Here is a 57861-nt window from a genome sequence, read left to right on the forward strand (position 1 = left end):
ATCCATGTTGGAATTCGTATGAGCCCTCTCCAGCTGTGGACACCTGGTAATGTCACCTTTAACCCCACCTGCAAACCAATTTATACTCAGGCAGACAGACAATGGCATAATGTACTTTCCTCACAGTAGGAAAAGCCTGATGAAAATATGTTGAGCAATTATACTGAAGGTGAGCACAGAGAAGTGCAGAGACACCTGCGGAGTGTTTCAGTACAACAGACCTGCAATAAACGCTGTCTTTATGAAACTCATAATATACATTTCTTTGTTTGGACTGCAAGCAGCCAAAAGTTATAAGATTGTTAACAATAAACTATTGATATATGAATTAGGAGGAGGAGGAGTTGACGAGCTGTGAAGATTTCTAACCTCAATTTTTTGTTTCAATTTTGGAATATTTAACTTGCAAATCACTAGATTCTTGAGTCAATGCAGAAGTGCCTTTAAAAAAATGACCACTTAATGCCTTCTACATGATGGTTTCAGAATATCTTTGGTTCCACAATTCCCCCTTGAAATCGAAGCTCCATACTTTTTTAATAAAAGATATTGTTTCAGAAGCATATTGTACTTCTTCTAATGTGTGTCTTCAGTTTCTGGCTTATAAAGAGGCAGCCAGTGTGGTTTATTGACAGCCGTGTCAGCTTGTCATACTCAGCAGTGACATTTTCTTGTGTGTCCCCCCCCCCTCCTTCAGCTGCGCAGAGGCTCCTCAGCTTTTATCCAAATTTGGATTGTCTGACTCCACCAGCTACGCAGAAGGCGAGTGAGCAGTTAACCCAAATCCAGGCTTCAAAATACCATCTCAAATTCACATGGATGATGTCACAGGTGTTATATTAATGTTATTTCAGCAGTCTGGCTTTGATTGAACTCATTTTGAGGCCTTAGACTGCTGTCATTCTGGATCACATGATAAGTGCCGATGTAGAGGTAGAGATGAGACATTTTTCATGCTATTATATTACAGATATTAATATCTTGTTTTCTTTACATTTTAAGATTTATTTGTCTACCTGTTGCATTTTGATTTCCTAATGTTGAGGATAGTTTGAGTGCAGCCTGAGCTCCTGATAGAGGGCTCCACCTGCTGGACAAGCAGCAGTAGTAGTATAAGGGGATCCGAGAGTGATTAAATGCCTCACATCAGAGGACTGTGCTGCACGTTAAACTACAGACTCACACTTCCAGATTCATGCATGTATTCTCTATATAAGCAATGGAAAAGCCCAAGAACTACATTATTCCTCACATGTTTTTTAGAAAATATAATAAACATCATAAAAAGGCGGGAATCCATTGTTTTATTTCTTTTCCTTTATGAAAATGAAGTAAAACTGCTGTCAATCATTTTGATATTATGATTTCTTTAGCTGAAAGCAGTTATAATGAAAACAGTCCAGTGCTTTTCATTGCTGTGAGTACCACAAACTGAGTTACATTCACATCAGAAGACTGGGAGACAGATATCTCTGAACCTGAGAAATGAAACCAACATTTTTGACATGGCTACATACAACTAGAGGTGAGGTTTTATGTTTATTTTGGTGAACTAACCCTTTAATATGACAGTTTTACATGTGATATGAGTCTTATGCACTCTACTGTTCACTGTGGGAGTTGCTCTGAGGAAATATGGGGATGTTTTCATGATCATGTTGGGGATTTCTTTTGTTTTTCTGCATCACAGGGAGGTCAAAACTGCATTTTGAATGATGTATGTAGTGGATTAGTTAATGGGTTACACGTGAAGAATAAACATCAGGATCAATCCTCAGGATATCCAGCTACATATTAAGACAACTTCTCTGAGCATCCATTAGTCTTTGAGAATGTTCAACCAGATTCTGTATGTTGTTGCATCCATCGCAAGCGCTCTGTACAGCTTACGACACTGAGAGTTAGTAATTTACCATCAGTGACAGGTGGTGTGTGTGCACGGACAGAAAACATCCTTTGATTCTTCTCCACAGATGTTTGGATGAGTGAGTTTGATTAAATTGTTTTATCACCACGAGCAACAGGAAAACTTTGGAAAAACAGCACAGAGTCCGATGAGTTAAATGAGGACATCTGACTTCCATAAATGATTCTGAATAGAGTGAAACACACTATTCACGGGGTTTGTTTTTAATGATTTATAAGTGAGTTTGCATGTTAGCTGGATAGTGATGGGAGTCAGATTCAGTGTTTGTCACAGTTCTGCAGGGAAAATTCAGAGTTTAGTGCCTCTTCTACGGAGGACACAGAGAGCCCCACAAAAGGTGATAAAGTATTCCATTAATTGACATTTGTATGGCCAGTCAAAAAGATTAATGTTAAAATACTTTAACTAAAATACACAAATAGTTACATACAGATTAAACAACTGAAAAAATAGAGAGCAGTTCATGACTTTGTTGATTGAACGATATAAAGGGGGATGAATAAAAGATTTTAGAACTGAAAAATATCAACACAAAAACATAAACATCAAAATAAAAAGTAGTATGTAAGTAACTCAAGAAAATTATTAAAGATAGATGAATTAAAATTAATTAAAAAAAAATACCAAAATAATGGAGGAATTTGCAATTTTTTTTTGCTGAATATAGTTCTTAAAAGAGACAAAAAACAAACAAAGCAGAACCCACAAACTGATTACAGTTTAAAACAGGAACTGAAATGTTTCTGCTCAGGGTTGCAGAACATAAACTGATAAATGGCCACTCTGTGTAGCCAAGCATGAAATTCAATCTATAAAACAAAATAGTGAAAACCCCAGATACCGCACTACTGAAATCATGATAAACAATTTAGACAACTGGCTCCTTTACCTCAACCAGGAATTCTTGTGTTTGTTAAACTGTCGGTAAGCTGATGATCTATTTCTTGTACAAACCATAAAATTGTGAGAAAATAAGCGTTGATTTGCATACGGTGACTTATGGTTGAATCATGAAGGGACAGAGGAGAGTTTTCATCACATGAGTGTAACCAAGACGTTTCTATTTCATGGCGCAGCACAGAAAAATGCAAAACTGAAACCCAAACAGCTGTGAAAAGATAAAATAAAGAACGGAACTTCAATGTTAAAACAATCAGTTTTGCAGTTTTGACCTTCCCACCTGAGTGTCCTCTCCGCTGCACACTTGTGGGTTGCATATTTGGTTTGTTTGTGTGTTTTTAAACTGTCGCCGAGAGCCTCGGGGACGGCTGTATGGAGAAACCTGTGCCTGATAAAATATGATAAAGGAAATGGCTCCAAACCTTTGCTTGTAGAAAAATGCAGCTTAATACTGAAGTAAATAAATGAGCTAATCTCTCCTTCAGTTTACAGGCTTTTATGTTCCTCTGCAACTCTGAATTCAAAATGTGTTTTTTTCTGTTGGAAGTCAATTTTTTATCGACAGACCGCCAAAAAACAAATATTTTGGGAATTGTAATGTATCTGTGTAATGTTCATTGAGAACATTACACAGATTATCTCAGTACTGTGCTATTTTTCTACATACACACATCTATATACACACATTCATTTGCATTTCCAGGAGTAGGTTTGTCCCAGTTTAAATTACTACCATGAAAAACTTCACTTCTAATAATCTATTCAGCTGCACAGATCCATTCCAAAACTATTTGCCTTGATTGTTGATTTGCAGAACATCTGATGACTTTATGGAGCTTAATCAAAGCCTGATGCACCCAGATTCACTGTCAATACAACAACAACAATGCTATATTTGATTATTAATATACTTATCAATATGAATGCACCACTTGTGTTTCTGTCACACACAGCAGGGCTTTTGTTACACAGCCTACTGTATATGTGTTTGCCAAAGGATTTCACTGTTACTCACCACCTAGGTGCTTTTTGGCAACCTTCTCAAGCATTAATTTTCCCCCTTAGCGAGATGTGGTTTCTGTCTTGATATTTTGCCATGAATCTCATTTTTCTTAAGCTTGTTTTTGATGCTGGACTCATGAACACTGACTGAAGCCAAAGACAAAGAAGCCTGCAGACCCCTGGATGTTTCTTTTTTTGAGTTCCTGCATGATTTTGGCAGGACGACCACTTCTTGGAAGATTCACTACTGTCCCAGAGTTTCTCCCCCCGTAGAACGCAGAGCTGGCCGGGGTTCAGTGGAGCCCCGGAGCTTTTGGAATGACTTTGGAAGGATTTCCAGACTGACAGGCGTCAACGTCGTCCCTCTGGAGATGTTAAGGGATTACGTTTGATTGTGACGTGACATGGCTCTCAAACCTGTGTGCCAAGGGCTTCACTCTCACAGCAAAAGCCAAAGTTTCTGATCCAAATATGACAGGATGGCTGCCATTTGTGTGAGGGAGTTGAGCCGAGGAATAAGCCTGTGCTTTAGTAAAATAAATAGGGTGCCAGCTGATCAGTGTCAATGTCAATGTGAGAAAAATGGGGTAAATTTGACATCTGAAAGAAGAGTTTGACATTTTGGAAGATAAGTGTATTCTCTTTCTTGCCAAGAGTTGGATGAAAAGATTGTTATACTGAATGTGTCCTTTACATGTGATAAATCAATTGTTTCATCCATTCAAATAACAAAGAATAAACACAAAAAGTCATGGTTTTACAAGGGCTTATGTGCCGGACTATTTCTTGGCCAGGAGCAGCGACTTCTTGAGGTACTCGTAGGCGAATTTTGTTGCCTTTGAACAGAACCAGGCCAGCTGTTTCCAGTCTTTATGCTAAGCTAAGTTAAGCTAACCTTCTCTTGGTTGTAGCCTCACATTCAACCTCTTAAATTCTGGATCGTCACAGTAATTTGTCAGATTTATTCACCATTCACCAACATTTTGATGGAAATTGACCTATTAGTACCAATTTTCCAGTTCCCTAAAAGTATCTTTGGATAGTTTGTATTCTAGACTAGAATTTAAAGACCCCTCCAGACATGTTTTCAGATGTATATAAAATACTCTACTTTGAATAATAATTTGTGTCTGATATGGGTTTCCCACAAAAAAATTTAATTATCTTGTTAAAATCCTTAAAATGGCATCAATGAATATTCAAATATATTTAATTTCATTTAACTGGACAAAAGATGTCTCCTGTGCACTGGAGGCTTCAAATTTCAAGATCACATTTGTGTAAATTGAATATTGGACCAGGATTGGCTTCCAAATTATTTGTGATGTCACAAATCATGCTTGTAGGTCTGCCCCTTAAAATTGGATTTTCAATAAGCTCAGAGAAACTTTCCACTTTCAGCAGATGAAGGTGAAAACAAACTCTGCACATACATCATTCTGCACAGTGAAGCTCAAACATCCAACTGCAGAAATGAGAAGAAAAACTACTTTTTGAGTGGAGGGGGACTTTAAAATTAAGTTCAATGGGTTTTAGCAGAGAACATGAAGCAGTGATTGGTCCAGCAGAGTTTAAGAGGTTAATAGATTAAATGTGAACCTACAATCAAGAGACATTTAGCTTAGTTTAGCGTAAAGACTGAAAACAAGAGCAAACAGCTGACCTGGCTCCTTCCAAAGGCAACAAGAAATTTCCTGGCCAAGAAATAGTCCGGCACATAACCTCCTGTAAAATCACAACTTTTGTTTTTATTCTTTGTTTTTTGGGCAGATTAAACAATTGATTTACCACATGAAAGGGAAACATATAACAGTGGTATTAATCTTTTCATCTAACTCTCAGCAAGAAAGAGAATAAGCTTAGGCTATCTTCCAAAATGTCAAACTACATGTATTCTTGTGGTATCGATCTTCTCATCTAAGTCTTGACAAGAAAGCTTATAAAAATATTTTCCCAAAATGTCAAACAGTTGCTTTAAGTAACATTAAACATGCATGAAATTTGCTGCCAAACCCACATTATTTGTAAATTCAAAAATAGTTTTATCATGTAGATTATAATAAAAACAAGTCATCATAGACCTCATATTCCTTTATGTGTGTGTGCATGTGTGTGCGTGTGTGTGTGCGTGCGTGTGTGTGTGTGTGCGTGTGTGTGTGTGTGTGTGTGTGTGTGTGTGTGTGAGTGTGTGTGTGCTTCCAACTGACCTGAAGCCCGTTTTAAAAGCAGCCCTGTGATGCGGCTGCTGTTTGACATAGTTAGAGAAATTCCATCCTATTAGACCTAATTATCATTCTTCAATCTGTTTCTACTTAAATAAGGTCCAGACAGCAATCAGTGAACATACACACACACACACACACTCTCTCTCTCTCTCACACACACTAACTCAATATGGTCTTAATTTTCATTAATGTGAGGACGGTTGGTGAGTTGGCAGGGGAGCGGCCGAGTCTCACGGTACCTGAAACATAAAACATATCTAATCCTGTGATTCCATTAGCAGACGACCATAACACCTCATTCTTTCTCAGCTCAAAACTACACACAGGTGGTCAAACACACACACACACACACACACACACACACACACACACACACACACACACACACACAGCTCTTAAGTCATGTATAACTAAAAGTAACACTCACTGTTCGCCACAGGAGGGCAACAGAGGCCTGTAAAAACAGCATGGTGCTACTTTTTCCAAGAGAGGCTATTTAACCTCTTTAACTACTGGCCAGTCATTTAGGAAATGGTGCTGTGAGCTGAAACAAAACAGTATCCAGTTTGGTTTTTTACCCCCTGGCAGGATCTGGAGCAACTTTCTCCTTAATGTAATCCAGCGCTCTCCTCAAACACAGAAAACAAAGCATGAATACATCATATTGAGACATCTCCTCTTGCTCCCTCCAGTAACTTGGATGCTTTTCTTGCTGCTTCTCAGTCATAAAGACAGAAAACTCTTACCATGTCCAACTTGGAACGACTTTTCCCATTATTCTTCATCTCACTGATTCTGCACAAAATCTCATCAGCTGCTTCACTGCAGAGCTTCATACATCGTCCTGATGTGGGTGCGGCACACCAACACAATCCTGTAAGACGCTTGAAAAATCAAACCCAAAAGCAGCCAAAGCATGTGTTTTCCAGCACGCTAATGCACACATGCACATTGTATTGAGACGGTAATGGCCGAGCTAACAACAGATCTGTAACAGAAACACATTTTTTACATTTTAATGTCAAACTAAAACAAACTGAAAATCAGTTTTTGCTAAGAAATCAGTATAAATATAGTTGGTGTTTGTTGTGTCTTGTACTTATTTAGTCAAAATTGTGATCATCAAAAGGACATTTTATTTATTTTTTGCAGTGACAGCGTCCCTACATGAATGTTCTTCATGGGGCCTGATGTTTTGGGTCTGACTTGCACTTTCGGGACTTGTAATGTAATTGGTGCAATATTTGCACAGGTGGGCACTTAATGTCATTTCAATTCCAACGGCCACACAGGCAGTTAACCGGGGGGTCCGACATTGTTAGCCGCTGCTTACTCTCATCTGTGATTTGAGCATTACTCCATGACTCCACAAGTTTCTCTTTGTGGTGATTCAAACTACAGAGCAACATATAGATGAAGAGCTGAGGTCACAGGATGCTGAGTTTTAAACATGTTCACACAGCGTCAGCATTATGGGAAGAAGAGCGTTCATGTATTATTCTAAGATGGTTAGTCTTGTAGTTCACATTATTTGTTACAGTGTTATTTGGAGTGTTTTGTTAACAATTAAAACCAGATTCAAACTGTGGATAGCGTGTTTGTAAATTAGCTGAATCGATTGTATTAGTGTTAATATTTTATTTTATTGAAATGTGACTTCCAGCGATGGTTGTTTCTAAGCACATCTGTGGTTCTTTCAACCAAGTGGGACTATTGTTGCTCTCAGGAATCCAGTCAGAGCCAACGTGAACTGTTTTTCACACTCAGTTGCTCATAATTACAGTCAAAACAATTTGACGTGAAGATGGCTTTAACCATCCTGGGGAGTTGATGTTGTTGGCCACTGCTAAGTCGTTGCACATCTTGATACTCATATTCTACCTCATCGCATTTTTAAAACTTCAACAACTTTGCACACTTGTCTAATGTATGTAGTATGTTATCCTATGTTTATATTTTATATTTTATTATATTTATAGTGTATGACAGGGTTTTTTCTTATATTATTGTGTTGAGCTAGTTTATTTTGTTTTATTTGTTGTGTTTATTTTTCTACAGATTTATATTTCTCATATATTTCTTCTAGTGTTGATATGTATATGTCTGTAAAAACTCTCAGTCATCCAAGTCGAGGTTATCCAAGGAATCGAGGGCAACTGGACTTCTGGACTTGGTTGTAGATACTTGAAGACATTTCACCTCTCATCCAAGGGTTCGATTCAACCCTCCTTGGGTTGATATGTATATTTACTGTGTATTTACTGCTCCTGTGCAATGCCTGGATAACCTGCTGCTAACTGTAACAAGAATTTCCCAATTAGGGATCAATAAATTACATCTATCTATCTATCTATCTATCTATCTATCTATCTATCTATCTATCTATCTATCTATCTATCTATCTATCTATCTATTTGTATGTTTCTCTGTGATATAAATCATGGAGTGGCATGCAGAGTGCTGAGGTTACAGGACTATCTGTTGCTATGAGTTTTGACACCACAACTGGACCATTAATGTGACAACGAGTGTGCAGAAGCTTGACAACAGCAGGTGTTGAAACAACATGAAGAAAAAGCAGCGGGTAAAGGGAATTAGAGCTAACATCAGCCACCTAGACCAGCATCTACTTTCCTAGCCTCCACTTTCTGGGTGAAATACTAACATAACAGCACGATAGGTCCTCCCTAATGTTGAATGATATAAAGAGACAGATAGTCTTAAACTGCTCAGGATACATAACCAGTCCTTTGTGGACTCTTGTTGAAAAGTAAGAACAGCTTCTTACATCGTAGTTTACAGGAAGTATGGAATTAGACAGCGTGTCTCCTAGAAAAGCCACTCCTCAGAGGTCAGTCCTGAAGCTTAGACTCTGCTTCCACTAACATGTCCAAAACAAGTTTTATTCTCTTTTGAAAAAAAAAAGGAAAAACACACACAATAGCTGCATTATAGTTTCAGTTTTCTCACACAGAAAGTGAGGAAAATTCAAATTTCCGTTCAATTTTAAACCTTTCTGCCATCATCCATCATTACAAAGAGCAGATTCTGGCTGCTCTTTAAGTTGTTTTTTGAAGAAGGAGCCAGACACGCTGGCAAGAAAGATGTACAGAGATTTATTAATAAGGCTTTGGTTAGAATTGAAAGAAGATGTGAGAATAGAGTCCAGGTTTAACATGGCCTAAGTTATACTTTAAAGGGGTGACTGGACCTTCAGCCTCAGGGAATTGAGTGTAGGCCATGATTACCCTCCCTGCTGTTTCTCTGCACGCTCCTGCTCTGTAGCTCAACGGGCAGAGCATGGCACCAGCCGTGCTGTGGTTAGGGGTTAGACTCCCACTGTGGCTCCTCAAATTGAAACTGTATGTTTGCACAGTACTGAACGACCAATAATAAAAAGTATCCTCCAAATTGCTTATGGTGCATTTGTATCCTGTGAGGCGAGTAGGTGCTTAAAAGTAATTAGCACATTCATCTTTTTCTTCTATGGGGACTCCTGCTGTCTGAAAATGTCAGCTCTACCACTGAGAGCGGTGCAAAATCAAAGAGATCCCGCAGTACTGTTGGGCCTGAGGGCCAATCAAATGTCTCCCTCTGGCTTGAATTATGACATGAAGCTCTTTAGAGTAAGCCAGGGCCAAACAGTCAAGGCTGAGTGCGCATAAAACCAATGCAGCACTAGTATAGGACAAGCATATTCGCATAAATATGAGATAATTACACGACAGCGTTACAGCCGCCGGCGACAGCACATGATGGATGAGCCAGGGAAAGAAAACATGAACGAAGAGAGAGAGCTGCCGGTGTAACACAAACTGTGGACGGAGGGATGGGAGTGAAAGGCAAAACAAAAGATGGATTGAGGGAGGATGGGAGAATGGTGGAGGTCTTGGTGTCCCGGGCCCCAAGTATAGCCCATCTCCTCTCTGTCTTCTTCTATTTCTGCCTTTTAAGGCACTCCGTAACTTCAAGTAGATAATGAGTGCCTTGAAGCAGGCTGAGTAAATCAGACAGAGAACAACGGAGGGAGAGAGAAAAGGTGAATATAGAAGAGGGGGAGGTGGGAGGGGTGAAAGAATAGGATTGAGAGAGGCAGTGGGAGACAGTGGAGGAAGAAGAAGATTAGAAGTGATAACAAATGAAGCCAGAAAAGCAGGCAGGACCGAGAAAGGAGCCAAGCTGAGTGGAGATGCACGATAAGATCGTGCATTAACTTAAAAGCATACTTTAATGAAACTCCACCGGGTGCTTTGGAGAGGGAGAAGCAAAGATGGGTCCCACGCAGATTAGGGAAAAATACATTTTCTTGCTAGATGTTTTTCAGTTCTTGATTTGCGTTTAACCCTGAATACCCTTCTCACCATTCCTTAAACTCATCACATTTCTCTATTTGCAGTCTGAACAGCCGCAGTTGGATTCCTCTCTTTCTTCCGCCGTTTTTAGCTTCTCTGCAGAAATGTTGTGACTTCGAAGGAGCCCTCAGAGGTCACAACGAATTTAGGATTCAAGGAGAGCGTGACCTAATCACTGGGATCAAACCAACAGTGATTGAGTTCAACTTTAAGTTTTGACCCTTATTGGAGTCATATGTATCAACAGCCTCAGTACGCTTCAAACAAACTGCTTGTCAGGTCATCAAACAGCATCTGAAACTCCCACCGGTTCACCTTTCTGATGTCAGGTTTATGGGGGGCTGCCTCTGACAATTTTTGTGATATCTTAAATGTCATGCAGCAACAGCTCAGGTGTTGAATTCAAGCTCTTTTATCTTTATCTTTTATCTTTACAACTACTTCACTTGTCAAGTCAGTTTTATTTAAAAAGCCCAAAAATCACAAATTTGCCTCAAAGAGAGGAAACTTCAAGAAAAGCAACAGAGGCTGGAATCCTCTTTCAGAACGGACACACATGTGATATGCAGTAGGTACAATCGTTGTTTTTCATCTGTACAAACAAGTGAAATACCATGAGGGCCTTCGAGGAGAGACTGTCCAAAAGTGTGCGCTGTTATCCACATTTGTACATATTTATGTTAATTGCATCGAGATTATAAAGATATGCAAAAGACAGACTTCTTGGAGAGAGACCAGGGCGACAGTGGGATGAAGGAGGAGGCTATGATGGCGAGTTTTTTTCCGGCATTTGAGGGTGGCCATTTGAAAAGTCTTATAAACGTGTTTGTGTCAAGTATACTGAGCCGTCAAAACTGCTTTGATCAATATTTTCATATTAGCAGTGGGCCAGACGATGATATGTGATGTGGAAGCGCTTTTCTTGTAGTGATGAACCCCCAGAAACTGTCTGCAATTCCCTTCTGCTCCACGGAGCGTTTGAGCACATTAGGCACAATAATAAAATGACTCTCTTGGCGGCTCGGCAGACTTAAGCTGCTGTAGGCTATGAAACAACTCTATCTGAGAAATCTTTGTGGTACAATTCAATTTCCTTCTTTTCAGTCACTCTGCCCAGTCAGAAAAATGACAATAGTCGGTCTAATAGAAAACAAATAGCACCCAAGCTTCAAATAATAATCTCTGGTGACGTCAAGGAAAAAAGAAGCCCCATTCTTTGCCCTTATTTCAAGTTCTGTCTCTGTTTTGCTGTGATTCTTTATATTTTGCTTTCCCATTCGTTCACTTCTCTGTCCCTAAACCACAACAGTTGTGGGAAATCAGTCCCAGCTGTCAGCACTTTGATTTGATTGTAGAATGTGTCAATCAAGCCGGGGCACGTTGCGCAAAATCTAATTCTAGTCACTCGTTATTTCAGCTCCCACCGATCTCTTTGCCCAGAGATGAACTCTGACTGTCACACAGGCACAAGGAACCCAAGGCGAAACTGACCAGCGCATCTGATCTTTGTTCATTCAACCAAGCAAACTGAACTTGAAAGCATAAACTTATTCAAAACAACTTGTTCTGGTTTTCCTTTGAATATTCTTGCTCCTAGCAGTAAATGCTTGCATGGCAGGGTTGCATGGCAGCTGTGAGGTTATTCCTTTTTTGTTTTACATTCAAGATGTAAAGCTTTCTGGATTCAGCGCTGAGAGAAGACTCAGCCGTGTTAGAAACTGTTGCGCTCCCTCCCTCGTCTGGATATCTGTAAGTTTGAGCTGAAGATCTCTGTCAAACATCAAACCGGTGTCACAAATAGGATGTGAATCAAAACCTCTCAGACTCATTCGTCTGTCTGGTCAGTACTCGCTCTCTTTCTCTAAACGTTCTTGCTTGCTCATCCCTGTCCGTCCCTCCGGGCAGACACAAGCATGCCTTTCTTCACTTTGTTTTGGTCCGGTCTTGTCTTAATGTGCTCAAATGGTGAAAGACCAAAAGTGAATTAAAGAAAAGAAAACAGACAGCGTAACGGAATGAAGAAATAGCATCATATTACCATTGGGGTTTTTAAGAGGACCGTAAAAAGATATGCCCTGTGTACTTTCCAGGCCTGGAACGGGAAAATATTTGGTTCTGCCTTTCCTACGCTTTTGAAATGGCGCACTGTGGGAGAGGAACATTTGGTCCAGTGTTTGTAAGAATTTTAGTAAAGCAAAGTGTGCGCCTGAGGAAATGTGTGTTGTGTCTGTGCAGGTGAGTATGTTTGTGTGTTTGAGTGTAAGACTGTAGCCTGCATTTGTAGAAGTGCGGTCTTATGACATAGGGACAAAAAACAGGTCCTCACAAGGTAAACCATTACATTTTAGGGTTAAACCTTGTTTGTTTTTTTTAGGTTAGGTTAAAGGATAAGACAGTGCTATGTTCTATAGTTTTGTTATTGTCCATAAATCCCATGAAACGACCAAAACCAACGATGTGGTTGTCCCTTTCAGTACTTTCTGATTTCCCCACCTTATTTGTAGCACACAGCCTCAAGCCTGTTCATTCCTATGTGAAGCCGTAAATCTTTAAAAACAGGTCTTGAATATATATTTTCATTTTCAAAAAGGCTTAGATTAAAGACCTTTTTGATGTTGGGGACTATTTTCAGCTGCACATTTGGTGCACTAGTGAGTATTTCCGTTAGCAGGAAGGTGTATGTGGGATCAATTCAAAATAAGCTACAGTGCCCATGTTCATTGTAATAAAGAAATATGTCACCCAGTGCAAAGTTGTGGATCATTTTTATTGTGGTTTTAATAGTTTTTGGACAACAATGGAGGTCTATGACACAGAGGAGTAAGCTATGTATTATCAGGCTTTGGCTACAAATACTTATTCTTTAAAGTTATGGTGGGATTGAAGCTTGTTGTTTTTAGGATTATGGTTAGGTTAAGTCTCCAGGGAATTCATGTAAGTCAATGTAAAGTCTCCTTTTCTAACAACAACTGTGTGTGTGTCTTTGTGTGTGTGTGTGTGTGTGTGTGTGTGTGTCCAAGTGGGTATCAGTGAGGGTGTCTGTAGTTCTTCCATAATCTCCTGTCTTTGTGTGTCTCGCAGACAGTTTAAAAGCTTTCTATTTACCTTTCGCACCATTCTCCCATTTTCAAGTCGCAGTGAGAAAGAGAGGTGAGAGACAGAGAGAGAGAGAGAGAGAGAGAGAGAGAGCTGTATGTCGTCTTGGTGTGGGTGGACAGCTGGTCCAAAAGAGGCATTTTAGACTCTAACAAACCGTGACATGTCAAACATGTAACATAGACCGCGACACACCAACATGTAAAACGCTTCATTGACTCCCATCCAAGGCCTCGGGGAAAAGAAAAGAGAAAAAAAATCAAAAAATCTTTGCACTCACACACTCCAACTGCAGCCATTAATCATAAATGAATTTTTACGAGGGATGGGGAGGAATATGATTGTCATAAAATGAGCAAAACAAATGCGCGGAGGGAAGGTTCTGGCTATAGTCGTTGGAATCACCTCAGGATTGCTTGGCTCAGGGAACAAAGGTGCTGAAATATTCGACTGTGTTTGGATGCCTGTGTTTACCTCGTTCTGTTTCGCTATCCGCCAGCCGCCCCCACCACTTCCACCTTTGTTTTGCATTTGTTCATCTGTGCTTTTGCCAGGATGCGTGTCAGTTATCAGACTTATTAGACATCTCCTCTATCATCTGGCTCTGCTTTCTCTCTCTTTCTCTGTCTCGTTCCTTTAAAGTAGTTCTTGCTTGTTTTCTCTTTGCATCACTCTCTCACCGAGTACACACACACACAGATATTAAATGCAAATGTGGGCAAGACAGACAAGCACAAGGTAAGAGATAGAGAAAGAAAAAAAAGAGCATAGGCACAGCACAAAAACACACACGATCTGGCATCACATTCACGTCAAATGTGAGTGATGTTTTCACTGGAAACTGAAACCTGGACAAACCTGAACATGATATTCTAGTTTGAGGTGTTTAGAGATGGAAATCTGCGCTTCGTTTACTTCTCTATAACTGTAATCTGCAAAGATTAATTGGTTTATGGCATAATACCATAAAAACACTGGCAGGTATCCATTAATGTCACAGAACACTTCAAACATAGTTCTGACTGACTTTTTAACCACTCTGAATCATATATTAAGCTGCAGGTAACCATAGTAACTTAGTTAACTTAAATTAGTTGACTCTCACTGATAAAACTGACTGTGACCTTCCAGACTACCAAATAAAACCCTAAAATAAATACAGCTTCAACACAGATTCCCATTTTTCCCTTTTTTTTCCGTAATTGTTTACATTTTTTTACAACCTCTTGACTTTGTATTGAAGTTCTTTAAGAAATTTACAGTGTAGCACAAAGTCAAGAGGTTGAGATATGTAGCAACTGTCATTTGTGCACTGAACTACTCTCTGGAGACTGTTATTAGTCTTTGGAGCCGTTTCTAAACAAACTACCGTGACCATCATCTTTTTTGGCAAGGGAAATGTCACACAGTGCAACGATGTGGTTCATTAATGTGTTTTTAACAGTTTTTGGACAATAATGGAGCTCTACTGCACAGAAGAATACAATAAATCAGGCTCTGGATACACACACAAAACTTGTAAGTAGGATGTGTTCATTGCTGATTTGGCTCTGCACATGAGATTTGTTGACAACAAGAAAAATGTAGAAAATTGCCAGCGTTATCTTTTAAGTGGTCATGGTATAAATGTGATAAACTCAATGGGTGTCCTGATCGAGAAGATAATTGATCAGGTGAAACAACAGCTTTGGGCCAATCTTCACCTCCACTTCATGTGTTACATTTATATATCAGGACACCTCTTCTTGTTGTGTCACCTCGGCAATATTTCTGATACGAGCGCTGACCCCCATACCATAGAGGGCTTGCTAGTACCATTATTGCTACTGTAGCTCCCACAATCATTTTATTCTGCCGTTTTGTGCAGCTTTTAGCTTCTTCCAGCTGTTTGGTTCTGCAGGATTCAGCAGTCTCCGCCTTCAGACAGACATTAGCCCTGCGTGAAAAAATGCAGCACTCTCATTCATTTCAATGGGGGTGTTACACCGTATTTGGTGACCCATCAGATTCTGCAATCTGCCCTGATATTCTTACCCGAACTCTAACCATCTCACTCCTCTTTCCTAAACTTAACCAACACTGCAGTTTACAGAATCTGATGGGTCACCAAATACAGTGTATCAGGGGCAGTGGATGTAGCAAAAGGGGTCCAACACAGAGGGCTCCGGCAAAACAACCCAGTTGTCCAGGAACCAGCTTTTGCTGCAATGCAATGTGACATAATCTGACAAAGTGCTGCGTTGGCCAAACACATTCTTTCTACTGTTAACCATGCTATCGTTGCGATGAAAGATAGCCTAAAATTGTTGCTGTGATAGTGTAAAAATCCTGTCTGTGCAGAGTTTTGGGTTTAAATGCAAAGATCTGTTACTAAAACTGGATTTCTTAGATTGTATTTCATGTTTTGCCAGTACATAAAGCAATATGTTCCCAGTAATACAGTCCCCTGCTAGTTTTAATGCAGGGCTGAATCCCCCGCTAAATCACAAACGCTCTAAACCCCATTTAAAACTATGGACAGCAGCTCCAAGCTCACAAGTTGGCATAAGCTGCTTAGACACTACCTGCTCAGCATGAAACGGCAGAGAGCTGATGTGAACATGTAGCAACGAAAAGAGACCCAGATATTTTTCTCAGAAGTCGGCGGACCAGTCCATTGCCAATGAATATTGGATTCACTCAAAACAGGTGGTGAGAAAAATAACTCCAGTGCCTATATTGCTCTGAGCCTGTTGATTGTGTAACTATTGTAGGAAAGTTTTCTTTGTCATCTTAGTCAAACAAATTTGATAAGCTGATAAATTAAAGCTTGGTCCTGTGAATTTGTTTGTAAGGCAGAAAAATCACTTCATACAATATGTGATTTAATTGCTTTATGGTTAGAAAGGTCTTCAGTTTTCATGGCTTAACAACCATACAACCACACCGTGCACACACATCCACACATACAAGCCATTCATCTGTCAGTTAAATGAACACCCAGCCCCTATTTTCCCCCTAATTACTTTTGAAAACATGTTGAAGAGCTGAGCAACATGCAGGATGACAGCTCACGGTGTTTTCCTAAGGGACTAAGTCAACAAGCACAGACAGTGACATGAAAGAGCTCGCACACCTCTGCGGTTTTGCTCACTCACACGGACGACCAATTGATTAACTCGTAAATCAAATCTCGTCCCAGGCCCCCGGGCCCTGGTGGAGCACCCCTGCACCCGCCACCCCCACCAACCCCAAAACGGTGCTGAAAAGCTGCAGCCCAGCCCTGCGCCCTCCAGCTAAGTAAGTGGAGGCGGGATGTTCCAGCTCATGGCAGAAACCCAGCAGGAGGGAGAGGCCAGGTGGGGCAGATATAAGGGGTGCTAAAGGGTAAAAAAAAAAAAAAAAAGGGTTGGGTAATGGAAATGACAGGTATAGGATTAGTATGTGTTATTACAAAGACAGGGAGGGATGGAGACAGAAAAAACATAAGGGCTATAAGAGGGATATAAACGTGTTAAAAAGACAAAACAGAAGATAAACTGAATCAAATGTTATGTATTGCTGCCAAAACGAAGAGAAACAAGTGGAGATAGATACAGAGAGACAGAGAGAAAGCATAGAGGAATGCAGTAAATCCCTGAGCGACTGAACAATCCTCTGGAGAAAGAAAAGAGGAATTTTTATGTGCTGCAGGTGAGCAGAACAGAGAGGGAAGGAGAGGGAGGAAGAGGCAGAGAGAAAAAGAGAGAAGGAGATAGACAGATGGAAAAAGAGGGAGAGAACGCGGGGGTGGCCGAGGGAATTTGAGGAAAGCGTGAAAGGGTTTGATTGTAGCAGAGAAAAAGGGGACACGTGGGGTGAAAATGAAGCAAAAATGACACAAAATGACACGAAACGGCCACTCGTTGCAGTTAGACGGGATGGCATATGGATGGACACAGCGAAGGAAGGTGAAGAGACATATGGAAAAAAGATTGGGAGAGAGTGTGACAAAAAAAGGATAAAGAGCAAAAAAGAGAAAGAGAGACAAACGGACAGAGAGGAAGAGGAGGTCCAGAAACGGCTCGAAGAAAGCATCTGTGCATCTTAAAGGAATACAGCAGATTTTTTTAGGAGGTCGGCCTATTGGTCAGCTGCACTGCTGAAATCACAGACGATTTAGACTAAGATTTTACTATATTTTATGTTTTTAGGTGATCAGGAGGAAAATGTCTGTGCACTTGATGATAAGTTGATGCACTCTACATCATTTAACCCAAAAAATACCCTTTTGGTTTTCTAATATATGAAGATACTGTAACACTTTTACTACATGACATAATTCACCCAAAATTGACTCTGACACTGAATTGTTTTAAGTGTTCAGTAAGCTCAAAACGATCCAGGTTGAACGGTACAGATGGGAATAACAGTGCACATTTGCAGATAGTCTCAGTATCGTGTGTGTTACACTCAGTAACACACACAATAAGTGATGGAAGCAATTGTGCAAAGAATTAAAGAGAGAGCTTGACAGACACGTTCAAACCTCGCCAACTCTCTCATCGCCGCACAACCTGCCAAAGCAGCGTGAAGTGATGCGAATGATTGTCTGTCTCGCAAAGTTAAAAAAAAAAAAAAGTTAGATGCAGCCTATTACAACATGTTAAAGGCGAGGAGCGTTTAGACGCTGTAAGACAATCTGGCAACCATTTTGTTACACCTTGGTGGCACACGTGAAATGATTTTGAACTCTGAGTTTAAAATTTACAGAAACTCTGTGTGCAAGTTGATTTCTCACCCTACTTATTCATGTTCATTTTTCATCAAAGAAGCATATTCTTTCCAACATAGCTGCACATATCTAAGACCTAAAAGTGCTCCAACTGCCAGTTACTATATTTTGTCTGTTCAGGAAAAACACTTTTACCTCTGAAACACTGGATGTCAGAAATAACTGTTTCACACATCAAATCTTACAGAGACAGAAGAATTTCTAATTTTTACCAATTTTGAGGTGATGCTAATTAGCCTGCTATCACTCAGCATGTTGTATTTACACGTGTTAGCATGAGTTACCATAGCACCTGACCTACAGGGGTACACATGGGTGAATTTTGGGGCTATTATCCCAAATTCTTGTTTTTTATTTTTTATTTAACCTTTATTTAACGAGGAAAAGTCTTTCACAAGAGTGTCCCGGCCAAGAAAGGCAGCAGCACAATTAACAGGGTTGCAGACATTTTGTTTTTTCTTTTAAAGTTAGTAGGAGGTAGGAGGGGGAGCAAAGGAACAAGAAAAAAAAGAGGAGACGCTGCTTGGTCCTCTCCAAGAGCAAATAAAAGTTCTTCAACAAGATGGCCTGCACATCAACTCCACTGTAGGCTGTATGTCTCGAATTAGATCACGGTCTGCCAATCAGGCGTACAGGCCTGTCTGGAGTTTTATAGGAGAGCAGCAGAGCGTTATTCTGTCAGCAGCTGCCTGATAGGATGAACAAGCCAATAATGTCAATGCCTTGTCACTCACAGTTTCTGCTCTTATCGAAGGACTCGCCAGCTGAGTCATACTAACAGGGCTCGGCTATCCTGTTACATATTAGTTACAGCAATTTGTCTCTGCTTCGCTGACAGAGACAGAAAGACAGAGAGAAAGAGAGAGACAACAGTGAGTGATTGCTGTTAGATAGCTATGCATGACAAGCCTCATTCCAACGAAGTTCTGACACATAGAGATAATGATTCACACACGTGCTGCGCTTGCAAGCCCACACAGGGGCAAACCATACGCATACACACACAGACAAAAACACACACACAGACCATACAAAGCTGTCTTTGTTGGCTACTGGCGGCCCCTCGGTCATTGCTTACTGAATGTAAAAAACACACAGCGTCTCGAGTGTGTATACGTGAGTGTGTATACATATGTGTCATGTCTCTGTCAGCGTTAACCCTTTCCCCTACTTTTACTCGTGAGTGTGTGTGATGACGTGTCATCGCTGACACAGTCGACCCCTCATAGAAGTCACATCCTGCTCAGCTAATGCTGCTTTTGAGGTTCATGTGTGCACTTGTTTGCCAGCGGGTGCATGTTTGTCTGCATTCATGTGTGTGTGTGTGCATGTGTGCATGTGTGTGTGTCACGGTGGGTGTGCGGTTGTGTGCAGGTGTGTACCTCGGAGGTGATGGAGGGGAGATTCTCATTGATCCTTTAATATCTGGCCTGAGGCGAGGAGAGGGAACCAAAGAGCTGCAGATCACGTGGGAAAATAGCGTAGTCGAGAGCAATAAAGCCAGACACGAGAGAAAAGAAAAAAGATAACAGGTGAGGAAACGATAAAAGAGTGGGTGCAGAAGACAAAGGATGTGCAAAAACGATAAGAGACAGAGGCGGTGACAGAGACAGAGAGATCGGAGGCGTTGAAACACAGACACAACAAGAGAGCCAGGCGGTTGGTGGGATTATGAGGGGTGTGTTTGTACCTGTGCCTGTTTGTGCACATGTAAATCCCTTACTGTCACAGGTCAGAGGGATGTTTTGGGGGAATAGGAGCTTCGTGAGATAGTGTGATGAGAAAAGAAAGCAAAGAGGGAGGAGGAATGATGCAGTGGGAGGTGGGAAAAGAAACATGAAAGGAAAAAAGAGAGATCGTAAATTTTCACCAGGACAGACAAATAAAAACTCTCACATACCCCGCCTCCCTCGCTCTATTTTTTGTCATGAATGTGAGCCGGCCTTTGTTTCCAGAAAACACCCCGACCCCAAACTCCTCTCCCCTTGTGCCAATCACCCGAAACCATCCCTATAAAACTAAAACCATTGCAAACAAAAATCCCATATGCATACTTTTTTTTTTTTTGTCTCTTCTCCCCATGGGTTCCCAAATGACCAATAACACCACGCTCTGTACAAAAGCTAGTATTTATTCTCTCTTGAGTTATGATACAGTATTTTCACGCTGGAGAAAAATAAATAAAGATCTCGTTCAATAAATATTATAGAGATACGATTCATAACCTCGAGCCACGTCATCCAAGGCACATTGCAAAGACATAACAATAGATTTAATCTGAAAAAGAAATTAAGCTGTCTGTAAGTTGCCAGTGGAGAAAAAGTCTCTGATTTCATTTTTTAAGAGGCATGAAAAGTTTACCACAGTTTGTCTCATTTTTGTTTGTAAGCGTGACTTAGAGGAATAGTTCAACCCTTTGGTAAATACACACATTCTCTTTCTTGCTGAGAGTTAAATAAGAAGATTGAAACCACTTTTATATGTGTCTGTTAAATGTGAAGCTGGAGCTTAGCTCAGCAGAAAAGACTGAAGCTGGATTTATGGTCAAAGCAATGGGTTAAGAGTCCCGCCCTAGATACCGATGGCGTATGTTATGTTATGTTACGGGTAGGCCATATCATGCTTTAATCATATTCTTCACGGTAACTGTGTTTACATTCAGAGGCTACACTCTGCACACAAACAAAATCTGCCTACCAGCACATTTAAAGCTCACTAACTAACACATTGTATCTTGTTTGATTAAAACATACACAAACAGAAATGTAAAAATGACTATTTGCAGTGTTGGAGGGAGTTACTGGAGCTGTTTCTTGTTGGACAGTTTATCCATCTGCAACAAGTGTAATATCAACAAGTTATAGTCATGAGCTGGGCTATTTCTATTTCTAAGGCCTTGGTCACACCTGGCATTAAAATGTGTCTTAGGTGATCTGATCACAAGTGGACAGCTCTAAGTGCAAGTGTGAATGTACCCAAGACTCACTGAGGACGCATTGAGATCCAATCGCTCAGACTGCATTTGGAGGTGGTCTGAGCTGCAAATGGCCACATTCTTTTAGCAGTGTGTATGCAAATGTGTCCTGGGCCACATTGAAGAACCACCTACTCAACCCGACGTTCTGTGAGTAAGCAGAATTACGTACTCATTCACGCACCAATAGCGTCATATTAAAGTGCGAAATAAGGTCGCATCGCCCACTGAGCCCCCCTAATTTACCTAATTTATGTGCACTTGTTTCATTTGAGCCTCAGTGTGAGTCTGTACTGCGTTGCAAATGGAAATGCTGCACATGTTTATTTGCATATAGAGCCGAGAAGTGAAATCTGATCAGAAGTGGTCACTTGAGACGCAGGTGGAGACGCATGTCAATGCCAGGTGTGAACAGGGCCTAAGAGTGGCTTCCTGGAGTCACTGCTGGTTGCCAGGGTGACAACATGACTGGGTCACACCAGCTGTTTGTAAATCCATCACTATGTCTGTATGTTAAGTCCTTCCTGTTCTTAGTAACTGACCTACTAACTAGTTTCAAACTAGTGATTTACTAAATCAGGTTGCACCAACTAGTAAACACTTGACTATGTAAAAAGGAAGTGACTTTTTCAAGGGGCCAAAAGATAAAATAAACGCAAGTGCCAATCTTGTGTGAATGTAGGCTTTTATTTATTGATATGTGCATACCTGGAAAAATATGTGTGTTTTAGGATTAGTAGTATTCATGTAGTTTACAGTGGGGGAGGAGGGGATATCTGAGATAAGTGATTTGGTATTTAGTCTAAAATTATTGGCAAGTATTAAGTAATTTGAGGTTTTGTGTGTTTTTTCTGTAAAGTATCAGGTCAGATATGTCGACATGTCAATCTGAACGGGTCATATATTAGCAAGCTAATGTTAGCTTTGTCAGTTCATTCATCTAGCTTACGCATCAGTTCCACCTTAGTAGGTGTAAATGTTTATTAACAACTCATCTCTCCGTAACAACTAATTTGTGTGGTGCAACCAGTTTTAATTTAGTGATGCGTAAATCTACACTAAGTAAATTCTTATCATTAGGCTAACGAACAGCTGGTGCAACTGCCTTCTGGACCACAACTCATTTTTACACTTCAGTTTTTGTACAAATCAAACAAATGAGATATAATATATTAATTAGTGAGCTTTAGAGGTTCTGGTACAGGCAGATTTTGACAGAGTCAGAGCTGCTGTTTGCCTGTTCCGTGTCTTAATGCTACACTAAGCTAACCAGCAATAGCTTTAAAGGACAGATATGATAATGGTATCAATCTTCTATCTGCAAGAAATGAGCGTATTTCCTCACATGTGGAACTTTTCCTATAAACACAGAAAAGTTAGGTTTTATGAAAATGATTCTATTCTAAAATACTTTAAGATTGTGTTAAATATTTCTTTCTATGGCGGGAAATCGTAAAAAAGCGGTACAAATGAGCGAGCACTGAATCAAAAGCAGCATAGAAGTGAATGGTAGGCTATGTTAAGGGACCAAATACCACAATAAGTGTAAGTGTGTGTGTATGTGTGTTATTGACCACCTCTCTAACTGGACAGTAAGCACTGTTGTAGGGTTACTGTAACTGAACAGCGGACTTCTGATTACTCAGCAATACCCCTTTGCCTGTTCTTTCCAGTGCTCATCCGCTGACTCACGCCTATTCCCGTCTTCCTCTCCTTTTCTTCCTCTTCCTCTCCTCCTATGTGCCCTCTTCATCCCTCTGGCCATTTCCTCACTCTCCTTTTGTCTTTTGCCCTTTCAGAAAGTTTCCCTTCTTCCTTCAGAGAAAATTAATGTTTGCTGATTCACACATCTGGGGTCGCTGAATCAGTTTTCAATCAATGGCTACACTGTCTGTTTCTCTGCCTGTCACTCAGTCTACCCGTGTGTGTGTGTGTGTGCATGTGTGTGTGTCTAACCACCTACAGTGGTATTTCTGTTGATCTATGAGCCGTGAAGTCCGGTAACTCAGCCCAGTCTCAGTGTGTCTCGCTCAATGAGCTGCTATGTGCATTAGACGGGTGACAGTGCTAGTAATGTGTTGGCTTTGTGTGTGTTATATTCCATTAGCGCTTCTGGTGACCTGCCAAATAATCATTCATTCACTTATTCCAGTACAGCATGAATGAATGTGTTAAGTACGAATGTCTGTTAAAGCTTTTGTTTTCGTTCCCACTCCGATTTTGTGCAAATAATAGATTATTAATAGACTGCACATTTGTGTGTTTTGTCTTTTTTTTTTGTGTGTCCCAGCTCGTCTCATTTGTCTCAACCTCGGAGTCTCTTCTTGAGGCGGTTGAAGTCCTTCGCTGATCGCCACAGCCAGCTCTGCAGCTCTCGCAATATCCAAAACCCCTCCACCTTCCTGGCGAAGTCGTTCATCGTCGGCCGCACCGAAAGGAGCGAAGAGGAGGCGGCAGAAGAGGAGGTGGAGGAAAGGAGCGGAGTCAAGGGAGGCGAGAGGAGGGAGGTGCCCCTTTGTAAAGACAGAGGGACAGGCTGGGGAAGAAGGGTGTGCTCCTCACCTGCTCCAAACTGGTAGAGGAGGGAGAGGGTGGATAGAGGAGGTTGGAGGGTGGGGGAGAAGAGGGAGCGAGGTGGCCGGCGCTGATGATGCACAGTAGAGAAGGAGGTAGAGGAGGATGAGGAGGTACCCTCCATGTCTATTTGCCTCTCCTCCTCCAGTAAAAACCCCCTCCCTCTCTCTACATAAACACCATCTTCCTTTCTAAGTGTGTCTGGGTGATGTAAGTTGAGGTTGTAGCTGTATTGATTGTTGTTGTTGTTGTTGTTGTTGGTTTGGATGATTGGTTGTAGGAGGGAGCTGGTGCTCTCTGTGCCCGGGTACGACACACTGACCGTGGGTTCAGGCTGCCTCTCTCCCTCCTCTCCATCCTCGTTGATACTCAACAACCGCCTCCTCCTCCCTGATGTCTCTGTCCCTCCCTCCCACTCAAGCTCCTCCTCTTCCTCCTCCCCTGCTCTCCCTTCTTCGCTGAGGGCCCATTTCCAACTCTCGGGCTCTTCCCTTCTCCCTCTCCTCCCTCTCTCTCCTCTTCCCTTCTCCCTCGATCTGCCACTCCTTCCTCCAGCTGCGGTCGCCTCTGCTCTCCTCCCCTCTTTCCCTCTCTTTTTTTCCATTACGTCCACGGTGAGGCCATCCTCCCTCTCTCCTCTGACCATCCTCGTACCGCTATGTCTTTGGTTGTTACGCTGACCGGACTCTGTCCTTGTCCCGGCTCTGGACCTGTACAGGCTCTGGCTCATCAGTGGAGCTGGTCGGTCTCCCCCCGTCCCCCTCTGAAGGTACTGCAGCCCGCCAGTGTTCACATCACTTCCTATGTCTGAAGATGAAGGAGGAAGCGCGTAACCTAGAGTGGTCATCAGTGCAGATATGGAGCCCAGCAGCCCATCGAGACCTGTGCAGAAATGCAGCAGGGAGGTTTTGAGGGAGGGGCAGAGGGTGGAGCGGGCAAGCTCCCTCACAGCCGCTAACAGGACAGAGTAGGCCTTTTGGTTCTGGGCGAGCCGGGCTTGGTTCTCCAGGCCATGCCACAGCTCCAGACGGGTGGCGGCACTGGGTAGGGTCAGGGCCGTACTGTTGGGCCGCGGGGGGGAGAAGTCCTTCTCGTTGAATGGGGGGCCTAAGTAAGTCAGCTGGAGGAGATAAACAGAAATAAGAGGACAGGATGAAAAGGTTTAAAGGATCATTCTTATTGGCAATAGGGCATCATTCCTATTAGTTGTCATAACACTATACTCCCCAAAGTATTTGCTGAGAATCGGAAACATGATAACATCACTACAACGGAGTCTGACAAGAAAAAAATACAAGTGAACAGATGTTCAGACGGGTTGTAAACAAGGCAACGCTTTAGCTAGATTATCTAAACCACTTTATTGAGAGGTAAAACTGAACGTCATAAAAGTAGTTACACAGGAAAAGTGTGTGTGCACAATTACAACAATTATGGTAGGTCAAATTTGAAGCAGAACTCAGCATTTGAACTGCATGGCATACTTGAAAATATAACATTAAAGATTGGCTTAATTTTGTCTTCCAAACCTTTGGCTTGAATAAAACCTGTCAGTCTTGCCACATCAGACTTATTTTTAGCTAGCGTGTTTAATGATGATATGGTATGATATGTAAATATATAGGATGTTGGGAGATAAAATGATATCTGCACTGTCTCATCTCACACCTCTGTTTTTTTCAAAGACATATTTTGACATATTGGTAAATAATCATATTGGCTTTCTTTCCAAGAATGAGCTGAGAGGATAGAAATCATTCTCATGTCTGTGCGTTGACTGAGAAGTTAGAGCTGTAAGGCAATTAGCTTAGCTCAGCATAAAGACTGGAAGCAGTGGGAAACAGCTACCCGGGCTCTACCTAGTTTGCTAAATCCATACACAAACAAACAGAAATGCAAAAACAATTTGAGGTTTTACAGAAAGTCACATGATGTAATCATTTCTTGGCCAGGAGCAGTGACTTCCAGAGTTTTGTTGATGTGGTGTGGACTGATAAAGAAATAGCTCAAGAAATAGCTAAAGCATGTAACTCCTGCTAAAACCACAAATGGTCATTTTTACATTTCAGTTTGTGTACGGATTAAATATAGCCAAGCTAACTGTTCCCATCATTTCTGGTCTTTGTGCTAAGCTAATTGCCTCCCAGCTGTAGTTCCATACTTCATGCAGCCACATGAGAGTGGCATCAATTTTAGCTTCTAACTCTTGGCACAAATTCTCATATTTAATATTCATATTCTAATTGAGTTCATTCAGAGCTGAGCTACTTTTCATGAGGTGTTCATGTTTTTCTGTCTATATTTACAGTACACATGTAAATGTATGCAAAACTGAAGCTGCAATAAAACCATTTACATAGAAGAGGACGTGGATTTCTGTGTTCCATGTTGGCTTCAATAAAAATTAATAAATGATCGTATTAAACACAGGCAGGATGATATCACAAAAAAGTGGCTCACATATACATCTTTGATTTCCTTCAGCTGATACTCCAGGTATTTGGTCAGCTCGTACGTGCTTTCTATCGAACTCCTCTCACTGGCCAGGTTGTGGGAAGGATCCAGGGCCGTTGCCATGGCAGCAGCCAATAGCAAGACGAGGTGGTTTTGATGGACTGTGGAGAGGACACATAAAGACGGTGATTAAAACTCAGACACTGTGAGATGTTTCTTCAATGACACACATCTTGGGAGTCCGAGTGACAATTAGCACACTGCAGAGGTATTTATAATCATAACAACGAGGTGAAATTTATCTCAGCCATCATTTTCTCAGACATTTTGTGATTATTTATGTTGGAGGCTGAGTTTTTAATGAATTTGATGATTTAAGAGCTCAACAGACAAAAATCACCTCCAGCAACAGTTTCCAAGCTTTGCTCCAGTCGCTGCACCATCACACTGTTTATAGGATTTCTTTTCTTTTTTTTTTTTTTTTTTTTTTTTTACAATATTCTGGTTTATTTCTTTGTCTCTATGACGATGGCCTCGTATGTTTACATATTGCTAGGTCAGAGTCATCTGACACTGCCAATAAACCTTTTTCCATTTCCAATCTAATTTTAGCGGTTTCTGGCTGTCGGAGGTTTACTCTGGCTTCAAATAAAACCTCACTTAATAGCTTTAGACAGTCAGACAAATGGCTCCTATGTTCAATGCACCAGTCTGTCAGGCAAACAGCCGCTTCAACGCACAGACACATACACACACATATGTTCATTCCTGACGAGTATCCCAAAAAACATGGACATGTGGCTTTCTTTACAATCACAAACATTAATGTGTTTGCATCAGTTGTATGTTTGCTGTGGAGGTCTTGTTTAGTTTTCAGAGTGTTTGTGTAGGTGTTTTATGTTACTGTGTGAGTGTCTGTGAGAATGTTTGTACCCGTAATTATATATGTGGATTAGAGTCACATTTCTGTGAGTGTATACAATGATATTGTGTGTGTGTGTGTGTGTGTGTGTGTGTGTGTGTGTGTGTGTGTGTGTGCTGGTAGGTGTGTGTGTGTGTTTGTGAGGGGGGTGGGGTTGTAACACTGGAAACCTCTTAGAGCCTCTGTCTCTGGTTTCAAACAGAGAAAATTGGAGCTGAAAGGTGGTTTTCAACATTAAGGAACTTCATATTTGTCCACTTCTCTCCATCCTGTGCGTGTTCACCCTGGACGCTTTCACTTCCACACTCTCTCTCCCTTTATTCTCTCTCAACACTTCCTCGGCCCCCTTAGCTCAAGCACAGCACACATTTCTTTTGTCGTCTCTGCTCTCCGTCATCCTTTTCCATCCTCTCTGTGCTCTCTCTCATCCGCCCTCCCCTCCAGACACCCGGATGGTAGGCTGTGATTCATGCATGAAAATTATGGGCAAAACTGCCGTGCTGCTGTTCAACAGGTGTGAAATATGTATTGCACAATGTGTGTGACCCTGTCAGGTTTCTCTCTTTCGCTCACTCTGTCTTTCTCTGACGTAGACACACCTCAGGCCTCCCGTTGCTTCACCGGTTTAATCCCTTTCTTCCCTCCAACTAGTCCCACTGCACTCAAACTTTCCTTTCCTTTCTCGTTGCACCTTTCTCTGTCTCTTCCTGTTTTAAGTTTAACGTTCCTCTCGTTTTTTTTTCTCCTTCTTCTCCTCTCAACTCTCTTATCTCTTTTCTGCCTCGGGTCAAAATAACAGCAGCCAATTAACCCCGATTAGCTCTACTGCTCCCACTCTGCTACCCCTTTTTTTTCCTCTCTTTCATCTGCCCGTCATGACGGGCCCCCAGCTTGAATAAGGGACTTTAAATGAATAGCTTGAACACCTAGCAAAACATTTACCCTCAACACATTGTTGGTGGTTCTAAGAAAACAAGTTCTGACCTAAAACAGTCAACACCTTTTTCCCTCTGACTCAACCACTTATATTTGACATATTGGCATGCACTCCCAAACAGGGTTGGGTAGAAACTTACTTGAAAACATGTTATTACGCTATACTCAATACACAAAAATGCACAGTCTGTTTTACTTACAGTAAAACAAAAAGCTGGAAGCGCTTTATAAAATGTGTCACAGAAGAAAATAAATGTGCCGGATGAAAAATGATTAGTGCAGTTTTCTCTCTCGTGTGTTTCTACTCAAGCATGTCAAAGTAATCAATCATGACACATGAGGTTAATCCCTTTGATTATGTTACAAATGGAAATGATGACATGGCAGCAACAAGTAACTGTGATGATTTTCAAAGTAAAATACTAGCATAACAAGCTCAACCTCACTGGAAAAAAAAAAGTTGTATTCATCAAATCACTTGAGTTTTAATAACAGATTGAATGACAGATTGGGAAACTGGCAGTTTCCAATTAAAATAGGATTAGAAACGCTTGTCATCATCAGAGTGAGACAAAAAGTGAACAAACAAGAAAAAACAGCCCCCTTCATAGCACCACCTGTTGAACCTGAGTTTTCAGCTACATCAAAGCGTCTTCCCAGACTATTCTCTACAAGTCTGTGGTTGGGCCTGGGCCACTCCCGCACACACCCTGAAATCAGTCAACTAGGACAACCCCCGTCAGCCTCCTCCAAGCTCCTCAACCACAAAGCCTCATCACCTGTCAGAAGCAATAAGCATCTTTCAGCAAAGCCTGAACATTTGGAGCTCATCAAGCCACTGGCTTGTCCAACCGAACATCCTCTGTCGGCATCAAAACACCCCGAAATCAGCACGACCCTGCTGACTCTCAGAGTAAACAGCCCTGGAGGAAAAGGACACACAGTGTGCATTCAGAAGTAATAAACAGGTACAGGGGAAAAAAAGGAGCCTGGGATAGAGAAAGAAAATTCTCCTTGGCAAAAATGAACCCAAACTGTTTCCTTTTGTCTGTAGCCACATGGTCGGAGATGACTGCCAGACGTGAAAGTCTCTTGTTGTTTTGACTGACATGTCTAAAAGCATCCTCCGCTGTGGCTAAAAACAACCACTCTTTTGTACGAGCGGCGTAAACTGAGATAACTAAAACCCAGAGCCATGTTATTGTTATATAATATTATACTGTGTAACTACAATATAGTCGGCATATTGCCTGACTTCAAGGTGAGCCCTGCAGGCTTGGGGCTGCGTCTGTGTACCTGGCAGTGGGAGCACACTCCGCAGGGCAGGGTTGAAACCAGAACATTCTCCGTGGGAGGATTGCATTACAGCAACACAGGGGTTCCCTACAACGTCTGACCGTGACCTGCCTCTGTGCACTGGCGTGTGTGTGTGACTCTCATACACATTTTGGCACACATACACACATTAAGGTTACACATATGCACACGCAGGGGAGCTCCATTATTCACAACAGATCGTATTTTTTATCTACGGTTTGTTCGCTAATGTAAAGTCAGATGTGGCACTCTGCTGTCTGGCTGCCATGTGCACAGCAGAGCTCGACATGAGGTTCGGGCGTCAGAGCTTCAGGGATCCAAATAGGTCAAAATTAAACCCTGCACAGGGGATCCAGAATTGAATTTTGGGGCGTAATGTTGCATTCAGGGCCAAACAGAGTCTTGTAGCACACTTGACATTTTACACTCTCAGACAGACAATGTTTTGGTAAACCAGTGACCCACTGTTTGTGGGTGTTGTACTACTTCCATCCAAGAGGACTAGTATTTCATCTTTCCCAACATGCACCACCATGTGAGGTTTTAAACACGCACGTAAACATAATTTGGTATTGTGGGAAAACCATGTGCAAGTAAATCTCTCCAGTCTGGTCCAGGAAAAACTAGCTCCAGTGCCAAAAGAGGTTGCCCTCCACTGCTCTAACCACTTGAAAGGAGGTCTTAAACAGAGAGGAAACATCAGTAACTGGAAAAAGTTATGTTTCGGGACCAAATTACACAAAATAGTTGTTTGCAGTGCGACTTTGATTAGTATCGCTAAAGTGTATTGTTATGGTACAGTTTTGATAAGAGTGGACTATAAGATTTGATTAGATTTAACATTAATCAAGCCCTGCAGCCTGACTTTGTAAAAAAGTTTGGGCACCAGTCGTTGAGTTGCAGGCTCGATGAGGAGTGGAGACATATCATCTCACTCTTCACACATCTGTGGTGTCTATAATTACTCTGCTGCACCAGAGATAATATTAGACAACATAAGGCTGATAATCCAGGCTTGTTTCATGCTGTATAGTCACCTCAAGTTAACTGTCCTCTGGATGGGAGATCTCGATTTGAATTCGACTTCATCTCAACTCCTATTCAAATTTTATAAAAGCATGTGATTATAATCAGATTTCAGTTGCCACAGCCTCAGTTTATAAAGTCGATTTATTTCCAAAATGCTACGCGTCCACTGTAGAAAGACAAAGATCCTGTAATAAAATATTCTAACGCTGCGTTCATGTTTATTGTAGTTCAGACTATAATTACGAGCTACTCAGAGGCTGATGCGAACAGATGTTGACATCAGCCTCTGAGTTATCATTTTGAGTTAGAGATATTACGAATTTCTGTCAGTTTTCTACTTGGTGAAAAAAACTAGCCTGCAGACATATAAACAGATTATTGGCTAAATGGCTGCAAAACTGCCTTCACTGACAGTTACATCTTAGTAAAATCTAAATAAATATTAACACTAATATAAGTGGTTCAACTCATTCAGAGGAAGCTGTTTGTTTTAATGTGGTTTGATAACAAACAGCTACAAATAACAGACCATTTAACTAATGTAACTACAAGGCTAACAGTTATCTTGGACTAACAATAACTGAACACTCTCAAATCAGAATAACAGGAAGTTTTATTGTCCTTCTTCCCATTCGGTCAACGTTGCATGAATGCAGCATAAACTCAAGGTTCACTTACTATCTTTTTCCAGAGCTAGTGGCCATATCCCACAGCCTTCATCAGCAACTGAAACTCAATCAGGTGTCACCACTGTGACTGAAGTGCTTTGCTAATGTCTTTTGATGACACCTGATCAAGTTTCATTCGCTGTTTTTTACAACAGCTAAAAATTAGTCTTTTGTCAAAAAACTGGCACATTTAAAGTGGCTTTGATCAGGGTCAATTGTGTCTGTAAAAAATAAAATAAATAAAGAAGGTTGTGACATGTAAAGCTTCAGAAAAGTGAGTTTTAACTTCAGTATTTTATAACAGATATGTGTTTCCAAGATTAAGAACAAAAGTGGGTCCATCATTCAATATCTCTAAAAATTTAGATGCTGTAACCATAAATATATAAATATAATGTAAATATAATGACTTTCCATTGTTATCTATTATTTTATAAAAACAATATTCATTACTTTCAATATTTCATTCATCTTTTCATTTTTTCATGTGTCTACCGTGGCAGAGACAGAGCTGGAGGCTCGTTGTGTCTTTGTTGATAGAAAAACACCCATCAGACCTGTTTGTCTCCTAGTTCCATAGTTTTTTAATTACTCTCTTGCACTGTACCTGGTGGCAATTTGGCCTTCTTTCATAACACTTATCCTAAACATAAACACACCTGTGCAGGGTGCCACGGGCGAACACGTGCATCAACAGACGGACGTTGAGTGTGATAGAGTCACAGTGGAAGTGGACAGAGCCATGCGTTGGGCTGACATCGGGGTGAGTGAGGTGAGTTTGGGGTGATTGGGTAGTGGGGGTGGAGGGGGGCTTGACAGTCTGGGGTCAGGGTCGGTGTTGTGTGTCTGTGTACAGTTAGAGGCCAGATTTATGAGCAGTCTGTACTCAATCAAATGTGCATTCCTCCACTAACTCAACACACACAAAAGAGCACACACACGTGCACACATATGCATCCAGAATGTGCACTGGGGTGTAGATCCATGTATGCACAGACATTACACTGAATAAGTCCATATAAACAAACCATTGTGCACTCACACACATGCACACACACACAAAAGCATGCACACACATACACTTTTCCCATCTCTTCTCCCTTGAGATTCTTTCCTCTGGAGTTTGTTCATGCTGAATTTCCGATTGATCCTCTTGGCACTGGACACACACTGAGGTTGCCAAATAACATCAATGAACCAAAAACAAAGTCAAAAGAAAACATTTTTTTTTAGAAAAATCCAATAAAATTTATGTTTATGCCCAGAAACTGTCTGTGCAACCATCTCTCTCTGGTCGTTATCTCCAGGTCCGTTGTTTAATTCCCCACTGTTTCTCTCCCTCTTCACCTTATAAGCCAATGTACTATATCTATGCCTTTTTTTTTTTTTTTTAAATCTGTGGATTCCAGTCGCTCCAGGGTTTATCGCCATGTTTGGTTTCAGTTTCTTTGTCGCTTCATCTTCCTCCCTCTCTCCCTAAATCTCCCTGAAATGTCAAACTTGCATTTTAAAGTCTCCTTCCTTTCTCTCCCTAATTGCCTTTACCCTCTCTTCCTTTCACTAATTGGCTCCACTCGTTCCCTCCATCTACATCTCTCATTCCCTACTTCCTCTTTGTCAGACCTACAGTTTTTAATTTACCTCGTAACCCCACTCTTAGCCTCACCCCAGTTACTCCCCATCTCTACCCCAGGGGATTCTCTTTAAAAAAAAAAAAAAAAAAAAAATACCGAAAGCAGAAAATCAGACAAGAGCGCTCTGCTGGATTTCAGTTTTGCTGCTCTGTCTCTGCTTGAAGAGAGAAAGCAGAGGTGGAAAGTAAAATGAGTACAGCTCTGACGGCTCTGAGGAAGTGCTTTTCAGTACGGAGCTGAAAATATTAGTCGATTAACAGTCGGTAACTATTCTGATGAAATGAATTAATCATTTAAGACCCTTTTCAAGCAAAAAATACATTTTCTATTTCCAGCTCCTGAAATTTAAAGATTTGATGCTTTTCTTTGTCTCATGTGATAGTGAACGTAATATATCAGGGTTTAGGAACAAGCAATTTGAAGATGTCATCTTGGGTTTTTGTGACTTTTTTGTGGATGTTGTAATTTTTTCACTATGTTCTGACTTTCTAGACCAAACAACTTATCAATTAATTAAGAAAATGATCAGCATATACCACTTTATACTTCAACTTTGTTTCATGTCAGAAGCAAATATTGCACTATTTTCTCCACTGCATTTATTTTACAGATATAGACTTGCTGCAGATTCGGATTTTACAATCTAAAATGAGCATATAATACATGCACTGCATTGTTAGTCAATTAAACTACTCCACAGTATATAAAAGCTTAAATCTATCTCCACCCTGACCAGCTACAACATTAAAATGCTGCTTACGTATTCATCCATCAGTAATAATGATTTAAGGTTATAATAATAGAGAATGATAGACTGCCTGAGACATTAATACTGTTCAACTGTAGAAGCATTTCTCACATCTAAAAATACATTTTGCTTGTAATACTTAAGTTCTGCTTGAGTAAAATGTTGATTTCTTTTACTTGTAACAGATATTTTTACATTTTTCATTAGGTGAAGGACCTGACTTCCACTACTGCTGAAAAGGGAGGAAAGATATTTTGAAGGATAGAGACAGAGGGAGGAGGAGGAGGAGGAGGAGGAGGAGGAGGAGGAGCAGGAGGAAGAGAGGATTTGAAAGGAAAGAGGGAGAGGAAAAGGAGTTGGTGGAGGGAGAGAGAGAGAGAGAGAGAGGGGGGGGGAGCCGGTGAGGGAGAGTTTTTCTGAAGCGAGGGGCCATGTTAATTTGGGAAAAATGTAAACAGCATGTGTAACTGTTCAAAGCGTGACCGACTCATTTTATATCATTCCCCCCTTCTCTCTCCTCTCTCTTCCCCTCTGGGTGCTGCTAACTTCTGTCAATCGGGAATCTGCACTGCATTAACCCCTCTTCTGCCAGTTCACCCCCCTCCCTCCCTCCCCCCCCATCTCTCTCTCTCTCTCTCTCTCTATTTACTTTTATCTGCCTCTACCTCTCTTTACTCTCTCTCTCCCCCTACATACACACACCCTCCCCCCTCCACACATCCTCTTCACATCCCTATAAATATATATACTGTGAAGAATTGAGGATGGCGCTGAGCGAATCAAAAGATGTGAAAGGTTCACTTTTTTTTTTCTCTCTTTTCCACATCCTCCTCACTCACTCTCTCTTTCTTTTCTCTCTTCCTTTGTGTCCTCCTATTGGCCGGTGTGTTTTCAGCTCTCTGTGTCCAACACACACTAACGCTTTTATCTGAAACACACCGACACTAATTCAACCCTCCCAGCAATAACAGGCCTTGTCTCTCTCTCTCTCTCTCTCTCTCTCTCTCTGTGTGTGTGTGTGTGTGTGTGTGTATGAGGATCAGACACACACACAGAGGATAGGGTATTTGAAATGGAAGAAAAATGTGTTTTCCTCTACATGTACCTGGGGAGGTGAATGTGTGTGTGTATGTGATGAAAGACAACAAGTCAACAGCTGAACTTTCTTTGTATTTATTTGCTCAAAGTATCAGGGGGAGCAGCAGTTTGTGCACTCAGCTCTTTATTTATTGTCCTCCTAAAGTTACACCAAATTTCGCTGATGGCCGGCTGCAGTTCTCATGACAGGATGAGGGGAGCAGAGAAGGAGGATGATGAGAAAGGAGGAAGAGAGAGAGAGAGAGAGAGAGGGAAAGAAAAAGAGGAACTTGGTGATCTTTTTGTTCAGCGCATCATTTCACACAACCACCCTTCAATCTTTGCTTTCACCACCTTTTCCTTCCTTTCGGACACGGAGCAGCAGCCGCACCAGTCATCCCAAGGGGAAAAGATGTGTGTGTGTGTGTATGTATGTGTGTGTGTGTGTGTGTATGTGTGTGTGTGTGTGTCCTCTCACACCCTGACTAACGTGAATCATGTACTTTCTCATATCGGTGACAGCTAACTAGACAGGGGCTTTGGCTGCCTCTGACCCCTCAACCCCTGTCATTTTTTTAGTGTGAATAAGAAGCTCCTCTTCAGTCTCTCTCACACACACATAATCTTTCGTTCTTTTTGCTCTCTGCTATTTCCTCTCCGCTCAACTCTCACACACACATATCTTGGAAAATCTAAAAATGGTACATAAAAATAGAAGCTGCATAACAGTTTGTCTCTGTATTGGCGTGCTCTTTTCATTTTTGTGACATTTCAGTCTGAGGTTTACTGATGAATCACCAAACCAAACAATTTCTGCATCATTCATTTTCAAATGTAAATGAATGTTTAACAACCAAATTTCAACTAATTTTGGATTTTGAACAAAACATGAATAAATACACTTTAAAAAAAAAAAAACACACACATAACATATAAATTATTTTCTTTCCAGGGTTAGAAAAACAAATTGAATGTAATATAAGAACTTGTTTGTATTGAGATTCTTTTTAGCTGCAAAATTTCTGCACAATTAAACTAAGTAATGAAGGGAAAAATATGAACAAATAAAACACACACACAAAAATATTCTGCAGCATTAATCTTAAAATATACATTATATTTGCAAGGGAAAAACGCCACATAGCCAAACAGAAGAACTGGATAATGACAACTATAATCTTTACTTGGAGTAATTGTTCTTTATGTGGTGATTGAAGAATAATTTAGGTTTTTCCCAAAACTTCCATTAAAAAAAAGTATTTCGGTCATGGACTTACCTCCGCAAAGCCTTTTCATTTTCTCCAAATCCTTTTATTCCGATGAGTGCGCTCTCAGAAGTTAATCCAGTGGCAAATTTAAGAGCTGAAATAAACCGACAATGATGTCTCTTCTCCTCTTGTACAACTCCAATTTCGCTCTTTAAAAATTACGCAAACTTTTCATCATGCGTCGGGCTCAATTAAATGTCCTCTCCTCCCTCAAACAGCTCTGCAGATGATGAAAGTGGAGAAGCAAAAAAAATGCAGGTGATTCAGTCCTGTAAACGGATGATATTAAAGATATTACATGTGAGAAGAGAAAGTCACAGGATGGAGCCTAAATATTGACGCGCCGCTGACTTGGTGCGTGTGGTCTGTCTGTGTGACAGACTGAATGACGGCGGAGCCTTTTTGTACCTCCTCCTCCTCTTTTTCTCCCCTTTTCTCCCTTCCTGCCCTCCTTTCCCATCCCTGACTCTCCTTGTTTCGTTGTCCTCCTCCTCGGCGCTGGTGATTCACCGAGTTGACGCATCACAGAGCCGCTGAACCACGGGACTTGTCACAACTCATTTCTGTCTCTCTCCCCTCGTCATCCTCCTGAACACAATCCGACTGCAGCCGTTTGATCTATAATCTGCTTCCCGTTAATAAATCCGGTTGGATCAGTTCAATGAGGACCAGAGAGATCCCGCAACCCCGTGACCCTCAAGAAAACAAGGAATTACTATTTTATATTTCTTTTCATCCTTTAAACGCTCTGAAAAACAAGTGTTTGCTTGCTTTTCTTTTTTTATATATATAGATTTTTTTAAAATGTCTTCATCCATGCTTTATTATTAATGGACATTTCTCTGAATAAAATAATTAAATTAACAATTAAGAGCAATTAATTGTGCTTTTCTCCACCTTCTTTGCGCAAAAGAAGATCCAAAGTAATCCTAAAAATAATTTGTAGAAAGCAAAATATCGCCAGAAAAATATAGCCCTACAATGTCTCAGAAAATCCTGCAAACGATTTTAAAGGTTTTGAGTTATGTGAATAGTTGTCGACAAGAATATTACGAGAACACGAGGGCCTATAAATTTAGGAAATAAAAAAACACAGGCCTCTCATAAACAGCGATAAAGTTATGACACAAGTTACCAATGATCCAGAATAACCGAGTCCCTATAAGGGAATATTTCTTGGAGAGGGAAGACAAGTGTTTCTCTCTTCTCCCATCATTCCTCGGGTTTTTAGTTTTTATTGACATTGGGATTATGGTGATCTTCTCTCACCTCCAGCTGTCACTCAGCATACTAACAGCGGCATCACTGCTGATACTGTATCCTATTTGTCTTGGATCCGACTTAAATTAAATGGAAAAATCTCCCTCCTGCTCCTCTGCCGTTTGTTGGGGCCTCTAGGTAAAAAAAAAAATCTCCAGTAATCACTCAGATATCTCAAATCCGTTAGTCTTGTGTGTTTGAACGCTCCCCGGTTTGTATCGCGCTCAAAATGTGTAGGTGTGCTGATTATGTGAACTGACAGTATCGTCAAGGTTAGATAACCAACTGCGGAAGGGGTCCCTCAGAGCTGCAGGGGCCTCAAAAGTTTCAGGCTCACTGAGTGTCAACGGGTTTATGCGCATTTATTTGAAAATTTGTTTGGGAAAATCCACCTCTAAAGCACAATAATGACATGATAAAGGCTTTAAAATGGGTCCTGATTTATGTTGAAGCCCCTTTCAAAATGTTCTAGTTTTGAGACCATTATTTCAGTTTTGTACTCACATGTTGAATTGTCTTGAATTTGTGTAATTAATCAAATTACTACACAACAAATTTAGGGCCCAATTTATAAAAACAACCTGCACCCACTGCACAGAGAGGGAGGAATAGAGAATTATTAGGGGCCCAAGAGTTTATGTATGTCCCGGGGCCCCTATATCAGGTTAATCCAGCCGTGAGTATCTAGTGTGTTTTATTTGATCCGGCACCTTCCCACGATCAGAATTAATCAAGGTTACTCCTTCACATGAAGTTTCATAATCTAAATAAATGTTTACAGATTTACAGTGACTTATCTGCTGTACTTTAAACATCCATCACTTTTATTACTATATTAACTATTTGAGAAGCACTGTTGCATTGTGAGTTAGGTCCTGTTTTATATTTCCATTTTGACATTAGAGTAGAATAGAACAGAAATAGATGATAACTGGACTGATGCTGGTGTATTTCATTAGCTGTGTAGTCTGACACCCAGTGGTCATCAGTGGTCACTGCAGACTGATGACGACTTTCTTTTTTTAACAATAGTTAACATGAACATCTCGATTGTCCAAATACTAAAAAAACAGATACTTGTAAAATATTCCACAGTGTTTGTGCATTTCAAAAAAGCTTTAATGAATAAAAAAACCTTCTTCGCCGTACCGGAAGTGAATACAAACATCCCCTGAGTCTTTCCTGTGACGTAGCGCTAGCTCCCGATGCTACACGCGGGAAACAGGCGAACCTGCTGATCACATTGACAGTAAGACACAAAGTTATCAAATAATACTTAATCGTTTATTTAGACACTCGTTTTGCGACTTTTGTAAGTAGCGAGGGAAGTTTATATTGCCTACGTGCTTTACTTGGAGCTAAAATGAACTCTTGAGCATCATTTGGTGTCTTTACGCCGGCCTAGCTGTAATGGAGCGCTCGATTTGATGCACACTGTGTCTCTAATGGGGCGGTGTTCCAGCGCCAGATGTCTTCTCATCCTTTAGATCAAACGTGTGCAACGCCGTTCCATAAAAGAAGTGCACCCCGTGCAGTCCAAGTTAGCTTAGCTATTGTTTCTTGCGCAGCAATAAGTTAACATTAGCGATGGTTTGTGCTCTGAAATAATGTTTATCTAACCGTTGCTAACGGCTGCGTCTCAGAGAGAAGTAACGGCTTATATTTTAGTAGAAAATCGCTCTACTGTTAACTGAAATACCAACCGTCATGTGGCTAAGTCAGCAACGTTAACTGTTAGCTAAGTTAGCTTACACAGAATCACTCGGTGCTTTTAAACCGAGAGTGCAGTAGACAGCGTTTATAAAGAAATATGTGGTTATCACAGCGAAAAGTACAATAAAAAGTTATAATCCTGCAATTGAATGCCCTCTCCTCGTTTCTGACCATTCATGTTTTCAGCAACATCAAACTTATTTATCGGGAATGTGGTCAGAAGCTCAATCAAAGGAGCGAAAATGGTTGTTTTAGGATTAAATGAAAGATTCCTGTACCAAGCTGAAAATACAGCTGGAAAATCTGTGGTTTGGCTCCATGTAAGCTAATGATTTCTATTGTGTTTGTCTGCAGAGCATCAGTCATCCCCTGCAGCAGAGATGGGAGACACTCTGGAGTTCAACGAGATTTACCAGGAGGTGAAAGGCTCCTGGGTCAGTATCCTCACCAAACACCTCTGCTCCCTTAACTGATCCAGTAGGATATGAAAATACATTTGATGGGTGATATCCTCTTTAAAAAGCCATGGTTGTAATATAATCTTACTCCAGCTGCAAAGTTTTTAGCCCTGTTATATGAATGAGATCTTTTTTTAATATACTTGTTAAACTGGAAAAGAATGAAGAATAAAAACATCATGCAGTTACATTATAATAGTCAGTATCAGAGGAGTAACCTGCTTTGCACTTGGGTTTGTACCGTGAATTGTACAAAAAGACTGGTATGAGAGAACTGGTATTATCATTGTGGTTTATAAGTTATCCCAAAATTATTTTCATGACCGATTAACATGTTTATTATAGAGCTGCAAAATTATCTGGTTCCAGCCGTTCAAATGAATATAGAACAAATTCATATCTTCTGGTTTCTTCAGTCTTCATCGATTGTGAACTGAATATCTTTGGATTGTTGACAAAACAAGACATTTGACGATGTCACCTCAGGCTTTGGGCAACTGTAATCGTCTTTTTTTTTTAACCAATTAATTTATCGGTTAATTAAGAAAATAATCGACAGATTAATTGATAATGAAAATAATCGTCACTTGCAGTCGTAGCGTATTATGTCTTTGTCTGTTTTCTGGTATATAAAATATCAGAAAATGGGGCGCTCTGTGGTGGCCGAGGTGTTAATCTCTCATCTCCGCTGTCGCTGTTAAATAAAGGCATAAAATGTTCAACAACAATAATTTAAAAATATCAGGAAATATTGACTGTCAAAAATGACCATCACAATTTCCCAGAGCCTAAGGGGACGTCATCAAATTGCCTTTTTTCCAGACCAGCAGTCCAAAACCCAAGATATATAGGTATTTAAAGAAGGCCAAAAAATGACGACGATTATTCATCAATTATCAAAATTGTTGAGAGAATTTTCTCCTGTCAATCAACTAATTGTTTCAGCTTAACTATAAACAAAGTCTTACTTGCAGCTTTGAACTATAGTATTTTAAAATGAATCATGTGTGAGTTTGTATCTTTTGTCTTCCCGTTGTCTCTGCAGAATGACGGCCGGCTGCGTTTCAGCAAGCAGAATGTGGTTTATAAGAGCAGCAAGACAGGGAAGGTGGACAGCATCCCAGCGGGTGAGCTCAACCTGGCCCAGTGGAGACGAGTGTGTTTAGGTCACGGCATCAAACTGTCCACCAGCGGAGGACACGTCTACAAATATGATGGCTTCAGGGACACTGTGAGTGTTTTCTGTACATACACGACATACCTGCAGGCTTCATTTTATTTGTTTGCTTTTATGTGCAAATAAAGCACAGTTTTTATGTTTAGAAGGCTGATCAAGGCTTCCAGCTGATGCTGTCCATATTTTTCCTGCCGTGATACCTCAACAGACTCAAATTTTTTCTCTCTGGTTGTATTTTCTGTTTCTGGGAAATAATTGTTACCTTACCCAGAGGAGAACAAGGCAAGGCTGGTTTGGTCAGCGCTGTGTTTATGACAAGAGGATGTAACACAAGCAAGGGAACCGCTGATAAACAACTTCCATCCCATGTCTGACATTTCCACAGGAAAACGCTACCATCTTGTGAAAAAAAGGCCACCATTTGAGTGTGTTTTGCTATCAAAAGTACATGAATGAGCCAGCTATTCTCCCAAAAGCTCCTAATGGGATTAATGAGGGAAACCAGCGCTAGCATGTGTGTTCCATAAACAGTGTAATCATCGGCTCATGTGAGTCAGTGTTTATATCAATCCACTGAAACAATTTGGCTCAGAAGACAGACAAGAAAAAAAATTGTGGCTGTGTTTGTTTTTTATCACCCTACTTCTTTTTCTTTCCCCTGCTGGTCTAAGTCTACGGGGAGTGTCAGCGTTCAAGTAAACGGCTCGGATGGAGCAGCGGGTATAACCTGGAGTCTGTGACTGTGAGCGGGGTCTCCTGGGGTTAATCAGTGTATTTTTTGGGGGGGGATGGATCCTCGCGCCAGTGCTCAGGGTGTGATGTCATTGTTTATTATCCCACAGCTAGTATCGGTAATCGGGAATTGGCTGGAGGTTTAGCTGCTGGCGAGCTGTGTTGGCGCTTTGATGCATCTGTTCTTCTGAAGTGTCCTTGAGCAAGACGATGACTGTCTGCCAGGGAGGCGGTTCTGTAGCCGACCAAGCTTAGCTGTAATTATCTACTGGAGGAGCAGGGGGTGTAGAGGCATGTACAGCACTTCTGTTCATGTCACTTAAAGAACCAGTGTGTAGGATTTAGTGGCATCTAGCGGTGAGGTTGCAGATTGCAACCAACCGAATACCCCTCCATGTCCCCCCTCGCCTTCCAAGCATGTAGGAGAACCTACGATGGCCACAAAAGGCCCTCTCTAGAGCCAGTGTTTGGTTTGTCCGTTCTGGGCTTCTGTAGAAACATGGCGATGGAACATGGCGGGCTCTGTGGAAGAGGACCCGCTCCCTATGTAGATATAAAGGGCTCATTTTAAGGTAACAAAAACACGATTCTTATTTTCAGCTGATTGTATATTAATTAAAACATACTTATGAATATTATATTGCATTTCTGCCAAGTCCTTTCCGCTAGATGCCACCAAATTCTACTAACATACTACTAACTGGCCCAAGACATCAGCGTTTACATTGAGATTGTGGTGACAAGTGTAAGCAGCAACCCATTGTGGTTACATGTTGGTATTGGGGTTGAGTATACAGCGCTGTTTTGGTACCAACTGTCTGTCAAGTATCAAAATCTGAAATTAAACAAAACCAAAAGTAACACTCTAGGTTGAGTGCTGATTTCTGGGTATCAAAACTCAAAAACAAACAAAACGTGTATTGAAAACTGTCAGATACCAAAAGTTATAATTGAACGCTTGGTCAGATTCATAGTGCTATGTACTTAATGAAACATGGATTTTAGACTGTATTTTGTAGGCAAAGTTCTTGTACAGCTACATACAGGACAAACATGTTCATGTTCCTCAAACTTAGATATTAAAAAATAACTTTATTTAGCTACTGAAACTCAGGTATCACACGGGCACAAGCACAGAACAGTTTCATACCTGCCTGATTTGGTGAAATATAGAAGCTAAAGAGACAAGTGCATGTTTTAACAACTGAGAGATTGAAGATTGTTGGGAGAGCAGGGTTGAAAAATGTAGTAATAAAAGACAAACCAGTAGGTGGTTACATTGGGCAAACTGTGTGTGTGTGTGTTGTTTGAAGTGGGGGGTCTATGTTTATTATGATTAAACAAGCTGATAATGAGGAGTAGAGAAAGGCTGAACAGCAGGCGTGATGGGGACACTGGGAATGAACATACATCAACACCAACAGGTTGCTCATACACATGTTTTTATGCATTTACACATCTGCTCACACATGCTCTCTTATATAAACAATTCCTTAATCTAGGCTAACAAACACAGTGATGAAGTAAGGCGCTCACACACACACACGCACACGCACTGACTCTCTGGGCTCTAATTGGCTGTAATAACCTTATGGACAGGCAGATATCCAGGTGCGTAAACGCTTGTTTCCCACAGTCTCACTCTCTGCCGTGCTCACACACCACAATCACTTCCACATGTGTGCGTACTACTCGGACAGTGCCTATGTGTGTGTGATTGACCATGTGTTTGTCGCTGTGCGTATGTATGTCTGTGTGCGTGCGTGCGTGTGTGTGTCCTTTCCACTTGTGAGCGGGCCTGCAAGATAAATAAACAGGCTGATTGTCAGTGGCGGTGTGGAGGGGAGGACAGAGAGGGCGGATGGATTACATTCACCTCCAATGTTCCCAGGAGGCCCAAGTGGCAGGCGTGGTTATAATTGCGTTGTGATTAATTAGCTCCCCCATCCTCTCTTCATTTTTTAAGGGGTGAGGGTGGTGTTTTGCTAAGCTTTGACCCATGCAGTGCCAGTATGTTTACTGCCTTGCTAACTTTGAGCCTTCCTCTTTTTTTTTTCTATTCTCCCTCCCTGCTCTGTCAAACTCTTTCTCTGACTTCTCTCATGTTCTCCCTCCCCCCTCCTTGTTTCATCTTTTGCACCATCAGGACTTTGAGAAGATCTCTGAGTTTTTCAAGGCGAACTACAAGGTGGAGCTGACAGAGAAAGACATGTGTGTGAAGGGCTGGAACTGGGGAACAGCCAAGTTCTCAGGTAAAAATACACACACACACATATGACCAAAATATCCTCACTGCAAGATTCATTTTGGCACAGGGTCACTGTAGTAATGTATACTATGCACTGAAAATAAAGAGTAGGGTGAAATTAAGCTGCCATGGTGTGAAGATTAGTTTGGACTGATGTACTTCTGTCAAGCCAAATGATCCGTATAGAACAGATGGAAAGTCTTGACACCTGGCTGAACTGAATTTGGTCCTTTAATAACCCACTTTCTATAGAAAAATACATAAAACATGAAAAAAATGCATTTAAAACATTTGTCACTGACATTAGATAACTGGTTCTCACTCCTCTCCCCTCCTCCACTACAGGACCTCTGTTATCGTTCGACATTAATGACAATACAGCGTTCGAGATCCCGCTGTCCAACGTGTCCCAGTGCGCCACGGGGAAAAATGAAGTCACTCTGGAGTTTCACCAGAATGACGACACTGAGGTCTCACTCATGGAGGTCCGATTCTATGTCCCACCCAGCCAGGCTGATGAACGGCAAGACCCCGTGGAGGTGAGGAAAGATGGGCTGTTTCTTTTACTATTGCCTCCTTCATAAAGTAATATGTTTAGTTTTGTAAACCTATGCTGGTGATAGCACTAAACGTGTGTGTCTACCTTCAGGCGTTTGCCCAGAACGTGCTGTCTAAGGCTGATGTGATCCAGGCAACAGGAGACGCAGTGTGTATCTTCAAAGAGCTGCAGTGTCTTACACCCAGAGGAAGGTTAGAGGATCGACACTTGGACACGAAACAGTCACTCACAGATTTCCTCCTTCTTGTTATCCACTCTGACATTAACATGACACAACTTTTGAATCTGGTAGAGGTTTTTATTCAAAACACCCTGCAGTTTCTCAAATGAATTCATTTTTGGCATGAAAGGTCAAACTGGTAGTCAGACCCCAGAACATGACGGTGTTAGTGCTCAACTCCTCGAGCTACACGACATCATACACCTCAGCTAAGCATTTGGATTGATGACTTTCTTTATGTCTTCCTCTCTCAGATATGATATCCGTATCTACCCGACCTTCCTTCACCTTCATGGTAAGACCTTTGACTACAAGATTCCTTACACTACCGTCCTCCGTCTATTCCTGCTGCCACACAAGGACCAGAGGCAGATGTTCTTCGTGGTAAGTGGATTTTTCTGTCTGCCTTCCAGTCAGCTATTTAATTTGACACGGAGATAAAATTGAAGTTTGTACCCATATCGGCTCATGGGTCTCACTTTTTCCTCACACTTGTATTTTCTCTTTTTCACGTTGTCTTGGTAGATCAGTCTGGATCCTCCCATCAAGCAGGGACAGACTCGTTATCACTTCCTTATTCTGCTCTTTTCCAAAGAAGAGGACATCAGCCTCACACTCAACATGAGCGAGTGAGTTTATTGATATTTGATAAACATTAGTCCTGTCTAATGTTGTAGAGTGTGTATCCACTAGGGGGAAGCAAAGATCTGAAGAGGTGTTATTATGTGTTTGCACTGGCACCAACTTCTTCTGTCCTTTGAATTACAGTACATGTAGTGGAAAGATGCCTAAGATGTTCATTTTTAGGTAGAAAACCTGTCCTTTCTTCTGTGTGTCCAACAGGGAGGATGTCGAGCGCCGTTTCGAGGGCAAACTCAGTAAGAACATGTCAGGGTCTCTCTATGAGATGGTCAGCAGGGTGATGAAGGCCCTGGTCAACCGAAAGATCACCGTGCCAGGAAACTTCCAGGGGTAGGCACCTCATTCACGCATTCGGAAAACACATTTTCTCACATTAAGTACATCCAGTCACACTTCCACCCTCCATCTCTTACTCCTCAGCCACTCGGGGGCTCAGTGCATCACCTGCTCCTACAAAGCGTCGTCAGGCCTCCTCTACCCCCTGGAGAGGGGCTTCATCTACGTCCACAAGCCCCCTGTGCACCTGCGCTTTGAGGAGATCTCTTGCGTCAACTTTGCCAGAGGCACCACCACAACGCGTTCCTTCGACTTTGAGATCGAGACCAAGCAGGGGAACCAGTACACCTTCAGCAGCATTGAGAGGTGAGGACGCAGCGCACACGAGTTCTGTCATTCAAGAATATCTGTAATCAGATCATCAGATCTACAGTAACAATGAGCACTTTGACATGAACATAAGAATCCTGGTTTTGGGTTTCAACAGGATTTTTATTATGGATATGTAACAAGGATCATTCTTCTCATTCCTGTTTACATGAGTCAGTATTCAGGTTTCTGATTGTCTGTGTCCTCGACCTTCAGCTACTTAGCGTAATTTCTGCAATAGTTACATCAATTAATGAGGATGAGCACTTTGGTTTTTGGCTGCCTGGAGTTTGCTGCAGTCAGCACTTTGCTTCTCCATCTTATCACCAGTAATGAATGAGGGAAGTGCTAAAATGTATCATCCACATTATCGTCAGACTCTCACTTCCAATTAATACTTCACCCACTACCTGCTACGTGACACAAGCTAAGAACGCACTGGCACGTATGGCAGGCGGTAATCAGAATCCTGGAGAAGTTGTTTACATGCCACAGTATCCTGTTTCTTTTATTTATGTATTTTTCTTTGTTGTAGTGATACATCTAGCATATTCCAGTTTCTCAAAACAAGGATAAGACTTGTTAAACACGCAGGCAGTGGAAACACAGGTTCAGTTGCTGTGGCTTTATATCGAGCTGCTTTGGTTTGATTGGTTCACAGACAAAGTGTGTACGGCACTCAGCAGAACCGAAGTTTGAGAACAGGCAAAGACTTTGTACAACACACCTGACATCACCTAAAAGAGTTACTGTGCAGAGTGATGGGAAACTTTTACTGATTTAAACAACAATTTAGGTGTTTGATAAGGAATAATCGTGTTAATGCCAGTACATGTGTAGAGAAGTGTTTTTGCTGCTGCGCTGCATATTGGTGGGAATTCATTGACAATAGTTGCTGTTGAAAGCAGATATTTGGTTATTTCCACTGACTTTAGTTTGTTGTACTCTGTTATATTGTCAGAGCATGAAGATCTGGTTGGTTTGCCAGTAGGACTGAACAATAAACAGAATTCATTGAATTGCCGACACCGGGAATCTTGCCTAACTAAATTTACTCCCCTTGCAGTTTTCAACAAATAATTTAAATCAATTAAATTTAAACTGAGAATAGCTACATCAGTCAGACATCAATCAGCCCAAAGTCTAGAATATAAAAGTGGTCGTACTGTAATTAATCGAGACAGATTTATAAAAAGTGAGCAAACCTGAGAATGGAAATTTCATGTGCTGATGTATTTTAAAAATACTTAACTCATCTTTGTTAAGATTAAATGTGATAATTTGTTGTAATACAGATTTTAAATCATATTTTCAACTGAAAGTATCGAGTGAATCCAAACCAGCCAAACTAACTCATGTCTTTCTCCCCTTTTTAGAGAAGAGTACGGCAAACTGTTTGACTTTGTTAACGCCAAGAAGCTCAACATCAAGAACAGAGGGTTCAAAGAGGTAACACATTTGCCATCAAACATTCTCCCAGTTTGTAAGATATCACACCAGTTTGTCAGACATACTCCATCCCAGATATTGATGGTTGTTGCCCTTCTCTTATGTGTCTGTCCTTGTACCCCTGTAGAAGAAGGTAGGTGTGGTCACGGGCGTCACATGTGGACTAGGAACTTGATTTTTATTGGTGTGGAGTGATTTCTGCTTGCATGGCGTGCCGCTCTGTGTGTGTGTGTGTGTGTGTGTGTGTTACGAAGAGTTGACTCCTATGATCTTGATTTTGTTTGGACGTTACCAATAAGATTTGTGTTGGCCATGATGAATCTGGACTGATTTGTGACTAATAATGGGACAGGGGGGTGAAGGAGTGTTTGATAACTCAGTGAGTGAGTGTGTGCGCGCGCGTGTGTGTGTGTATGTGTGTATTTATTTGCATTGTGCTGACTAATGTGTGGCCCGGGGGCTTTTGGTGTGCTTTAACACTCAACACAGCTGTCACCATGACCGCAGCAACATAGGCAGTGCTGATTGCATTACCCATAATACTGTCTGTTTGACAGACTGATCAGTCTAAAAACACAGCTGAAGCACCACCTCAATTTCAGTGGTAACAAGGCCATCTGTTGCCATGGGGACGAGGTCAGCAGAGTAGGTCAAGGAAAATGAATGGGCCCGCTCTCCATTTCCTGCCGGTGTTTTGATTGGAGCCTCGCTGGCTTGTTGTCTCTGTCCCCCGGCAGTCACAGATATTGATGAGCGCAGATCGGAAAGAAAGTGGGAAAAGAAAATAGTTTGGAGTTGGTATCCGAGATGACCTTACAGTGTAGCCAGATTTTTTTTCTGTGTGTGGGTTTTTGTTTTTTGTCATTTTATGTGTGTGTGATTTCTTTTTTTAATGAGTGGCACGTCACACTAAAAATCTGCATGGTTTTGTCTTTTGATTCATGACAATACAACCGACAACACTGCAATGTAAAATTCTGCTCTTGCATTTTTGTGAATTAAACACAAATGAAGCACTTTATATGGCAGTTTGGAGGTGTACATGATGCTAATGATCAAATATCACACATCCACTCATGAACACGTGTCATTCATCCAGTTTAAATGAGAAATTAGTTTAAGTTAAGCTGGTTTGTTGAATCTCGCAGCACTCAGCAGACAAACCTCACAGAAAAAAGTCAGATAGATTTAGGATAAGAATACGAAAATGTTCTTGCACGAGGCCCAAAGTTTGCAGGATCATCCAGTAAAACTTAAAATTCACAAAATTGTATCCTGACATAAAAACAAGAATTGACACAAACCGACTTAACCATCAAACATAGTTTTCTTTATTTTGTTTAGAGGCAAAACAATTCGTCCATAATGCAACAGAAAATTATTATTCTACAATATATAACTAATTTATTGACTCATCATTTAAGTCCTTTATTAAGCAATAAAATCCACATTTGCTGTTTCCGGCTCCTCAGATGTGTGGATTGGCTGATTTCTTATTGTAAATTAAAAGTCTTTGGAGAAAAACAAGCAATTGTAAGATGTACCCGTGGCTCTGGGAAATGGTGATGGGCATTTTTCTGACATTTTATAAACTAAATGATCAATCAACAGTGAAATTAGTTGTATCTCTGATGTTTTATCAAGGGCTCCTGATGAGATTTTCCGAAGAAGAGTTCTCTATGAAAATGCTGCATTGTGGATAGTGTTGTTTTGGGGTTTTGACCATACAGTGTCCTTCCAGGGCATGAAGGGTAAGATTGACGAGTACAGCGACTCAGACGACGACCAGCATGATGCCTACCTGGAGAGGATGAAGGCCGAGGGCAAGATCAGAGAGGAGGGCAATGACAGCGACGATTCGGATAGCGGAAGCGGTCAGTGATAGTTTCAGTATGTACGAGATCGGCATTACATATTGAATTTAGATCAGCATGTCTGATTGGGGCCTCTCTTTCCTGTTTCACTCTTTAGATGAGTCTTTCAACCCTGGAGAAGAAGATGACGACATTGCAGAAGAGTAAGTGACTCTCTCTCTCTCTCTCTCTTAGAATTGCTCTTTGTTTTGAATCAGCTCTTCCTTCACTATAACTTAATTTCCTGTTCTGTTTCTGCGCCTCCATCGATCAGGTACGACAGCAAGGCTTCAGCGAGCAACAGCAGCGACGAAGGAGACGAAAGCGAAGATGAGAGCGCAAAGAAGAAGAAGGCAAAGAAAGCCAAAGTGGTGAAGGAGAAGAAGGAAAAGAAACCACGCAAAGAGGTAAGAGCAGATGGGACGGGTACCAAAAGAGAGAATTATGAAGGTACAAGAGACGATGAGATTACTGAGTCTTGTTTCCAGAGGAATGTCCTGGTGTGAACTTGTATAACTGCTCATGTTCACCTGCCGATTTCATTCCTTTTTCCAATTGGAGAAGAAGAAGCAGAAAGACACCGGAGGCCCCAAGAGGCCAATGAGTGCCTACATGCTGTGGCTCAACTCCAGTCGCGAGCGAATCAAGTCGGAGAACCCTGGTATCTCCATCACAGAGATCTCCAAGAAGGCTGGAGAAATGTGGAGACAACTGGGCAAAGATGAGAAGGAGGTGAGGGAAAAGAACAAGGAGGAGGAATTTACATTTTAGACATTAAGCTGACAGGTTTATATAGTTGAGTGCAGTAGTACAGATGGGTTGGGACCATAGAAAGATATGAAACCAAAGAATGCAAGTTAAAGGAAACATTTTTATAGATTTAGAAGGATTTAACTCACACTTTACTTAACCAGCTTTTACAATAACTTTTTCTCTGCTGTAATTGCTTTTTTAGTCATTCCTCACTTTTCTGTTTCTGTTTCCTTCAGGAGTGGGAAGGAAAGGCAGGAGAGGCGAAGAGGCAGTATGACAAAGCGAAGAAAGAGTACAACGAGAGCGGTGGAGGATCATCCTCCGTTTCCAAGAAGTAAGGCTCAAACATTCACTCCCGAGTTTTCTTTTTCTTTCTCTGGCTTCTGACAAAGTCAATCTTTAATATATATCTTTTTTTTTTCTCCTCACCCTTCACTCAATCAGGGACAGCAGGAAGTCTGGAGGTAAAAAGGAGGAGAAGAAGAGGAAGTCTGCCGGAGGAGACAAGGACCGGGAGCGAGGAGGAGGCAACGAAAGCTTCAAAAGCAAAGAGTTCATTGAGACCAGCGAGGAGAGTTCGTCAGACTCAGACCACAAGAGCAAGTCCAAGAGGAAGAAGGTAAAGCCAGTAAAGAGTAATGTTGTTATCAGACAGGATCCATTATCATAAACACTCATGTCTGTTTCTTTCACTTCACCACAACACCCTGCAGTTAGTCAGTTTCCTGGATATGTTTACCAATTGTTGTAATGATACACTCACCCATGTACAAATCAGACTTGAGTGGCAGGTTTTCACTCACTTCTAAAAGCCACACAGAAAAACCACCCTCATGTTGATACAGTATTAAACTCTATGTAAAGACAGCAATGATGAGACTTCACTAAAAGCTCAGAGTTTCTTGTGGAATCGGTAAAAGAAAAGGCACAAATAAAATTTCAAATGTGTTTGATATTTGTGTACTACTGAACATGTAAATAAACTTACAGTAGAAAGAGGACAAAGGACTTTTTAAATAATGTAAGCTGTAGTGAAGCTACAGCCTGCAGGTTTGAGGGACAGTTGCAGGGAAAGGAGTACAGGACAAAAACGCACAGAGAAAGAGATGAGGAGTCACAGGTAAGACGGAGAGTCAGTCATTGAGTGTGTGTGAGTGAGTGTGAGGGGAGGAGAGGGGCAATCTCTGTTTGAGAGAGTGCTATGTATCTCTGATATATCGTGTTGCAGAATGCAGCGCTATTCTCTAATAAGACCGCAGAGATGACCGAAAGACCAAGACAATCTTCACTTTTGATATTGGTTAGGAACATGATCTCTGTGGTCTTGAAAGAACTCTGAGACTTCATGGAAATGAACCCAGCATCATCCACGCTGACCACCAATTCCTGTCTCTAGATGTTTTCACATATGAACTTGAGCCAGATCTCGCAAGAGAAACGAGCAACCAGGTCTATGGAAACAATCCCAATGGAAGCAACCCAGACCCTTTGCTGACATGCAGCAAAGGGTCTGGGTTGGAATCGAACACGGGCCGCTGCGGTAAAGATTCAGTCTAACGTTATGTGGCACATGCACTAACTGGTAAACCAGCGGGGCACAGCGCCAGAGCAATAGGAACAGGACTTCATTAGACCGTGGCCTAGGGTCCTAATCAGTGCCCAGATTGACATGTTAGATTCCAGTCAACAGTGTTATCCCATAACTACGCTGAAAACGTGTGTAAAGCCTCAGATTTCACAGACATGTCATGTAAACCTTCAACAGCATCTTAGTATCACTCCCATCTTCATATTTTTTTTTACTGTAGCTCAGATTAAAGAGGAAATAAAAGTAATCTCATTGATGCTCTTGTCTTTCTCACATTACCAAAACATACTCTGAGTTGATTTGTTTGTTTTTATTTACCAGGAATCAGACGAGGAGGAAGAGGCTGTATCCACACCCGCCAGCTCAGAGGAAGAGTCTGACTAAACACACACACTCATACCCATCATACACAAAACCCATGGACCAAACATTTATACTATTCATGTTGATATCTCACAAACAGACTGACAGACAAATCAGCGGAGTTGTATTTTTTTCTTCGTGTTTTGCTTGCTTGAGTACATTTTCACATCCTGTGACTGACTCTCAATGCTCATGTGATCTTTGATATTTGAGCAGGTTTCCCTACTGAAAGCTCAGTGAAGTGGTGGTATGCTGGTGTACTACATTTCCCAGAAATCTTGAAGGGTTTTTTTTTGTTTTTTTGTTTTTTTCATCTCACCCATGTGGATGGTGGTTGTAGATGTATAGCAATCAGGAGCATAGGGGTTATTAGTTATTAATGCAGAGAGGAGCAAATAGGAAGCTATTTTGTTCATCTAAAAACTGCCAGAAATGTTTTTGTGTTTTGTTTTTTTTTTCATGTCATGTTTTCAGGCTAAAATAAATAAATCATTTTTAATAAATTCTCACTTCTCTGATCTCTTGTACACAACCAAATGCATCATAATATGTCATAATATCATAATAGCGTCATAATCGTATCATAATAGTGCTGCTGCATGATAATCAATACCAGCAGCTTTAAATCCATAATCAATTTTATGCCTTTATTAATGGTAGACAGATGACATGAAATGAAGAGTCACCGGCTGGATGTGAAGTAGAGACATCGTAGTTCATGGTTGATGCTTTAACCCTTTAACCACCAGGGCGCTCCCCTCGTTTATGTTATTAGTGAGACCTCTGCAGTCATCACGTTTTCTCCAGAGCAGTGGCAGAGGACAATAAGGTCATGTCCTCTGTATTATTTAATTTAAGCTGTATGTGAATTTCAGTGGAGGAGTGGGAACAGCTTCCCAGAACAATGAGCATCTCAGAGTATATTTTGTTTTGTAATATAATCAGTCTGTTAGATTCTGTGGTGTTTTTTGTTTTTATTTGGCCATGATTCCTCTTTTTATGGTGTGGATGAGTGAAACTTGGTCATAGACCTGATCAGCTTTGTTTGAAGTGAGTCTGCTCTAAGGCAAGTTTCCAGTACTGTATGTATTTTTTTTCACACATTTACATAAAGACCTAAGAACCAATTTTAGCCAATTGATTACAAAGTCTGGGAATCAAATAATTAAACCACAGGCCCTAAAGAATGAGCTCTCAACTTTTAATCCAACGTGGACAAGAAGTCCTGCAAGTGTTCAGAGAAAAAATATGAGGTTAAACACCAACATTTCCATGAAAACTGGCAGACTCTGCCATGTAATGATTTATGATCAAAAGCTCTAGTACAGCTACTAAATGGACTGTTGGTGAAATTGTTTTGTCAGTATCTTTTTTTCAACAACAAGAATGAACTTTGAACCTCAATACCGGCCCATTTTTAGCCATTTTTATAACCATACCAAGTAAAAACGCTTCTCATGTACAGTAAAAGCCACATGCAAGACTAAAATCCTGGCAGAGTGATCACTGTTGTTCTCAATATTGGTGATAACTAACTTACTGTAATGTTTCACCACATTAAAGGATGCACCAATCCACTGTAGGAATGCATTGACACTGCAGCTCAGGGAGATCCCATCTACATTGCCTGACAGAAGAAGAGCAAAACCTCTTACTGTTGGTTTTAGGTTATTCCCAAATGATCCCTGGTGTTGTACATCAGGCCCATTTAACCAGGCAGGGTGGTTTTGAAGTGTGTTATCAGTGGCAGATAGATGACTACACTGGTGATGCTTGGAGAGACAGTGGTTTCAAACAGGAGGTCGATGCCAAGTACACGGTGGTCTGTAAAAGGGCTGCTATATTAGGGTCAACGAGGGTGGTTTTTAAAAGCCGAGCACCCCTGGATGTGTGGTTCCTTTCCACTCCCAACAGATGATAAGGTCCTCTTCCTGCACTCTCACTGGATCACCTGTGAATGACCTCGTGTTTGTGTGTGTGTGTGTGTGTGTGTGTGTGTGTGTGTGTGTTGTCAGTTATGTTGTGATAATTGTGACATAACTTTTTCTTTGGAGTCATTTGAATAATTTCTCCGTATTTGTGCCGCTTAAAGTCACAATGACAGAGGGAGACTGTATGTTTTCCTGCTTCATGTGGTGTGTGAGGTTGTGTTCATGTGATCTTGGGATGTTTGTATGCTAGCATGTCAGCGGTCAGAGGGATTAAGTATGAACGTATTTACCAGTAATGGGTATTGAGACTTTTTACTCAAAGACACAGTGAAATGGAAAATACATTTTCTCAGTATTAATCCTGTGTCCTTATGTTTATGGTTCATTTATCTCATTCTATGCCAAATATGTCAAAAATAATAATAATTTGAGTATTTTTATATCAAAATCCCTTCCTGTAAAGTGGTTTCAAATGTTTGATATCTGATCTCCTCTGTAGTTCCCCCGGTTGTGGAAACTCTGTTCAATCCGCAGAGTCTCTCTCAATCTATAAGAAAAGACTAAAGACCCAGCTCTTCACAACTTCACACACACACTTCACAAACACCTCTGCACTTGATGGACTGAAGGAAGAGAAAATACAAAACAACAATAAAAAACATCTGCATTTATGCACTCTATGCATTGCCTGTTGGCATCTACATCCTATCGGACTCAAACTTAGCTTTATGGCACTTACACATGTTGTTCTCTCCTGACTAGATCCCTGCTTGTGTTGTATCAGCTCTCAGATGTTTGTGTGCATGTGTTGATTTTAAATTGTAATCTTGAACTCATGGGCATTTACAAAAAATCATCCAATTAAATGTCACAGTATGGAAGCTAAAAACACTCTAACTACTGTTTCATTGCTAGTAGTAGCTAGTAGTAATACTGCAGTATAAAAATACTGCAATACAAGTACAATTCCTGCATTCAAAATTTACTTTAAGTGTCAAAAGTAAAAGTACTAATTATGCAAAATAGCCTCACTCAGTGTTAAATTTATTACATATGTACAGATTTACAGAGCCTGTAAAAAGTTTTCATGATCGACAGAAAAATCTCAAAGTGTGAAGAGATCTCTGTAAAATGATCTAAATTAATTACCAATATGAAATATTAATATGTTAAATCATCTGTTTTACGTATCATATTTGGGTCTGAAAGTAACTATAACTGGTATAAATGTAGTGGAGTAAAAAGCAACAATATTTGCCTCTGAAATGTAGTGAAGTAGAAGTATAAAGTAGCATAAAATGGAAATACACTAGAAAGTAGAAATACCTCAAAATTGTACAATATTTGAGTAAATATACTAAGTTACATTCCACCACTGGTGTTAACATAAATCTCCTCTTGCGGCTTGAAAACCATGGTTTCCTCTTTCACAAAAATCACATCAGAGAATCCATCTGACAATCATCGGCTCTCTGCTCGTGTTTGTCTACATCCACAGTCTGACAAATAGTGTCTCATATTTACAGATGTATATGTTTCACAGTATCATGTGCCATTACAGGAATCCTTACAGTACGTCTTTATGATAAACGTTACAGCTTGTGTGCTTGTTTGTACGTGTGTGTGTTTATGTGTATCTTGTCCTGTATACAGTTACCATTAATTGACCACAAACATAATGGACCCACTTAAGAAATGACATAGTCCCAAGAACATACATTTATGCACACACACACACACACTCTGTCCTTGCATCATTACATTATCTCTTCAATGTGAGAGGCAATAATGCTGCTGGTGCTGGTGAGTGTATTGAGAAGTGGTCCTATCGTATGTCGCAATTATTGCACAATAATGCCACAGTTTGTAATTTATTATAGTGCATTTAGTCTGAAGCCTCTTACAGAGCCTGTAAGTATAGCGTCAGATTTCTTTTTTCTATACTGTTGATGTACAGAAATGCAACACAGTGATGTTTGATGCAGACCAATTGAATATTTGGTTTTATCCGAGAGAGTTGTAGACGTTTTTCACAGTTAGTCGTAAGAAACTGTAAAATCATCACAGTTGAACTTTGTCAAGAATGTGTTTACTCATCACAGTCTGGGCAGTCTGCACTTTTAAAGCTGGAAAACCTCCTGATTGCTGGTGTTGTTAGTAATTCAAATGAATTAATACTTTTTCAACAAAACATATATTTGTTAACTCTTTTCCTGAGCTTGACTAACTATGAAAACACTTTTTCTCATCCTGGGTTATGAAAATCCAAAAATGTAATGACCCAATAAAGGCAAAGCAAGATAAGTTTATTTATGTAGCACAATTCATACTCTTTCAAAGTTCTTTACATGGGGTCATTTTGGACAAATTGTGGACCTAAAATTTGCAAAACCATGTTCTGAATTCTTTAAATGTGAGGCCTTCTGATAACGATGGACAACATGGATAAAATCCTATCACTGTATATGTTTTATATCATAATATCAATATACTGTATATCATGATATCATACATTTCCACAAAGATCAGTTAAGAAACTGTCGATGGATAAAAAACCTGACAGGAATGTTTGTTTTTGGCTACTAGAGCTAATTAAATACCTCACAGATCAAAGCACTTCATCACTGTAACACATTTTCCTGTAAAATTACAGTAAAATACTGGCAGTTGTGGCTGCCAGTATTTTACTGTGTTTTTACAAGGTCACTATTCAACAGTTAACAACTGTAAATTTTATTACAGTACTCTACAGTAAAATGTGAGATTTACAAGAATGACCGTTAACAGCAGGCTAAAATTTTACGATTCCTTGCAGTATTTTCATTTTTGCAGTAGTGATGGGGTGAGACACATGCAACAATCCATATTCAATCATTGTTTATCTTTCTTTCTTGAATCCAACTAAAAGGTCCGTTACATCACACTGAGAGATTAAAATTACATTTGTGGATTTGTGAGCTAGGTTTAAGTTATGCTAACTCTGTTTAACCCTCTCAAGCTGGTACACCTGCTTGCAGGTCTAGTTTTAACGTTTTCATTTGACTTCAAAGGCTACATCTACTCTTAAGTCAGTTAATGCTGCCTAATATTAACTTTAACTGTCTGATACTTTTCTTCCTTTGATAGTTGGCTAATTAAGGCTAATTTTCAATCAGTGAATCCAGACTTCATGAAAGGTAAAGTACTTGATGCAATATGCAGTTAAACATATAAGTCAGTTATCTGCCGCTGTTTTAGAACGTAGACATGTAAAAGTTCTTGGGTTTATTTGTTTTAGGTGCTTCATTGGGATTAAACCTGAGAGCAAAATGAAGACAAGCCATGGAAAGATAGACAGCAAGATGGTCTAAAAACCTGGTGGATTTTGAGTGGCTCTTCATAAAGGTTAGTTAGGTGTCCCTTCGTGTTTGAAATGTTTCTCTGCCCTCCAGTTGTTTCTCTCTCTCTACTATTTTTACTCTTGTGTCTCAGCAGTGAGCCTGGACACCTGTATCCAACCCACAAACTGAAGCCATTTTAAGGCATCACAAACCATGTTATTCTGTATAATGTTTAATTTAGATTGAGACTATAATTAGGAGACTATAATTTGTCAGACATTGCTTCCTCATAATAAATATTCCGTTCCATAAAAATGTCACTTATGTTATCCTCTTTTGTGTCAGGTGTTTTAGTATTCATGTATTTTTAAAACAGAGACGATCATTTCTAGATCTCAACCTGAACTAGAAATTGTTAAAGTAGATTACAGTAGCAACACTGTAGAAATACAGTTTATTATTGGAAAGTCTAGTTACAGTATTACACTGTAAACCTCCTATTCTACTGTTGAGTACTGTTTTAAATTTCACAATAATTAACTATTTAATGAAACTATGGTAGTAACCCTGTAAAAATATAGTAAAATACTGGTGACCACAGGTGCCAGTACTTTACTGTATTTACATTAACAGTTTCTAACTGTAGATTACTGTAAACTACTTAAAAAGTTTTCATCATATCAAAATTTATAAAAAAAAAAAAAAACAACTACTGTGAATTGCAGACATATACTGTTAATAAGAATGTGTCTTTAATATTTGTGATCCAGAATTGAGATCTAGAAATGATCATCTGTTTTACATTTAAAAATGCATAAACACTAAAACACCTGACACAAAGAGGATAACACAAGTGACATTTTTATGGAACAGAACATTTATTAAAAGGAAGCAATGTCTGACAAATTATAGTCTCCTAATTATAGTCTCAATCTAAATTAAACATTATACAGAATAACATGGTTTGTGATGCCTTAAAATGGCTTCAGTTTGTGGGTTGGATACAGGTGTCCAGGCTCACTGCTGAGATGCAAGAGTAAAAATAGTAGAGAGTGAGAGAGAGAAGGAGAACTGAAACAACTGGAGGGCAGAGA

General features: G+C 40.6%; 2 protein-coding genes across 6 annotated transcripts; one reads left to right on the forward strand and one right to left on the reverse strand.

Moving 5' to 3' along the window:
- Positions 1 to 20365: 20365 nt before the first annotated feature.
- On the reverse strand, positions 20366 to 36300 carry clcf1 (cardiotrophin-like cytokine factor 1). Its single transcript, XM_044362901.1, has 3 exons — positions 35866 to 36300; positions 26264 to 26418; positions 20366 to 24923 (listed from the first exon to the last, which is right to left on the reverse strand). Exons 1-3 carry the CDS (start codon positions 35882 to 35884, stop codon positions 23535 to 23537), a joined length of 1563 nt encoding a protein of 520 aa, XP_044218836.1. The 5' UTR covers positions 35885 to 36300; the 3' UTR covers positions 20366 to 23534.
- A 1959-nt stretch (positions 36301 to 38259) lies between these two features.
- Positions 38260 to 51561, forward strand: ssrp1a (structure specific recognition protein 1a). 5 transcript variants are annotated; one of them, XR_006405421.1, is made up of 20 exons: positions 38260 to 38365; positions 39184 to 39263; positions 40333 to 40518; positions 43343 to 43448; positions 43790 to 43983; positions 44094 to 44194; positions 44478 to 44607; positions 44749 to 44852; positions 45067 to 45195; positions 45286 to 45507; positions 46887 to 46959; positions 47087 to 47092; positions 48701 to 48833; positions 48931 to 48976; positions 49087 to 49219; positions 49374 to 49544; positions 49802 to 49899; positions 50010 to 50184; positions 50556 to 50685; positions 51475 to 51561. XR_006405421.1 is itself a non-coding variant. In XM_044364005.1 (19 exons), exons 2-19 carry the CDS (start codon positions 39210 to 39212, stop codon positions 51535 to 51537), a joined length of 2124 nt encoding a protein of 707 aa, XP_044219940.1. In that variant the 5' UTR covers positions 38260 to 38365; positions 39184 to 39209; the 3' UTR covers positions 51538 to 51561. The 5 variants fall into 5 exon arrangements, 4 of the variants coding, with proteins under 4 accessions (XP_044219940.1, XP_044219941.1, XP_044219942.1 ...); XM_044364005.1 differs by lacking the exon at positions 50556 to 50685; XM_044364006.1 differs by lacking the exon at positions 50556 to 50685 and having other exon boundaries at positions 49377 to 49544.
- Positions 51562 to 57861: the final 6300 nt, after the last annotated feature.

This window comes from Thunnus albacares, chromosome 10 (genome assembly GCF_914725855.1).
Source record: "Thunnus albacares chromosome 10, fThuAlb1.1, whole genome shotgun sequence".
In the NCBI taxonomy this organism is placed as follows: domain Eukaryota; kingdom Metazoa; phylum Chordata; class Actinopteri; order Scombriformes; family Scombridae; genus Thunnus; species Thunnus albacares.

What these genes read in the sequence shown, in the direction of transcription:
- clcf1 (XM_044362901.1), bottom strand. An exon ending in AGGAAATCAAAGATGTATAT is followed by an intron (nt 24,924 to 26,263) that starts GTGAGCCACTTT and finishes TATCTCCTCCAG; the next exon opens with CTGACTTACTTAGGCCCCCC.
- ssrp1a (XM_044364005.1), top strand. Translation starts at nt 39,210, where the DNA reads ATGGGAGACACTCTGGAGTTCAACGAGATTTACCAGGAGGTGAAAGGC. An exon ending in GATGACGACATTGCAGAAGA is followed by an intron (nt 48,977 to 49,086) that starts GTAAGTGACTCT and finishes TCCATCGATCAG; the next exon opens with GTACGACAGCAAGGCTTCAG. An exon ending in AAAAGAAACCACGCAAAGAG is followed by an intron (nt 49,220 to 49,373) that starts GTAAGAGCAGAT and finishes TTCCAATTGGAG; the next exon opens with AAGAAGAAGCAGAAAGACAC.